The sequence below is a fragment of the Ostrinia nubilalis genome, chromosome 13 (assembly GCF_963855985.1).
Source record: "Ostrinia nubilalis chromosome 13, ilOstNubi1.1, whole genome shotgun sequence".
NCBI classification, from domain to species: Eukaryota; Metazoa; Arthropoda; class Insecta; order Lepidoptera; family Crambidae; genus Ostrinia; species Ostrinia nubilalis.
This window is the reverse complement of record NC_087100.1, coordinates 6999907-7071995: the sequence shown is the minus strand read 5'-3', so window position 1 is coordinate 7071995 and position 72089 is coordinate 6999907. Positions and strand designations below refer to the sequence as shown.

At 35.7% G+C, this 72089-nt stretch overlaps 1 protein-coding gene across 2 annotated transcripts; it reads left to right on the top strand.

Moving 5' to 3' along the window:
- The first annotated feature begins 36191 nt into the window (after positions 1–36191).
- On the top strand, positions 36192–67247 carry LOC135077483 (methanethiol oxidase). Of its 2 annotated transcripts, none has more exons than XM_063972036.1 (11): positions 36192–36252; positions 44681–44832; positions 47093–47278; positions 55455–55614; positions 55689–55800; positions 56426–56623; positions 57090–57187; positions 57933–58105; positions 61117–61266; positions 66328–66446; positions 66771–67247. In XM_063972036.1, the coding sequence occupies exons 1-11, from the start codon at positions 36207–36209 to the stop codon at positions 66814–66816; spliced, it is 1440 nt and encodes a 479-aa protein (XP_063828106.1). In that variant the 5' UTR covers positions 36192–36206; the 3' UTR covers positions 66817–67247. The 2 variants fall into 2 exon arrangements, with proteins under 2 accessions (XP_063828106.1, XP_063828107.1); XM_063972037.1 differs by lacking the exon at positions 36192–36252 and adding an exon at positions 38815–38879.
- Positions 67248–72089: the final 4842 nt, after the last annotated feature.

Sequence of the window (72089 nt, the reverse complement as noted above, 5' to 3'; positions counted from 1 at the left end):
ACACGTGTGTCCTGGTGTCACGCGAAATTGAATTATGTGACACGGTGTTACGGACACAATTGTTTTGGAGAGAGTGTGTGTTGTTTTGACAATGTTTTCGGGGGGACATTAAAAATAGGTAAAGGTTATGGTGTAGGCGAAAAAAACTTGTAGTTTGGGGAAAATATTGGCGTAAAAGCCAAAAGTAGTGTAGGTTTGGTAGTTTTACGAAACAATACAATGACCGTCAGAATATATCTAACATTTATGCTCTATTTTTATCAAAGTCTCTGTAAAAGCATACACGACTTACTTGACCTAAGCTCCTATGTCCTCTAGATAGGGCAGAGGGCGTCCACAACAGTCCTCAAGCTTATATTATTATGTATAAAACGCTTACATAAACGTTGTATAAAAATACAATTTATAAATCCAATACGCATTAATGCACAAATAAAAAAAGTTGTTTTTCAACCAACGAGGATCAAGGTAACCGTATCGCAGAGATCTTATTTTTTATTCAGAGTAAAAACAAGATTGCTTTCTTATCAAAGGTAAATATTTTCGGATTTCAATCAATAATACGTAGTAATGTAAAAAAAATCACGAGGCGTATTTTTAATGTCATCATGATCAGTATCCATAAATTCGCATACGAATTACTGAAAATACTTCAAAAGTCGTCATTACATTCTGCGAAGTGCCCATAGATTAAAATTGTAGTGTTGAAATAGAAATAGAAAAAACTTTATTGACACAGTAAGTAGTTAAAACACATATTAAACAACAACAGCACAACTAAAATAAAAAGTAAATAAACAAAAAAACAATTACTGGGCCACTGCGCCAATAGGCTCTTGACATGCTCATGATAAGGGCATGTCAAGAAGCTGGTCTTCCGCGGACGCCCTTGCTATTTGTGTAGGTTACCTACTTCTTGAAAAAGAATATCTTCAAATAAAGTAACGAATAAATAAACTAAAGAAATGATAGCGAAGCATTGACATTCACATATACATTGCAATTCACGATTAATAATCCAGGTAATCAGTATTACCTACTTACCCACTGTCATCAACCGATATCATAAACCGCTTTCGATTGTTTCAAAAATACGTCCGGTACAATAACTACATAACATTTCAACATATTTTTACATAAGTACTTAAATAAATACACTGATAAACGCTTTGGGCAACATTTCTCGTAAACAAGTTATTTGGGTTAGATTGCCCTTCATTAATATTTGTAATGATGTTTGTTAGTTCAAAGTGTGTCTAAACATCGTTAGGTATTCAAGAATATTCTTAATATACTTGCAAATCATTCACACTAAAGCATCTTAAAATTCTTTAGAGATAACAGAACTAAATGTAGCTAGGTAAGAGCATCGACACACAATACAATACAGACAATTGTGTGTACAAGAATTTAAATAGGTCCTCGACACAAACGGACCTCTAAAAACAACTCGTTATCTTAATTCTATAAATATCAAACGGAGACTTGTCTTGACTCCACAAGCCCCCCGACTTGTTGTTTTGAACTTTATGTTGTGCAGTAGTCATCACTGACACAGGTTATCATTTCTATTTATTGAGAGCCATCAACCAGTCGTACACTAGACGGAAGTCTCCAACAACGTGGCAGCGGTCTTAATTAAAATTAATTAAAATGTTTTCCAAACTCCACTGGGTACTTTGCGCCGCGTTTATCTTCTTCGAAATATTCGAAACGGAATCGCTGAGTTCGGGTTCTATGGAGTCGTGCAAGAAGATGCTTCCGAATATGCTGTTTCAAATCTGCGCAACGGATTTGCTGGGATTTGAAGATCCAGAGCCGAGGGTTTCAAGATTGAGAGGGAAGAGAGCCTCCTTGTTTTTAACAGAAGAAAGATTAGCGCCGCTACTTCAACAATGCTGTTCGAATCCGTGCTCGCTGACAGAACTCTTAGAATACTGCCCAGAAAATTGGTGAGTCGACGCGTGAACCCGTTGTGACTCGGAATCAAAGTGTTGGTGGTTCTGGTTCATCTTCTGTGCTGAACGCCTTGGTGTCAGACATTGTGTCGTCATAGGTTTTGTTGAAGACTATAGAAGGCATCCCGCGGACTGGGCGTCGGTGGTGCATATACCTGTAATGTGATCTCGTGTTTGTGACCTCATTAGTCTAAAAATTCCTTTTGTACAAAAATGTCGATGGTGAATGACAATGATACTGGTTCTTGTGTGATGGGGGATAAGGACGAATGTTAAACGAAATGTGAATTCCCAAGCTGCTCGCAGCGAGCCCGACAGGCGAACCCTGTAATTTCCGTCCATTAGGCCATCGTGGATGGTCAACCAATCATTTGAAACCATTTCGTAAACGTCAGTTTTCGTTCTATTTTATAGGATATTGCTGGCATTTGTGTAACTTATTGTGGTGTATAAAGTAAATGGTGTAAATAATGTATATTGTATATTTTATTAAACACATTTAACCTAAACTGCTTTATTATTGTTTTCGTGAAGAAAATAGGTAGGCACCTTTGCATATTAAGTAATAATAACAGTAGCATAAATTGTTTTATAGTTTTGACAAGCATTGTTTTTACAAAGTTTTTTATTTGTAACTAGCTGGCCCGGCGAACTCCGTACCTTTCAGTCAATTAGTGTGACATGAGATGACAATTGCGAAAAATAGCAGAGTTTTAATACGAATTCAAATAACATTTCCATACGGATCCCTAACTTTTAGAAAATATATTATCAAGGGTAATGTAGGATTCTAAAGGTGAAAGAATTTTTCATATCGATCCAGTCCAGTAGTTTAGGAGCCTATTCATTCATTGAGACAATCAAATAATTCCTCTTTGTAATATTAGTGTAGTAGTAGAGTCTACGTCAAATGTTAAAAAAAATGTCAGAGGAAGTGCAATGCAAATGATACAAGAATCTGTAGCTTTTATTTATTTTCTCTTACCTTACCTTGTTAACCTATAATCTGCCTATGGGATGTAGAATGACCATAATGTTTAAATTTTTATGATTTTTTTCATTTCGTAAATCTGACAATGCACATAAAAGAATTCACAGTTTTTAAGAAAGTTGAATAAAATCTATACTTATAATAAATCTGTAGAGAGGTCAATTCTGTACATGAAATATATTTTCAAAATAACTATCAGGGGGTGATTAGTGATCGATACTGATGCCAAAAATGCAATCAGTAAAATTTTTGTCTGTCTGTCTGTCTGTCTGTCTGTATGTTCCTTATAGAAACAAAAACTACTCGACGGATTTTAACGAAACTTGGTACAATTATTCTTCATACTCCTGGGCAGGTTATAGGATACTTAGGAATTCCCACAGGAACGGGCATTAGCGGGAAAATCCTTTTGTATGAAAAATCTAAACCGCTTAAGTTAGACGCTTGAAATTTGGCAAGCAGGTACCTTAGTAAACTTTAAGCTTATTTATAACAGGATATTGCAAAATTCCTACGGGAACGGGAATTAGCGAGAAAAAACATTTGTATGGAAAAATCTAAGCCACGTAAGATAGACGCTTGAAATTTGGCATGCAGGTACCTTAGTAAATTTAAAGCTTAGTTACAACAGGATATTGCAAAATTCTCACGGGAACGAGAGTTAGCGGGAAAAAACATTTGTATGAAAACATCTAAACCGCGTAAGTTAGACGCTTAAAATTTGGCATGCAGGTACCTTAGTAAACTTAAAGCTTAGTTACAACAGGATATTGCAAAATTCCCACGGGAACTGGAATTAGCGGTAAATTCCTTTTGTATGACTGACTCACTGACATACCCACGCACAGCCTAAACGGCTAAACGTAGGCACTTGAAATTTATAAGGGACGTAGCTTAGGTACCGTAGAGGTGCACTAAGAAAGGAATTCCCGAAATTCCCACAGGAACAGGAATTACCGGGAAAATCCTTTTGTATGAAAAATCTAAACCGCTTAAGTTAGACGCTTGAAATTTGGCATGCAGGTCCCTTAGTAAACTTAAAGCTTAGTTACAACAGGATATTGCGAAATTCCAACGGGAACGGGAGTTAGCGGGAAAAAACATTTGTATGAAAAAATCTAAATCGCGTAAGATAGATGAAGGGGTAAAACGGGATCCACGCGTACGAAGTCGCGGGCGGCCGCTAGTACAAAAATAATTTTCAAGTTCGTTTTAACTGCCTAATCGTACTTGCCTAAAACTGAACCATTCACAAATAATGTGATAGATGGATCGGTAAACATGTTATTCAAAAATTGTTGCGTAGAGGAATCTCATCATGCCTAAATAAATTGATATCAAATCTTAAAAACATAATCATGAGAATCATCATCATCATCATCATTTCAGCCATAGGACGTCCACTGCTGAACATAGGCCTCCTCCAATGACTTCCAGATCGCACAATAGCGGCCTGCAGCCAGCGCCTTCCTGCTACCTTTATCAGGTCGTCGGTCCACGACGTCATGAGGATGTTGGTGCATAATTTTTACGATAGGTATGGAAATATTTTAACCGCATCTCTAGTAAGACCATCTGCTTCAGATCAGACCCCTTTCGGTCTGTTCTCTGATTGATGTTTCCGGCACTTTGATTTTTTGAAATGGAATTGGCGTAGCTGTCAAATTCTAAATTGTCAGCCTGACTTACCACCTCTCTTCTCCGCTCCGCCTTGGTGGAAGAAACCAGGCCTTAAGCGGAAAAGTTCTGAGCTAAAATAATAGGCAGTCTCGCATGAAAATGGTCAATATCCTAATTCGATTCCCATTGGCAGTAAAATTGTCTTCGGTTTGGTTAATGGTGGGCTCCTAATCCTAGTTTCTGAATCTCTAATGCCCGTTTTCATCATCAATCCCAAAATTTTAAGTGACCCCCATAAAAACAGAATTCCTGTTATATGTTACCATAACCAAAGAGTATTATTTTTGCGCTCCGGCAGTTGGAGGTAAGATAGCTCCTCTGTGGTAGAGGATTTCGGGTGAAGCTCGATTCCACCTTCAGCCTGATCATCACTAAATCAGATCAGATGCAAGTCAAGAGCTTCTTTGTGTATAATAATACATAAACAAACAAGACACTTCTCAGAGACTCAGACACAATAAACACAATAAAGACAGTAATAATAATTAATAACTAAAGATTTAAAGGTATGCCATTAACAGGTAGTCGTACCTAAGGACAAAGACTTTTGCCCGGCTATTGTACCAGGAGAATAACAAACTCAGATAACTATGTAATAGCGTAAGTAATAAACCAAGTCCAGATTAAGGTAATTAATACTACATTACGATGGAGAAGGATGTTATTGAATTGCTCGCGATATGTAGGGTGTGTGTCGCACAAAAAACAAGACACTTTCTCATTGTAATTTCTACTTTGTTTCAAGTCACCCAAAAACTAAAGTAGTTTACAAAGAATCCGGACTTATCGCTATTTACAAATTAAATGGTCCACTTATCTCGTATTTAATAAAATAACGAGTTACGAAACATCAAAACAATGGCATAAACACCACTAATTTATCGAGCACTTGTTATTCGAGTGATTCATTCATCATTGAGAACTATGAGATCAAGAGTTCATACTATATCTATTTTCATATCAAATGTTCCATATTTTGAAATGGGCGCCCATATAATTCGGTATCTGGGTCACAGATCGGAGCGGGAGCTCTTAACCCTTAATTGGAAGTTAGGGTCCAATAGACGGGCGAGACTGAGAATTAATGCCTAGAGCCCAAGAGCGTGTGCGGGTGACTTTTTTGTTGCCGTGACAGTACAGATTAGGTATCTGTTTCTTTTACACCTTTATGAAGATAAAAAGAGAGAGAGACATACTGTCACGGCGACAAAAGACACGCGTTCACGCGCGCCGTAGTATGCGAGTATTTCGGATAAAAACTTATTTGCAACAACACTAAATTATTTGAATTTTTAAATAATTAATTTATCATCTGAAGTCATAATTCACAATATTTTTCAAGCATAAATCAAGGGACTTGTTTGCGCAGACTGTGAGTATTATTTTGTTCTTATCATTGGTAATAACTTCGTGTCCTTTTTAAAAAATATTCCACGATTATGACAAGCAAACCCAATAAAAACGCCAAAAATCTACATCGTTAATTTCTGAGATAACGTTACCGGTCATACTCGTAAAATCCTAGTATTTATTGCCAGTTTTATCATAGGGTCCGAGAGACCCGCATCGCTTGTGACGGTTAATCGAGCCTTAATTTGATTTGCGTGTAGAACGGCCAGCTGATAAACCGCTTAGTAAAGGCAAAAGTGGGATTTATAGTCTCATGGATAGCTCCAGCAAAAAGGGGAGGTATAAATCTTCGTGACTTAATAAAGTCCCCGCTGACAGGCTTTATCTGAAGCTGCGACCACGGATTTTTTGAATTAAGCGGTACAGTGTTCTGGGAGTTGATATCTGAGAAATATTAGCGCCATTTTTAGTAACATTGTTGGGGATGACTTGTTGTTTATGACTTTACTTCGTCGTGAACTTTAGTAGCGCGTCAAAAGAGAAGTAGCTCCAAACTTAAAACAGTTTTACTATAGTGACTAGATAACAAGTAAACATATTAGTACTTTCTTGTCTATAATGACAAAGGAATTCATACAAACGTTTGCTTCAGCTGTATTGAACGGTTCAAACCTAAATAGGTACGTTCAAAAATCATTCTTAGCTACTTGAATTGACTTTTATAAATGTTTCAACATTTATCTAACTATAAGATTTTAAACTTTCGCGTTCCATTTCAATTAAATCGCAGCCGAAACGTCAAGCCGTGAGTACATAATGTAACTCATTAATAAACGTCGCGTTAAGACCCGTGTCTTACTATTTTAATTTATCTAACTAATCTACCTAAGTGGTATTAAAAACTTCATTAATGTGCAAGTTAAATACTCTATTTTTAAACAGATGCCTTTTAGTGTGAGGATCGATTACATAAATTACAAAATCAAAATATAGTTTACCAAACCTTTAGCTTCTGACCACATTACTGACTAAGCATCATGCCCAAACATACACTAAACTGAGTGCGAGCAAACAAAACGTGATATGTGGTAAACATCGTGTTTAACTTATCCACTGCTACAGCAAAGTTCACTCAGAGCCAGCTATTTTAAGACCGGTTTCCACCAAAGCGAAGCGGATCAGAGAAGTGTTTGAATAACCAATCAGATTTCATTATTTCCACTTCTTTTCTCCGCTTCGCGTCGCCGCCGTCAAATTCTGTACAAAAAATTGTCCACCCGACACTTCTCCGCTCTTCTCCGTTCCGCTCCGCTTTGGTGAAAACCGGGCCTAATAGTTAGGCCAAACTTTGTGGAAATTAAAATAAATAAATAAAGATGTATTTATTGCATTCGAACCAATAAATATTATTATGATACTTTTTTTAAAAGCGACTGATCAGAGCACATCCGACTGTAATTTTATGTTGAAAAATAACCCCCATTACAACTACTTAAGATTTCACAGTGTTTAGCTTAAAATGCTGTCGTCCGTACATACATAAGAACATGATAGTAGTGTGATATTAAGATGCCTGAATCATGTAAAATGAGCATGCTCAGTATTTGCAAAACAAATGGCTTGGCTATCTGTATTGGCACGGGCGCAGACTTTAATACTAGGATGTATGTAAATACCTACTAACTAAGTACGCATGTATTTGAAACAAAGCTATTATAACAGGTAGAATATCGACAGAAGCGCTATAACTTATGGGGATTTATATTAAAATTGTAATATAGTAAAGACAACATTAATAGGAAAATGTATATGTTACATGAAAAATATTTTTCTAGCATCACAAAATGAGATCCGAAAGCAATCTTGGCATTTCCCAGGCCCTCCCGATGCGTTTATATGACGTCGATTTGGATACATCCAATATATTTCTGAAGTCGAAAAGGAATACAGGGTGAATGGAATATGATAGAAGAAAAAACTTTAACGAAAGTTATAAACCAATTAATTATATTTCCGGAAAATTCGTGATTTTTTTCACATTTTTTGTTTATAACTTATTAAGAAAATATGCACTAATTGGTGGACACACTTATAATCATTATCGAGTTTACAAACGCAAGTACCTACATAATAATTAATAACACTATGCGTATCTCTACATAGATAACGAAAAAATATATTCTTGCTTTCATTTCTGGTAAACAAATTTTATCACGATAGGTATTATAAATTACAAGTCCGGAGACAAGTGATTTGGTTTCAACAACTTATATCCTACAGTTAAGTCGTATAATGCTATCACCCTGTATATTTGACGTGATTTTGCTATCGGCAAGGATAGGTACACCGAGACGACCTATCTAACAGGTGAGAGATATTGCTAGAAAAATAGGACCCGTTTTCTTGATACTTTGAGAGAATTCTAGATTTCCTTTATTTATTGGCTGACGCTTGAATTACACTTTGAAACACTCTATACTAGTATTTTGAAAAAGACAAGCTACAAAATGATACAGGCATTTTGTCTTTTTGATTTTATTCTTTCCATTTCAGTTATCAGAGATTTCTCAGTTTAATTATTTGTTTTGTAACATCATAAGTTGAAGGGAAGGTTATTGATCCTTTACCGTTAATAAGTAAACTTTCCATTGTTTTGGGCTTTAGTCTGTTGAATATCGATTTCATTGAGTAAGTATATTATTCAACTGTTCAGTGTTAAACTTGTCTGTTTGTTTACTTAAATACTATAAAGAGGTAAAGTTTAAGAAACTGTTGGGGGAATCTCTGGGTCTTCGCTCCTGCAGTCATGAATGACGTCCACTGCTGAACAAAGGCCTCCCCTAAGGATTTTCACAATGGCCGATTGGTGGCGGGATGCATCCAGCGCTTGTGATAGAACGAAACTCACGCGGGCGAACCAGAGGCAAAAGATAGTGTTATGTGACTACATAGTAATAGACTTATTATAATAGTCGATAGACGGCAACATCAGAGACCATATTTTTTTTGACAGTAGTACGTAGTACTTTTTACTACTAAACGAACGTAGTATACTCTACATGATGCCACTACTTATAATAAACATTATTTGTTTGAACAATATACAGAATTGCGCTAACTTTTACAGTCCATTTCAACTCCTGTTTAAGATAACCTACATTCGAAATCTCCAACTTCAAACCCTTAAGCATTTGTGACTGCACAGTACGATATATTCTGGAATAAACCTAGATTTAAGTGGCGCTCATAACACAAGTTAGCATAGAAATATTTGCTACTAAACCGACCGGTCGCTCGTATATTTGAATGCATCGGAAATGCAAGTCTGGGTATTAGAACATTATTATTGTGCCTGGAGAATGGCGATAACACGCAAGCGGGTATTTCAAACAAATATTCGAAATAAATATGGCAATACTGGCTTACTAACTAGGGCCCACAATTTGTTTAGTAGAAATAGTATTATAGGTAGCTTAGTTAGCCAATCAATAACGGCTTAGTAATTATGTAAACCAAGCTACATTCAAGGTCTACAGTGTAAAAGCACTTTTTAAAAGCTTATTTGCAAAAAAACAAATGAATTTGTTATGAGTTTTACGAATACATACATTATACATATAGCTCTATATTTAGGGAATGTATGTATCATGAAGTGTCAATGTTTAAAATTTCACCCTGTATACATTTCATTCCTACAATACTTTGAAATAAAAAAATGCGCTCAGTGCATTTGGGTAGGAATTGTTGAAACTACACAAGTAAAATCATCTTTTTATTCCGATATGTATGAAGTTTTCAGCATTTTGTTTAGATTTTTTCTTAAATAAAGATATTTCAAATTATTTTAAGCATACGTACCTACCAGCAATTTTCTCTTTCCGCATTTCAAAAACGATCCAAAGAAGATACTAAACTAAATTGGAATCGCATTTTTGTTTGCTTGCATTCTCCAAATGGGATAAACAATGCCAATGCAGTTGAAATCGACATTCGCCCGAGCTAATTACGTTCTTAATGAGGACTTAGGCACTCGTTCTGCACGTGAAACCTACTTCTTACGATTTTCCTAGTGCTCCTTTAGTTGTTTAGAAGACAATTTTCTTTGCTCTCAACCCCCTAGTGCTGCATAGTAGCATAGTACGAGAAATACTATCGATTCGAAAAAAGAAACATACACTAACAATGACACATTATTATTTGGCGTCGTATGAAGCTTCAATTAGTGCTTTTTTACAACAAATACTTACGTTTAATTTGAAGCAGATGTGCTAATATTGGAATAAAAAGGCTTTTGTCTAAAGATTTTTATTTATAAATTATCATTTTAGAGAATGCTTAAATTAATAGTAATGTGTGATTCTGCAACGAAAATGTTAGTTTCTGAAGAGAACTGTACTGACTATTGCATAATAATTTCTTGGGAATCATACAATTTAGAAATAAATAAGTATTTTCAGTTAGCACTATGTAGTTGAAAACCATATACTTAACGACCTCACTAAAACAGAATCAAAAACAAATGTGACATTCTAAACCTATCCTTACTTACAATCAGCTACTAACTACATAAAGCTGATAATAACTCAAAATAAGCTCTCTTTCCACTGACATACAAAGAGCAAAAGGAAACTAATTATTTCCATAGAGCGTTTTCAGGAGGTCTATCTAAGCGAATAATTACAGCGGTGGAAATGACGGATTTTGCAATAGCTCATGTTTGCTTTGAAGTAGTTTGTGGGAACTTCGTGTGGTTATATCATTATTTAAGGACTGTCGTGCACAAATAGCTACTTTTATTATTATAATAATATGTAGGTGTATGTATGTTTCTATTTATGTCTGAACGCGGAATGTTTTAGGGTACAATTTGATGCAGTGTTGGGTTGAGCTATTAAGGAAAAGTATTGTGACAAAAAAAGTGGTGAGATGATTGAATGTTTTTCTATCTAGAGTAAGATAAGTAAAGACTCAAAAAAAGAACTTATAGGCCAAAGTAGGTATACAAACTTTGTCTAAGGGGAAATTCCACCGAAGTGGAGCGTTCATACTTCATGAAAATAGTCCAAAAAGAAAAGTTTAAAACAAACTTGGCAGTAAATTATTTTTATTTGTAAAACCTTACAAACAAAAATCATCATCATCGTCATTTCAGCCATAGGACGTCCACTGCTAAACAAAGGCCTCCCCAATGATTTCCACAACGGCTGGTTGGTGGCGGCCTGCTTCCATACAAAAATGACATATTAGTAAATATCATTTTATAGCAACTGGTACTAATAGTGGACGACAAGCCTATTTGTCGTTTCAGCTTGCCAATTATCTTCGGCATTCGACACGGAGGTAGCATCTCTGCAATCTATTGTAAGCGAAAACAGGCCTACCCTAATTAGAAATTGGGAATATTGTTGAATGCTCGTTGACGTAGATTGAATAACAACGATCTACTGTGTTATTTTAACAAAGCCACCATTCAAAGTATAAAGTCCTTTGAATTAGAAGTTTTTCCAGTTTTGGGCGATCACACAGATATTTATTTATTTATTATTCATTATTGAGCAATTACATATTTCCTTAGGTACCTATCTGTAAGAAAGTACGATGTTAATAAACCTCCTTCTGGCGTGGTCGGGTAAAAAGAAAAAGGGAGAAACCCTAAAAAGTTTCATTTGATAATAATTTTATTCGATAAATTATCATTATTTTTAATTTTTAGAGCGAAAAACTTTGTAAAAACGAAACTAAAGGTACTTAAGTAACTTACTCATCTTGGAAGTTAGTTTAACAGGGTAAAATTTTTCATCTGAGGCACTCGAAACGAAAACATAGAAGTAAATCGGACTCCCAAAAGCTTTACGGCGCGGCTCAGTTATTTGTTTTTCAATTTTGTGTTTAGAGATATTCTGTAGCAGCTGTCGGAAAAAGGGGAAATTTTCTTAAAAAATGGGTATACAATTATAATAGCGAAATGGGACGTCCATTGAATGTAAGTATGTCAAAACCATGCATGTTACTTTAAATCGATTCAACAATTCCACGAGAATTCGCAGTTCGAAATCCACCTTATAGACAGTTTATCTATTTATCGAGATTTTCTTTGCAGAAAAATAGGGAAATTTTACTAGTTGGTACCGTAATTTTACTGCTACTTCTTTGAGTTACTATTGTTACTGTTGTTTATGTGCTAGCAATTTTATTTTATTTTTCTTTATTCAGAAACCACAGATCTTTATAGGTAATTACTACTACAAACAATTTAATTTATTAAACTGCTATTTTCATCTAAGAAAGCGAAAAAAAGAAATCATAATTCTTGATTAATTTGGCACAAAGGACTGCTTTTATACTTTTTCCGTTTACCTTTACCTCGAAAGGCAATTTAAATTCAAGATGCTAACTTCATAAGTCGTTATCAGAAAAACGTTCTCTTAATTACTTTCTTATTTCAATTAGTAAAATAATAACTATTTATATTTTTAGCTGAGCTTTGAGCCTTGGGTGTTTATTACTTAAACAAAATAATGTTTAGGTCTAACGAAAAACTTAATTACCTTAAGGCCGGGTAGCAGAGAAAATGGCGAAAATGAGGTTTTCATTTTTCATTTTTGAGGTACTAAACAGTAAAATTAAAGGCTAAGATTTTTATTGGGCATAGTTGAGGATATTTTCTAGGGCTATTAACGGATGGAAACACGATTTGATGAAGTTGACTCGATAGAATATATTCCCAAAGTTACCTCTATGCGTTTTCTATTTATGGTTTTATTTTTAAAATAAGCGATTTGAGATTCTAAATCTTTTACTAAACTAAAGTTCAGAAATAACTTGAGGGCTTTTAACGGATGAAATTTTTATATTGCGTCTTATTTAGTTACTATGTTAAAAAATGTGGAAAAAATCGTCCATAACGGCTTGGACAATCTCAATCAGTCGCGCGGTGGCGCTTACGGAGGACGGACGCGTGTCAGTTTTTTGGCCGTGACAGTTCGCGATTTGTCAATATTTTTGACAATGATGACTTTGATGAGTCACAGTATAATAATATCAGTGTTACTGGAGAAAGCTTAAATTTTTGATAATTAAGAATTATCAATTTTGTCTACCTATTGAAATTTAAATCGTTCGTATCCTTTTAAACGAAGACTCTACTCATGATACATAGTACATTCCTCAAATATGAGACAAAACCAATGAGTTAAAATTACATTTTAATAGTACCTACATACAATCGTCTTACACTCTTTAGAAGAGCACACTGACACAAATAAATAATAAAAAATACTGTCTAAGGTCTGTAGCTAAAGGTCTAAGCTGCAAGATGGAATAATCTTCTACCCAAAAAGATGGCAGATGTAGCAGATGTCAACGGATTTAAAACTGGAGTTCATATGACTCCTTGTAGACTTGAGTGTCTAGAGCGTCCCTTCCTCCACCATGCGTAAGAATTTTCAAAAAAATACTGTCTAAGGGCTGTAGCTAAAGGTCTACGCTGCAAGATGGAAGAATCTTCTACCCAAAAAGATGGCAGATGCAGCAGATGTCAACGGATTTAAAACTGGAGTTGATGTGACTCCTTGTAGACTTGAGTGTCTAGAGCGTCCCTTCCTCCACCATGCGTAAGAATTTTCACAAAAATACTGTCTCAGGTCTGTAGCTAAAGGTCTAAGCCGTAAGATAGAAGAATCTTATAGCCAAAAACATGGCAGATGCAGCAGATATCAACGGATTTAAAACTGGAGTTCATGTGTATCCTTGTAGTTTTGAGTCTCTAGAGCAGTGGTTCTTAACCTTTAAGTCATGAGGGACCATTTTACCAAATTTCTGTCTTGTCAGGGACCACCTCATAATCGGTCAAAACCAGTTTGACTGCAAAAATCAGTTAAAAGTGGTTTTGACCAAGGTGTGCAAGTGCACATCGTGGACCACTTGGAATGCCTCCAGGGACCACCAGTGGTCCGCGGACCACCGGTTAAGAACCACTGCTCTAGAGCGTCCCTTCCTCCACCATGCGTAAGAATGTTTCAAAAATACTGTCTAAGGTCTGTAGCTAAAGATCTAAGCTGCAAGATAAAAGAATCTTCTAGCCAATAACTTTAAAACTATAATTTTAACGAATTTTGCTATTAGTGGACAAATTTCCGCTCACGATGGACTAATTATCTGCTATACTCTCGACTCTCTAAAGCACAACATTTATAAAAATTTTGCTGCGGTAATGCACTCCAGGTAACAGTGTGTGATGCTCATTGCTCATAGTGATTTTCGATACAGAGCCCCGTACATACGTTATACATAAATTATGGAAAGAAAACACCCAGACCAATACAAACAAATATGTATGCAATTTTAGTATGATATTTTTATTTATTAATAAACAAAAAGACTGAAAAAAATTGATGCGTGTACTGATTAATGTAATTAACCACATGCAAAGCTTTGTGAATTGCAACAACTATAATTGATTAACCAAGCTCTAAATAATCGCTACTACGAGTAACTGATCATAAAATGTTTTTCCAATCGCTCAAGCTCCCGAGGATCTACCGATAGGTCGGGTGACGTAATCTTGAAATTCTTTTAGCCGGCGCGGAACTTCCGGAAGGTCGGGTGACGCCACGCCTCTTTGAACCGTGTTTACTTTGGCAGTTATATTCTATATTTATTCGATTCTAAAATATATTCCCAAAAATTTTGAAAGTTGTTTTAATTTGTATCACTGGGATATGATTTGTATTAGAAAGTGCTGTGAGTGTGACGCTTCAACGGAAGGAAGTCAACCTAACCTAACCAACTGCGTATTTCTAAACTGCGTATTTCTATACTGTGTAGCCACGAGAGCTCTTTGGCGCGCTGTCTTCGGCGAAGTATTGCGCGCGCAGATTTTGACAGCGCGAAATACCTACTTTAGCAGAAATACCAAGCCTTAACCTAAAAAGCTAATGTATTTTTTTTAATGACTTGCTCTAATTTTTATGAAAGGACATTGTCAGAAACCGCCTTAGATTCCTGGGCACAGCAGTAAAGTATCAAAATTAATCTCTTACTTTTTGAATACTTAAATATTAATTAGATTGTAACGGACACTTGAGGATTAAAAAATGAAATAATAAAAGTATTTTATATGTATTCCATAATACTATGACGACATCCGGACATTTTAGGGCGTGGCCTGCTCCATATCCTATGAAGTTCCATAATTTGTGTCGATAAAATCTATGTAAAATCGGCACAAGGCAATGCCGTACTTCATTGTTAGGAATCCATGTAATAGTGATGTTGACTGCGGTCATCATAGACAATAAGATACCGATCTTGTAAATAAAATAAATCGTCCAAATTGCTACAGTATGACTAGATTTTAATTAAAAGTTAAAAATATATTGCACGATACTACAAGAAGCTATCTAATGTGTCCAACTGGTCGAAGGTCATGAATAAAATAAAAAGAATTGTGATCATAACACTGATATAGACAATGACAACAATATGGGATCATCTTTAATATATCTGTTACAGTTTCAAAATTCGATGAAAAATCCAATGCCGCTTAAAGTGAGAGAAATGTCTAAAGTTCTAATAGAATTGAAAGTTTTATTCGCTCAAAATGCTTATAACAATAATTGGTAATACATTTCAAATATTAAGTACCTTTATAACGTATCGATAGAACCAAAATGATATCCTCTCAGCTTGGAAAGGGAAAACCCAGGATTGGGGGAGCGCTCCAGGCAATTTTTAGAACATTTCATAGGTAGTAAATAATATTTATTTTATTATTAAAATTGAATATTTTGATATTGATAAAATTGAATATATCTTTCGATTCAAATACCGAATATTTTTCAATCGATAATAATTATCGAGAATTGTTAATAATATTCAATTAAAAGTTGTTCAATCCCTAGTCATGCATAGACTAAGACGGTAACCATGGAGATAGTTAGTTTGGTAAGTCACGTGTTAAATGTCAAGAGTGGAAAGTAAACATAGGATTCATGTTATTTATTTACGTGCAAAATGTAAGTAAGTAAATCATAAAAGTGGAACGCCGAGCTATTTCCAAAACCCGTCCAATATTATAATACAATTTGGCTGCGACAACTACAATACAGAACATCTCCCAAATCGATGTGCATAAAATAATATAATACAATACTAGTAAGTAAGAGGTTATGATAACAATATTGCTATCAATAAGTTTATAGAATTGGTCCGCCAGGAATAATTGTTCTTACATAAAGATTTGTGTCATTTAGAACCTAGAAAGTATTATTTCGGCACTGTTGATCTAACGGCGAACAATGTATGGAGAACGAACATTGTCCTTTGACGTAACAAGAAGATTAGAGAAGTTATTTTCATAATTTAGTAGGTACTTTGTAACCTAAAAGCTAAAATATTATTTTTTAATGACTTGCTCTAATTGATATAGAAATTTGACGTAACTTAAAAAGATTATAGAGGTTATTTTCATAATTTAATACTTTATTTTGTAGTTCAGTGTATTTATGTGTTTTTCGTACAAAAGCATTTTTATTATGTCTCGTTTTCTTTATTCTGTGTAATCTTTAATCTGATGGATGCACTTGGAAAAGTCTTTCATCTGGGGGTGCGGTGAAACCCGTACGTACTTTCTCGAAGCACTTCGGTGTTTATTTGAATAAATTTTAATCGTGCTTCCTTTAACGTGAATAAAATTAATCTAAATTCAGCTCTACTATCAAACTATAAAAGCTATCATAAACGTCTGGGATAATTGACGTGACATGCAGCTGTTTTATGATCCCCAGCGAAATATAAGAGATAATCGTAACTATTTTTCGAAGAATAACCGAGTTCATTCAAGCATATCCTTTCTTGGAACAGATGTGTATGCTATACTAGGAATCAAACCCAGAACCGAGATTCGAGAAAACCCAAATCCACAGAGATGTTCTTCAGTTATAAGTTTAACCAAGAAAGTATGTAATCACACTTAAGAAGCTTTAAAGAGAATCTGTTGTAAATATTACTTGAAACGCTGACTTCAGTTTTCAGAATTCGTTCACGTATAAAACTTTTCATTTTCTTTCCCACAGTTATTATTTATAAGAGAAGATAAACTGTAACAATATCAAAACATGAAACCACAATATCCACTATTATCCAGCGTATATTTAGATGAATTGTACATCCCAACAGAGCTATAACTTTAAATTTACCGTTGTTTACTGCGGAAAGTCAAGTTCGTTTAACGAATGGAGTTATGAAAGAAGTTTATCATCAGACGGTCTCAGTGCAGGTCTACAATGCAATACGATAGCTCCATCCTTCTCTATTATACCAATTTATAACGGTGAGGGAGAGAGAAAGATGGTTTTGCCGGGTCTAAGTTACGTCGTTATTAATAGCTAGTTCGTTTGTTGTTTTACTTTCGGGCTGTCTGCAATAACCGGCGACATAATTTATCAAATATTTTTCACGGAAAAATGTTGTAACGCCACTTAGTTCTTTGGTTAAACTTTCCTAACTACAAGGAATTTTTCATACCTCAGGTTCGTGCAAAATGTTATGTTCTGGAAAAACTTTAATGAAAGAAGACTTACAAAAGTGACAAATGCCTTGCATATAGATGTAGCAATGAAATAAATTGTATAATTGTAGAAGACGGCACATATCAAGATAAACACAGTGGTTTCTTATGTTGTTCTAAGTTTTCTCTTGACATGACAACTTACGAGTAGAATAGGTACTCAACTTTTTACTTTGTGTAAATTATTAAAGATTTAATTTAATAAACTATTTACTGTACATTTTAGTAGATGTTTTATGGTGGCTCATAAGACGTGCTGAAAAGAAAATCCTATTTGCCTAAGTTTTATCACACCATACAAAGAACCTCAACAAAACACTCCCAACTAATAAAATCTGGCTACACTACAAAAATAAAGTTTCGTAAGTTTCCTTTCCAGTAGTGTAAAAAAGTTTAAATGGATTGTCGGCTCCTCTTCTACCCACTCAAACTTTACAAAAACAATCTTCGGTAAAATTTTAATGTCCAGAGATACACGAAGTTACTTCAAACGCGACAATTTTGAGTAAATAAACTAGGAACTACAGCGGAAAATACTTAAAGCATTTCTACTTTTGATAATGATATCTCTACAGTTCAATTGAGATTAAAACTTAGGCGAATGTAGTCATTTAATATTAGATACTGAAAAAACCTTCAAAAAATGTAAATAAATAAAAAAAACTATATTGGCATTATATCTGTTCGAATCAAAGTTTTAGAAATAAACCTAAAGCTGAATGACAGATTTAAGTAGTTATAAATTATGCATGTTATCAATAGGATTTTCCAGTATGCAAACTCTAGACTCACAACGCAAGGCAATTATAATTATCTGTTGACCTAGAATCATGAAATTATGTAAAAACAAGTTCTTACAGCACAATAAGTAAGTAAACGGGATTATTCCCACCTCGTTCGTTCTCTCGTTCCCACCGCTGCAACTCCTGTGTAGGAACGATATAAAGCTTGATCGCCAAAAAAAAACACAACCAGTGAAGGTCAAGTTTGTCCCTTCGCATCGAGTCCAAGGTAAGGAAAAGTGAGAGGGAATCATCTAGGACTACAGAACGCGAATCTAACCTTGCAAATGGCCGCTTTTCTTCAAGTTTTCACGGCATGTCCACGAAATTTGTGGCTCCTAGCCATGTGTATCGCAGTAACCCACAGGAGTGAGTTATCCCGCAACTTCCCGCTGGACTTCTGAACTCCGCGAATAACGTCTGGCCAAGTTTTTGCAGCAGCCATAGAGACAAATGTAACTACTTTCCGACTGAATAAACCTTAACTTTGCGGTTTATTTGCTAGATAAACTCTTAATTAAAGGATTCATTGCAATCTTGGCCTAGAGATTAACGGTGAAGTTTATTAAAGTCAGTAGCATTTTATCACACAGCCCACAGCTGTAACAACGCTGGTTTTGGAAGTTACGAGTAGGTATAAGCCGCTTTTAAAATATATCAATCAGAACGACGTCTGAACGAACCAACTGACTAATTAAATTTGACCAAACCGAGAAAATTGGTCATTATTTTAAAACCCCATTGCAAGAAGAGTGGTGCTAGATATAAATAAAAATTAATCACTATACCTGATTCAGTCTCAGAAGCATTTGACTTAGAGAGTGCTTAAGATTGCTTTGAAATGCTCCCTCAAACATTTCAACTCAACGTTGTCTGGTAAGCTAAAACATTTTAGCAAAATCAATGAAAATAAACAACTTATTTGGATTGTAAAGTTGTTATTCGCTATTATAACAGCAGAAATTTCAAAATTAATGATATTGATACCATAAAATCACACCGATGTCACGCTATCCACGCTGGCTTTGAATATAAAATTGTATCGAGTCAAAAGCTTAGCGTAATTAAAACTGTCCACCACAAAAGGGTCGTGTCTACTCAGCTTTATATTCTTCGTATCATTCGAGCCCGCTAAGGGAGCATTATTGGCATCGATATAACGCGGGGCATCCCACATGTCATTTCGTTGCTGCAGGCGCAAGAAATTGCATGAAATACATCTATGTCACTCGTCCATTTTACCTAGATCCACCCTGCTGCTCTATCACATAACATTTCGTTCAAATAAGGGGTTGAATTAAGGACAAGAGGAGATCAGGTTAAGCTGGTTCCTGTACACATGCGAGCTTCGTTTTCCCCTACAGGGCATATTGGACGCAATCTGTGATACCTGACGTGGCTGGGAATTTCATTATAGTCTATTGACTGCTCATGACGTGCGTGCGATTGGACCGAGATTGCTTAGTGCAAATAGATAGAATACTATAATGTGGAAAAAATGAAAAGGAAAATGTATTTTGTCGAGACTATTACCTTTCACTGATACGGTATGTTAGTGCGTTTATCTTGCAAAATGAAAGAGTGGAATTTGATTTGTACTTTCTTCTTCTATAATTTTTTTTTATTACATTCCTCATTTCTAGTGTATTAATATGTCGCATCAGCTTCAATGTATATTAGAAGTAAGGATCTAGCATTACTAGAACCCGCGAACCCGCGAAAATTTTCGCTGGTTCGCGGGTAACAGTGTAGGAAAAGTCCTACACTGTTACCCGCACGCTAATCAAGAGCCCTAAAACAAAGAAAATTATTTTTCTAACTGCGAATGTTACCCATGCGCTAATCAATAGACGTCAATACTATACGCGATAAAACCTGTCACACTATTGAATATTTAATCGCCAACGGGGTTCAAAGGATACCCTTGCATAATAACAGGATAGGTGCCCTACGGAAACGAAGGCAGGCAGTTGTTAAATATTACGACTGTAGGCTATGTCCAAAGCCTAACAGTTGCAGCGGTGCCATTTCCATTTTTTTCATGATTGGTCTCATCCGCGTGGATTCCAGTGACAGTTACAGAAAGTATAGAACTTTTTGTGATCACAAACTCGATTTATTTCTTAACAAGTCTAAACTTTAGTTTTCAAATGTTCAACCTGCAAAATTATTTCTAATATTTATAAACTTCACCCCCCATAAGTTCGTTTCAGCCAAATTCCTTCCACTACTAGATAGACAAAGGCTTCCATGGATTTTCAGAACATTTTCCCCGTGAGTGCTAGTGTAGGTGGGTAATTGAATATTTTAAATACTAAAAATTGCATAATATATCTACATTGTTGAGTAGTTAGAATGATATAATGACTTGGAAAATAAACTCGCCAAATATTTGAAAATATTTTGCCAGTAACAATTATTTTTTTAGGTAAAAGGCGTGTCAAAACCGCAATAATGCCGTGAGAAGGCATAAATTCGACTACCCAACCAAGTGACCGTCCGATAAAGGCATAAACAACATCCAGCGACTCGTATTCATCACTGTCCAAAGACGAATGGGGTGATGCATCTGTACATGGTTAATCTATGGTGAATTTATGCGGGAATCAATGAAATGCATTCCGTGTCTCCCCGAGGGATAAAGGATTTTCCACACTGATAGATAGATAGATAGACATTTACTGTCAAATCTGTGCATACATTGTTGTTACATGGATGTTAATTAAGATAGGAACCAATAGTTTGCCCATTTCGGACGTACAATATATGGATGTGTTCTGCGGTCTGCGGTCAGGTTAAATGAACGCACCTCTCAGATTGCATTCTTTGCTTGCCCTTTGTCAGAATGCATCAATCTAAAATATGTGTAACTGCAGTGTTGTTCATGCATGATGCGGGCAGCGTTCGCTTTGACTTGACCGCAGAACGCATTTAGTGTGGCAAATACTTAAGCATAAAGTAGTGGGAATTATATTCCCACTATATTTTGAACCTTATTCGCTTGTCTTAAAGTCCAAAAACAATTAAAAATGTGATTATGATACAACAGTTAAAGGGATAAGCTGCACTAAGTACACGCAGTACAAGCGGCCAATGAACTGTCCGCTAATAGTGCGGACGCCTCGGGCTCTTTTGTCGGACAGTGTACTCGTATTAATTCGATGATCGATATGGACGAGTCTGTGTTTTCAGGTAATGAAATTTCGTTTATAAACGAGTATGATGTGAGCTAATGGATTGATAACTTTTTATATATTTTTTTTCAGACGAAAGACTTTTGAAAGTTTTATTATTTTACCTACAATCTTGATATAGTTCTAACTTTAAGGCACGGCTTGTGGATTCCTAAGTAATGGAATTTTACGGAACCTCCGACTGGTGTACCTCAATTAAATTTAAAACCAGAGTAAGTAAGTAATTACTTGAATTTACTAGAGTAAGACTTTTGTCGACCATAAACACTGGTTTAAAGAGGTTTTTTTTCTTAAATTAAAAGTCCGTCTAACTATAAATATAACCATTATAACAAGGTTATTTAATAGAACTATTTGACGTCACACCCCAAAACATCTTCTAGTTACACATTTAACTTGTTCACTTAATAGTAACTTCCAAACTTTACAAATTACGACAGTACTGATTGGTCAGCTTTCTTCGCAAACTGAACTAGAACTCTGAAACACTTACTTTGCACTCTACTCTTCCACCCCATCCCAATAACTCTATTACAAACTTTTTAACGCAACTTTAGTAGTGTCGAATAAAGGAAACATAGGGGTGGCTTTGCAATAGGTTTTAGTAGCGGGTTTGTAGCTGTGATAGATCTACATTTATATCAGCTGCTTGCGACTTGCAAGACATCTGATTACATGGTAAGTACAGGTCACAGTTATTGAAGTAGAGACTGATTATTTATTCTGTGGTAGAGATCTGGTTTTAAATTGACCTTGTTTACTTTTTCTCTACTTAATATTTTTTACTATCTATACTAATATTCTAAAGCCAAAGAGTTTGTTTGCTTGAACGCGATAATCTCAGGAACTATTGGTCCGATTTGAAAAATTCTTTGTGTTGCACACGTAACCGCGAGACTCAGGCCGTCAGCGGGCCTTAGAATGGCTTTATTAGTGATGTTGATCACTCTCAGCCAATAGGAGCGGAACAGTAAAGAAAAATATTGCAAAAACGGGAAATATTATTCAAACTACCTATTTTCACGAGTACGAAGTCGCGGGCACAGCTAGTTACTGAAATAAATCTAAAAATTCCTACAACAACAAACTTAAAAAGTTAAAGTACCAACACAGGTGTTAATGCAATGGGGTGTAATAAATAAAATGTAAACAAAAACACGTCAAGGGTGAGCGCAATTTACGCCAGTGCAAACTTCGCACTCCGGTCCTAATGACCCAAGTTCCGTGTTTTTCTTGTCAGCTTTAGAACGGTTTAACACTAACGCCTTGTTCGCACTAGTCGAGTAATTTAGTGGAGTAACTCGCCTTTGGTAACTAGACTACTCGCTACTGAGGGCATAGTGTGAGTTTACTTCAAACGCATTATATGTCGACTGCATAAAAAAGTGACATTAAGTGTATAACGGATTGTACCATCGGCAACAGTGTTAACTATCCATTGCCAGTCATGTCGTCTCGTTCTATCGCAAAGAATCACCATTTGATGAGAGCGAGAGCAAAAACGGAAATGGATAGTTAACAGTGTGGCCGTGTGTACGTACAGCACCCTTAGCGGAAACTTTCAATAACTAAAATCTGCTTGAACTTTTTTGACGCAGTCGATATCGAATGGGTTTGACGGAAACTCACAATAGGGGGCGTATTATATGACGCCCCCTGTTTACAAGTTATTAGTGGTTTTTATATGAACTCGACTAAAACGCCCGTTTAGGACTCTCCCTAAAGCCTAAGTAAATGCCGGTGAGCGAGTGAGCGGGTGTCAAAATAAAACAAAATAATCCACCATCCATCCATTTTGACACCCGCCCACTCAAAATTTAGTAACCTACTCGACTAATTTTTGGTGTTTAGCTTCTAAATTACTCACCAGTCACCACTCACCTAATAACTCGACCAGTCACTAGTGCGAACAAGGCCTAACTCGCCGTAGTTTAGAACGTCCAGCTGGGGTGAGGTCGACCATGCATTTTTAATGTAGCCAAGCTTAAAACATAGGTACCTAAACCTAAAGTAGACCAAAGGTTTTTGGCTTTGATTTCGTAATACCTAAAGTGCTTTTACGAAAAAAAAAACGATTTTTCTATTCAAGACCATTTTTAGCTTTTCAATTGTACAAAATATTTTAAATAATTTATGGGACTAATTAATAATTTCTATTTACTAGTACTTATCAGTGAATAATATTAACATTAGGTTTGGAAAAAAATTGATATTAATGTAGAATCCTTAATTAACATTATTAGGTAGGTACTATAATTTTATTCAGCCGACGAAACTTTCATCTCTTCAAAGTTTTTATCTGCATTAACTAACAACTAACTCAAAGATAAAATTAATGAGAGTAAAATTAATCTTCTTAGTTTCACAAATGTTCTGTCTTGAATTTGTTATTTCGTAGTTACGTATTTACGAAACACTCATTGGACGTTTAAGACAGATTCATAAAATAATTCTTGCTTTTCATTTATTGAAGTACATTTTACTATCTGTTATCTTGTCGCCAAAGAATAAACGACAGGACATCTCAGTAGAAGTAGGGTGTCTTTTTGCTACATAAATGTATGTGTGTACAAGCTTCGCAGTTCTAAAATAGAAAAAAATACTAATATTGTTGGAGAAAAGCATCTTTGAAGACAACAAAACCTTTCATAACATGTAAAGATAAGTTTTCTCCAAAAATATAAGTTCGATACCCATAATCCTCCTCGAATTTGGGACTAAAACTTCGATTCCCCAGCGAGGAGAACAGTCAAAGGAATCTTTTTGGCCAAAAAATATCTCCCAAACACCGTCAAATGAGGGGGAAATATTCACGTGCGTCTCTCAACTTAACCCTCAACGGGTCGACCACCGCTGCCAATCTGATGGGGGTTTGATTTATACCCATTCAGTGCACAAGTGGGGATTCCCAACTTTGCCGGGTACTTTTTGGCGGTTGAATTCCGAACGTTCATCGCTTTGAAGTTGACGGTTAATATCGTAGGAAAAATCAGTCTGGATTATTGAGGAGGTTTAATTTAGTGCTGTGTTTGAAGCTAGCTTACAAGCCGTCTTATAGCTACGTCAATATGTATCATTTTACATCAAATAGTTATAAACGATGAAATGAGTTTTCTAATATTACGTCATGTACGATTGAGTAAGTTATTCGTCCCAAAATAACCACAAAAGTTATCCACTGTTACACATTGTTGGCTAAGAAATTCCACGAGAAAAAATTTCGAGATAAAAATCTTCATCCCCTGAATAACTTAAGCTTAGCAACTTACTATTACGATACCTTTCCTATACGTAATTTCTATCTACCAGAAATTATTTTCCTATTTTAACTCGCATAATATTCTATTAGATCCATAATCCCAAGCAAAATCACCCACTGAAATATAGTCTAGAAGGACGGAGTATAATTGAATGTAATTAAGGGGGTTCTATGGAACTGCCTTTGAATTTAGGTCTAGATTATTCTCTAGGGAATCTGAAGTTTTCAAGGGATAGCAAAGTTGCGCTTAGGGTATGATGAAATTTGTAGTTGTGTCCAACTATGAATGTGGTGGCGACCGCTTAATTGTTAGGGGCGTGTTATATGGAGGATTAATTAAATAGTAATGAAAATTGTTGAAAGGAATGTAGTATTTAGTAGTTGTATGTTTTTATATTATAACTACTAGGTCCTAGCTAGCTAATGTATTATCCTATGGAAGTTTTAGTCAATCACAGAATGTCTTTACTGCACTTCAAACCATGTTAGACTATACTCAAGTGCACCATGGATTGTGATCCCGTTTATTATAGGCTATTTTACAGTGTAATTTAAGTATTATACTCTCATGGGTTCCGAATTATTTAAAAAGGTCCAATCGTTATGACATACTGCAATTGGATAAAAGATTTTTCGAAAAAAACAGAGAAAAATAACGTTATTTTTATGACATTTAATACTGGCCGATAAAAACTGAAAATACATTTTATTTGGCCATATAGTATACCTTTTTTTTAATGAGCTGGACCTCAATTTATGTTATTCGCCAATACCTATTTATAGACATTTTTGCAACTACCCATTTTCGGTTATTTACTCAGACAGATCACCGTAATGGAGTTAACCAGAGAACTACTATAAATTGCGCCTCCCCTTTCTAAAAGGATAATCACACAGACATCCCAAACAAATGGGAATTTAGAGTCCCTTGGAGAGGGCCTAATTGACAAAACATACTCGATCGCGGGGGGAGATTCTCAATTATGTGAAGTAAGTAAATTAACTAATATTCATATAGGTACAATAACCTTTTTCTTTTTTTTTTAAATTTTAAGTGTTAGGTTTTGATGTCCTAAAATATCAGTGTAAACACTAATGCAACTTATTTAATTATGATTGTGATCATTATTTTGCTGCTGCCTGTAAAAAATTTATTTCCTTACAAAACCCAGAACATTCTTTTAACGAATCTCTATTCTAAACAAAGAGCGAAAATAGATATCTAAAACAACTGTCCGTACACAATAAATCCATTTACCTCCCATTTTCCGGCATATAGGGGAGACTGGGTACGGTTGAAACAAAGGACGGTTGAAACAGAGCAAATATCTCGTAAACGGTTCCGCGGGGAGTGAGGGGTCCTAGGGGAAAAAGAAGCGGAAGACAGGTCCGAACACGAATTTAGTGCCTAATAACTTCCTAACGCGTTGACGTTGTGTATAAACCACCATTTTGTTTTTTACTACCCAAAGTAAGTATTTTTCTTCAGACATTAACGCTTATACTATCTGTTATTTTTATGTGTCAGATTTGCGTTTGCGATTATAATGAAGCTTGTAGAATAAGGGACAGTAACTATTTTTAATGTGTGATTATTAATGTCGAAACTATAAAGTATATTTTACCAAAAGTGGGGTTGGGGACGGTTGAAACATTTTTTTTGGGTACGGTTGAAACAGAAAATGTATTAATGTTTATTTTTTGTAGATGCCGAGAGTTTGGGTAAGGAAGATTTTCAGGGAGGAAATTGACTTGGTAAAGCATAAGAGGAGGTAAAAGCTGGAGATTCACTGCGAAAAGTGGCGGAAAAGTATGGTTTGAAAAAAAATTAAGATTTTCGTGAACTTTCTTCAGAATGTTAATATTATTTTATTATCAATGTTTATTAGATTTGGAAATATCATTTATTTTATCATATTTCTGTTATTTTTTAAAATGTTTACTACTTATCAAAGGCTAATTAATGTTTTAGAAATATTAAATACTTAGACTGATTAATGTCATCATCTGCTACCATAATTTTAATATTCGTAGTATTAATGATAAATAAAACACGTTTTATTGGTAATTATTGTATTATTTGTATGTATTTCAACAGACCCCAATCGCTGTTTCAACCGCCCCTGGCATGGGGACGGTTGAAACAAAATTTCTTTTTTTTTTAAATTTCGTATATTTCTAAAAATAGTAACCCGGGAACTATAATGATACAGCCATATCATAGCTAAAACTTCAAATTTCAATTTCACGTATCGTAATCGTCACTTGGTTATTAAACAACAAAATTATAGACAATAAAAGCAAAATTGTTTCAACCGTACCCAGTCTCCCCTACGGAATAAAAAAGGACCGCGGCTAAGCAATATTTTTCATTTAGTTCGTTCAGACGAAATAAAATAGTTAAAAACTGGTTGTCCTGCTGAAAATCCGTCGGTCCGTTGACTTTTATTTTGCTGAAAGCGAATCGCTCAATGGACGACTCCGAGCACTGATTAATTTGGTGTGTGGAAAACTGGCTTTTCCTACTGAAGTACTTTAATTTAAACCCAGTGCTTGTGTACACTGACTTTTGAATCAACATACATCTAAAGTCCCAAAAATTTTGGCAAGATTTAATGGGAATATTGCATAGTGAACTTTCTAAGTATTCAAATCGTTGTACCGCAGGGTTCCATATTAGGTCCAATTCTTTTTATTTTGTATAGTGCTGACTTGACTAGTAATATCAAACATTGTAATTATCACATCTACGCAGACGATTTGCAAATTTATTTGTCTTTCAAGCCTCATGAAACTCTCGCCGCGGTGGGGAAAATCAATGAAGACCTTCATAGGATTAGTGCTTGGGCTAATAAAAATTGTTTAGTTTTGAATCCACTAAAATCCAAATTTCTTGTTCTTGGTTCCAACATACAAATAAATAATATTAACAACTTCAACCCTAATATCTCAATTAATAATGAGGTTATCCAACAGGTAACTGAAGCTCGTAACCTTGGAGTCCTTATGGACGACAGGCTTAAGTTTCACAGCCACGTATTGTAGACGGTTAAGAACTGCTATTATAGGCTCAAAGTACTATACCATGTACGAAATTACTTAGATGTGGACTTGAGAGTTAAGCTCTGTGAATCTTTAGTTCTGTCCAAGCTTAACTACGCCGATACCGTCATAGGCGACTGTGTCTATGGTTACACTAAAAAGGTCATACAGCGGGTGCAGAATTCCTGCGCCCGATTCTGTTTAAATATCCCGCGTAGAGCCCATGTTTCGCCGTTTCTCAATCAAGGAAACCTGCTTAACATGAAATCTAGGCGTGCACTCCATTACGCGTGTTTACTGTTTGGGGTTGTGCGTACTAAAAGTCCGCCATATTTATATGAGAAACTTTTATTATCCCATCGGAGTGTGAGGCTTGCTTCACGCCTTGGATGTCCAAGCCACAGTACCGCAGCATTTCGTGGTAGTTTCCGTTACTCTGCCACGAAATGCTGGAATAATATACCACCGCCTTTTAAAAATTGTCACACGTTAAATTCTTTTAAATTAAATTACAAAAAGTATCTTTTAAACCTTCAAAAGCACACATAATAGCATTATAGAAGTACCATTCATATCATAAAAAGAAAATCGTAGGAACTAATTTCTGTGCATGAGTTGTTTGTTCATGGTTGTAGTTATTAATTTATATTAATTATTATTAGAATCTTAGCTATACATAAGTAATGTAATTAAATAATCTGTCTAGGCTATCTATGTTTAAAATTACTTGTTACGTTAACCGATTGTTCCTGGGCGAGCTGCGCCCTTTACCTCAACTGGCATCCGCAGAATACCAGTGGTCGTGATGCGCTCTCTGCCGTCACGGCGTATACTGAGCTGATGCCATTTTGGTGCTTGTAGACGTTCTGTTGTCTAGTTTTAGTTATTATCTTGCTGTGTACCTACTTGCATCGAATAAATATTTTTCTTTCTTTCTTTCTTAATTATGATATTATGTTGAGTGACAATCTAGAGATTAAGCCAGTAATAACATTCGGTTTATTTCTCGTTTTAAGCGTGGTTTGAGTGATATCAAAAACTTGCAATAACAGTGCGTTTGTACAGGGATTCAGGGATCCAACTAATCCGTTCATTTACTTGACACATGGGATCAGAAAATTATATTCATGCTCTTAATAAAAAAATGCAATTTTCTGTAGAAGACCAAAATAACCCAGACAAAGCTAGCAATTTCATAAGAACGATAAAAACATAACCACTAAAAAACTCTCAAAGCTCAAAAACAAAGACGGGGAGAGATTTAGAGTGAATTTTAATAAAACAATCTGCACCGGCTCATTGGGTCTGTTGTCTCAGGCAGCTGCCGGCGACCGATAAGGCGCCCTAAACTGCTTCTCTTAAATTGATTTTGGACACTACACCGTAAAATGCGAAAGTTTATGTTTACTCAAAGGGAAATTGAAATGAGTGACAAATATTGGGCTAAGATACTGTGACATAGTGAGGGCTGTTTTTTCAATCGCCAGATAAGTTTTATAGTTAGTTACAGAATCAGTTTGGCTTTGATAGTTTATACAAAAGTCAAAATGTCAATAAATTAGTTACTTAGTTGAAAGGTATCCGATGATTGAATTAACAGCCTTAACTGATTCGAATGCTAGAGTTAAATATGAAACTAAAACATTTTTAAAAATTATGAATACACGTAAGAACATGTCCGTTTATAACAAGTTCAGTGAATCTTAATAACGTTGTTATCTAGCAAAAGGGGACCAAAAAAAAAAAATAATTATTATTATTATCTTCTTTATTTTCGTATTAAAAAAATTGAACATTATTTACCAAAATAGTATTATAATCTTCTTAAATACAACCTCTAATAATTTTGATATCAGCCAGCAAAAATAAGTAAACCATTCTTTTAAAAACATCAAAAGGTTTTATATTCATTCAGAATTCAATTAAAATTATATGATCAAACGAACTTACCAAGTGAAGTTCGATCTGAATTATCCTGTTTTCGCCGAAGAGATTTATTTTACCGTGTAGTAGTACCCCTGTACGACAAGCCAATCCGCACACAATATTCAGCGTAGTAGTAGTAAAAAACAAAAGAGCGGGCAACCCCACCCCTACCACGCTGTGGGCTCGGTGTCCGAGCGGTCTCATTATATTTAGAGAAGAGATGACATTGACGTTTACCTCCAGGGAAGAAGATATAGAAATCTTCGGGTTGGGAGGGACCTTAAATCTCTTCGGCGAAAACAGGATAATTCAGATCGAACTTCACTTGGTAAGTTCGTTTGATCATATAATTATCCTGTTTTCGCCTCCGAGATTTATTTTACCGTGTAGATGTTTAGAGCATGGATCAATGTCCATGTTTAATGGTTAAGAGAGTAAATGTCAATGTACTAAATACATAATAAAGCAATTTTTTGTATTATAATCGTATTGCATCACTTATTCATAACAATTGTTATTGTTAGTATCACGGTCTCAACAAGATTTTGTTCATTATAGAGTATTATTATTATACATTTATTTGTACTTCTATTAACTGTTAAGTACGACTACTGATTGTAAAAAGTTGCCAAGACAGTTGACAGAGCATCCTGTCTATCCAGCACACTGGCTAATTGTGTCAACGTTGACAGCGGCGCAAACCGCAGGCAATACTGCCGCGTGTCGCGTGCTGTGTGGGCCGAACACCCTCGTGTCGACACTCCTTTCCTATATTTATCCAGTTTCATCTCAGAACTGAGCTTGACGACGGTAGTGGTTAACACCGAATCGATCACAGTGATTGCAAGGCTAACACTCTGATTGTTGTAAAACATAAGCTCACTTGCATTTTAATTAAATAAATAAATAATGTGGTTAATTAAAACTTATTAATTTATTTGGATACAGTTTGACCAGTATTCCAAAACAGTATTAATTTGGATTCCAAGTAACACTGTTGCGAGGAAAAAGTTTGGTTTCTATTTAATAGCACCTTTTAATAGCAATCTTTTGATTCTTGAAACCTGACCTATAAATTATAATATTTATTTAAATAATTATATATTTCAATAAATTATATGATTTCACTAACGATATTGCTAAGCGGTGGTTATTTAATGTTATTATAGGATGCACCTGACTTTAGAATATGCTAAGAAAATAGAGTAAGGTAGGTACAATGATGTAATTGAGCATTGTAAAAATATTTATTTGTCAGTCATTTGGTGTAGTGGTTTCGAAACGGACTACTATGCCGAGAGGTCCCGGGTTCGATCCCCGGCCGGGCAGAAATTGAATTGATACATTTTAATTTCTGTGATGGGTCTAGGTGTTACTATGTATAATATGTACTTATGTATATAAAAACGGTATTTAAGTATGTTTATATCCGTTGTCTAGGACCCATAGCTTTGCTCAGTTTGGGACTAGGAGCGTAGTGTAAAATGTCGAAGGAAGGATATTTATTTATTATTTGCGGAGTGTATAGCGGAGTCTGGTACGTTTTGTTTGATCCGCGACTGCCAAATACAAAACTCACTGCCAAAGAAAGGTAAGCTTAAATGGGCATAAATGGGCAATATGGTACTACTGATGTACCTGTTGCCCCAGCATTCTATTTTTTTTATTTTTTTATTTTTTATTTATTTATTTTTTAGTGAAAAAACGTATTAACGTCTAAAAAAAATGGTCGCCATTCTAAGGCGAATTAATTGGAATTAATTCATGTTAATCGTGTAGAAATCTCTACGTCAGACGATAAAATATGAATTATGACTAAATATCAAACAAAGTTCAAGAAACAAAAAATAGGTTTATGTCATGTACTGAAACCAAAGCGTCTAACATTTTCTGAGACAATATTGAACCAAGCTCCTACTCCGTGTCTTTATTCAGACACCTTGATTCAGTCAGTTTCAGTATTATGACTGTGATGATTGAATTTTTATAATCATGCTAAGAAAAAATAACAAATACTAATTCTCAATTTATACTTCATAGAAAGGGAAGAAAGACTCATTCATTATTATGAGTTCGTGGCAGCGTTATCGATTCGTAAAATAATATCGCATTATTTTTTGGTATTATTAAAAAATGTCCTTAATCTAAACTAAAGGTTACAAGTAGTGGTAGTACTGGTAGGTACCTACATAATACATAGTTTATTTTATGTGGTTGATTCGTTCTTTGACTGACCAAAGTCCACTAGTCCGGTTGTTATTACAAGCGGCCCGATTTCTTTTTTGATGCGTCAATAATTTTCTATTACATTGATTACAATGTAATTATTATTGTGTTATATTTATAAAGGCATAGTTATTATCGCTTTAACGCATAATAAGATACTTTGCTTGTCTAAAAGATTTAGCAAGAGAAATGATTCAATGTATTTCATGATGTCGGATCTCTTCTTATGAGAATTATAACGTTATAACATAAATAATTTATACGAACCAATTGTAAAACTGACCTCTTTTTTTTTTTTTTTTTTTTTTTTAGTAAATAAATAATAATAATGATGATGAAGGCTTACTTTGTAAGACTATCAATAGTATTATTAGCATTAATCATACATTGATTAGTAGGTACAAACCTACATAACAATGTTTTTCCAATACAAGAAAAAAATGACGTCATCTTATGTACCGATACCGATACAGTTTAAGGAAGCTCTTAGATTTTATCTATTATTTATAGATACAAGCTGGTGAGACGTCATGAATAAAAAAATATACTTTGTAAAAATATCAGGGCTAAAGAAAGGCCGCAAAGAGACAAACAAAAATGTTGCCTGTTTGTTCAGATACAAAACAAACATCCGATAAAATAAGACCATAATTCTATTTGCTTTTCAGTGGCTATCGTGTTTATGTAATAAACATAAAATATTTTATGAATCTTTTGTTAAAAGTTTAATTGCGGTTAAAATATCATCCCTTTTGAAGTGCTTAAACCACATAAACTTTCTTTAGCATCTTATATAAACGCTATCTAAGTCCACCATCTAGGAACATTTTTTTTTTTTTTAACAAGTGGGTAATCTCAGAATGTACTCGTGTCGACGGATGCGATTAAGAATATTCTTAATATCAACGTCTCTGCGCCGACGTGTATAATTATTTGTTATGTATAATTAATTATGTTTACTCGCATGGTTATGATGATTATGAAAAAAAACATCTGGGTTCGAATCGGGAATCGAATAGGTATCTCGGTACAATAAATTCTGTAACCGGATATTAGGTACATTGCATTTAAAATAACAATATTTTAAGCGGCCAGCACATACCTGTACATAGATGGCGCGTCGTCTAGGGACGCGGGTTACCTTGGTGTTCTGGTCGGTCTTTAATGGCGCTTCCCGCGGTGCTCTGGCAGCGCTGGGCATGCGGCGGCGGCGGCGCGGCGCTGCGGCGTAAATAACGGCGCCTGCGCTTGTGGAAGGCGGCGTGGTTGCGCCGCGGGCGGGTGATAGGTCTTAGCCCATCATACCATACAGCAGGGCGTAGCTTGTCGGTACGGCCTCTGTATAAAGCCTCGATTCACACAGTTATGCGAACGGCTAAAGCTTAAATTATATATTCAGTGCAGCAGCCTGGATTAGTTGTCATATCAAATAAATACCTCTTTTCCCGTTTTAGAGGATTATAATGAGTTATAGTTGTCGACCGTCGATGTAATTGGTCGACCGACCGGAAATGTAGAAAGATCTTTGTAAGTTTCCAACAAAAAAATGTGAGACTGATAAGTACTCACAATCACAATGTCAGTTAATATGAGTCGTTGCATAGAAAAAACGACATATTGTCATACTTCATATATAAAGTAGGCATTTATTTCCACTTCGACTCGGTTCGGTCAACAAACCGGCCTAAGGTTTATTTAGGATCTTTTATTCTGACCTTATAATAGCAAGTAACGAATCTACATAAATGCACTTTGAATTTTGATCTGATACTTATTTCTTTCTTACTAGCCTTTGTATTTAGACCAATATCGATTGGTGTAATGTATAAAAATACGAAACAACAAAATTATTCAGTTACCCTTTGTAGCATTGAACAATGTGTATGGCCACAGGGTCATCGGTCGTTATAAAAGCAGGCGGAGGCTCGACTGGGGCGAGTGCGTCCGCGGCGCCGGGTCATCATGCTCCAAGACGGTTGATGGTTCATAAGGTGTAAGGCCAAGAAGGCAAGCTCTTAATGTGGGTAGTTTCGTACAAACGCAACATTTTTCTGTATGAGCTCATTATGTTCTGTTTTTACGGCTTTTAAAAATGGCCGAAAAGAAGATACTTAAAAACTCGTAAAAGTGAATAATATTACAATACCTGGCTATCTCGGTAGTTAATATCTCGTTTTTACTCGCTAGAGCAAAAAACGGCTACTGGTTAAAAAATCACCGAACATAAAGTGGCTGCTGGTTAATATCTCGTATTAACTCGCTAGAGCAGAAAATGGCTACTGGGTAACATCTCGCATTACCTCGGAGAAAAAAATGGCTACTGGGTAACATCTCGCATTACCTCGGAGCAAAAGAATGGCTACTGGGTAACATCTCGCATTACCTCGGAGCAAAAAATGGCTACTAGTTAACATCGCGCGTTAACTTGGAGCTAAAAATGGGTCAAAGTTACGCGTCGTGTCACAACGCTTATAATAAAAATGTACGAGCACTTGCACAAAATAGTTGTTACAACCAACCTTGTGTTGGGTCTAATTCTCGTCACTACACTGCACAACTTAAAATAATTACGTTTTTTGTCGGTAAAAACGTCCTTGGTGACGTCACTTAAGCATTTTTCTTATACTGCGTGCGGTCGTTGCGCGTGCGCACAAAGGAATGAGACCGCTCGGACACCGAGCCCACAGCGTGGTAGGGGTGGGGTTGCCCGCTCTTTTGTTTTTTACTACTACTACGCTGAATATTGTGTGCGGATTGGCTTGTCGTACAGGGGTACTACTACACGGTAAAATAAATCTCGGAGGCGAAAACAGGATAATTACGAAATATTTTGTTATTCTTAAAAATACAAGCTTATAGTATTTTTCAGCCAGTATCTAAATTGAGCCACCAAACTATTTTCTTTAATTGGCGTTTTTTTATTTCATAAATGGAACGGCGTTTTTTTTTCAAACACGCCGGAGGTTTTCTTTTCAGCCAGTACAAACAGGCCATTGTAATAAGGCAAGTCTAAGGACGACACTCGTCGGCAGACACGAGGTGAGAAGCGGCCGGTCCCCCCTTACCACTTACGCATCCCAGAACATTGAGCCACTAACGCTTTTAGTTTTAGCTTAAGATCGGTAATATTGTTTTTAGTACGAATACGACTCTACAATATGGATGGAACTTAATACCAATGGATTTATTTCTTGCCTTTTGTAATAGCTTTTCACATTATGTAATTTTTGCCGTCTAAAAGTATTTCATAATATTATCTTATGATTGTTAAACAATTTTAAACAATTTTTTAGTCTATCAGCGAGTAATTAAGGGTAATGGTTAGACAGACACGCGAGTAATTTCATCGTGTTTTCAAATTGACGGAGCCCTAAAATGACAATACAATACATCAACATTTAAACACCCATTCCCAATAACAACTAAGTGGGAGAATGATTAATGTGAAAACTTGTCAATGTCACCGGCGTATCCAAAACACGGTCGCTTCACACATCCAAGAGGAAAAGTCATCGGGGAAATTCGTGGGGTGCGTCGCACGGCGTGTTTTCACTCCGTTCAGTACCGCTTTCGCTAACGCCGCGAGAGGGCGCTGCCGGCGCGCCACCGCGACCACGTGACTTGTTGATTTCACCCCCCCGAAAAACAAAACATGCGCGATCCGACCTAACCCATGACATAAACTTTCTGTCATGAATATCACGAAACCTCTCTACAACCACGCGCGACTGTTCATGCTACTGAGTTTCGCGCTCGCCGTTTTTCTCGCTGGAATCCTTTTGCGAACGAAGGCCAAACAACTGACGGACAAAATCCGCAACGAGCCGATGACAAATGCCACCTCGGAGCCGGCGAAAACGCAACGCAAAGAGTACTTGTACCGCCTCTTGACTAATACCACACGTTCGCTCATACAGATGGAAATAAAGGCGAGGCGGCTCGAGGAAAATATGCGAAGGATTAAAGAGAAGACCGCAGATTTGTTGTGGAAGAACAAGGACAAAGCTCTGTGGCATATACTGTTTAAGAACATCAGTCATATTTCTTTACGACACGAATTTCACCAGCACGCGAGTCTGCGAAGAATTATGTTGGACACACACAAACACGGCCACAAACTGGGGCGAAGAAAAGTTTTCTTACGATAGACATGTTTACCGTTCGCTAGGTTAAGAAACTTTAATAAGACATTTGTGTATAGTTTCGTTTTCTGGACTGACAATAAACGTATGTTAAGAACAATCATCGAGTTGCCGTACATTTCATTTGGGACAAGTAAGTATTAGTTGAACAGTAACAGTAGTATTGTTTTTATAGAATCAAGCGAAACTTCAACTGTACACGAATTACGATAATGTTCGATTCCAATTCCAACATAATAACTACACCGAGAGTCAAGTCAATTCAGTCGTCGTCTAACTGATTTGACTGACTTCCACTAAAAAATGGAACGCTTATGTTGTTCTAAATAACATTTAATTATCCAAAAGTTTAATTATAAACATGCGAGCTACTAAGCTGTTTTTTCTTTCATAACTAATTGATTTATTTATTTTTTATTCATGAATAGATTGTTAGATGAAATATAATAATAACAGTCATTCGGTGAAAAATCTCACCACAATAAATATCCCGCAAGATATAAGCGCCTGAGCAGATGGCATCTGCACAATATTGCTTACTTCTCGGAACTAAACTATTAGTTTTTGCTCCGTGTTTTGTGCAGGCTCCATCGATCAACAAGCGAGCGTTTGCGAGATATGACCGAACGTTTTGTGTCCAATTAGAGCCATAATACGCTGCCGGGTTGATATTTTTCCTTATTTCAGTAATAAGATTTGCTTTTACGCTTTATTTTCTTACTAGCTCGTCTTGAGTGAATTACGTACTGTCACAAAACGTCTATATCGTGCGTCCGGGTATTAAAAATACTTAGTGAAGTTCTAGGTACAGTTTTTTTTGTCCCTCACTTAAGAAATTATTGGTGAACCGTATCTTATACACCCGGTTTTTGAATTGAAATTTTTAGCTGCCTAGTTGACACTATCTTACCCTAGTCTGTCACCATATCAATAATGTTAACAGCATTGTTCTGGCAGTTGGAGGTAAGATAGACAGTTCCTCTGTGATTGAAGATTCAGGGTAAAACTCGTTTCCACCTTCAGCTTGATCATACCTTTCCATCATGTGGGATGCAGACTCAGGTAGGTAGAAGCTCTTGTTCTTCATTGTGGATAAACAATCTATTTTGGTAATCTATTTTGGCAATTATTTCACCAGTAGAAAACTACATTAGTGACGTAGACCTAGACTATCCTCGCAGGCAAAGCCGCAGGCAAGACCTAGTAACAAATAAAACTAATCCTACACTGCCCTCGTTGCAGCGAGTCGCGCTCGACGCAATATCATTTTTATGGAGAATTTTTATTACAATCCCTGAGCTTAGAGCGCGCGGGAGTAGAGGACAAAACAACACACATGACAATGCACCAGACCGTCATACGCAATGTTTTTCGTATTGTTTGTTTTCAGGACACTTAGGTACGGTTTCCACCAAAGCGAAGAGGAGAGGAAAGGTCTGAATAACCAATCAGATTTTGTTATTTCCACCTTATCTGGAACCAACCACTTCGGAAAGGTTGGTTATTCAAACACATCTCGTCTCCTCTCCGCTTGGTGGAAACCGGGCCTTAGACTAGGGTTATGAAAAAAAATCACTGAAACTGTACTTACTACTTTATAATCAATTCAAGCCTTTAATTGGTCACTTTTGAATTTAAATCTATAATTGGTTGAGTTTCAATGCTCGGCTGATTTGGATAATTTAAAAAAAAATCAAAAGCGCTGTTACGACTATTGTAGAAATGTAGAACAAAATACACGCTAGCAATGTCGCGGGCAGACGCTAGTTAACAAATTTGATTTTATAAGAGACTCCCTCACTGCAGACACAACATAGCCTAATCAGAAGGGGTCACATTGCGTACCTGGGTATTACACTTGAATATTAATGTCACTCATAAATATTTATGCAGTTCTCATAAATAAGTAATTATAAAACGAATTCGCACTCACACATACCTAAGTACTAGAGTACTAAAGTATGGAGCCTACAAGTTTGCTCGCATACATTGGCGAGAAGCTACCAGCACTCTCTAAATATGTACATTCATTTGTCTGCATATTCAAAATACCATTACCTTGCAAAAACCAAACTCCAGTAATTTCGGCTGGAGATTAAAAATAAAAAGTACTAGAGTACGTTTTGATAGTTAATAAAAGTAAATAATTGAAATAACTTGTTCAAAATATTATACAAGTGTCAATAAAATCGAACAAACTTTGCAAACTTGCGAATCTTGCGATTGAACATGATTCGAAGTAGTATCAGCAAAAAAATATTTAGTTTTCCGAAATTGGAAAATATTAACTCTAAAACCGGTTTTTATAATTCAATACAATTTCCCATCACAATGCGCAATGGTCTTTTAATATTACTTCAATGAAAAAAAAAGCTAAAATGATAAATCTGGTCACATAACAATCATTGAAGGAAATCAAAACCTAAACGAAGGCTACTTTAAATAGATAAACTTCACTTTAATTGAAGTGTAATTTCAACACTACGCAAACAATCTATTTTAAAAGAAATTATATTTTTCAATAGCCACGATTTATTATAGTCTTTATCATGCTGACCTTACTAACTAGTCAAGTCGGTTGCAAACTCGCAATTGCTCCACGAAACGGACATACAGTTTCTGCCTAAGTTAGAGCAGGACAGAATGCCGTTTATTTATATTTCTTGTGTGTGTTTGTTATGGTTATCTATCAGTACCGGTTGCCGGCATTTTGGTACTTAGCGTCAGTTGTTGGTGATCTGTCCGCAATAATGTCGTGCTGTGAGTAGTGTTTTGTTTTGTTATTCATTTTGAAAATGGAACGTCGTCTGACAGCTCTCGGACAGTATACAGTTTTGTTGCAAAACAAGAACTATTAACACAACATAAGATTCATAATGTAATACCAAGATACTGAGCTTTATATTCTTTTTTCTGCATGATTACCTAAGGAGTTAGCGCTGATTGTGGCGCTGATTAGTGTTTTGTTTTTATTTTGTTGTCAACCGATTTAACTTTACTGTTTTATGTTGACAGTTATGAATGCTTTTTTCTGATAGTACCTACCTACTATGAGAGTTATCACAAGGTCATTGTACAATTTATTGTCATCCCATCTATATGTTTCTGTTGCAAAATTACTTCTATCGCAATTAACCCTTAAGTAACACCGTGGGGTAATTATTTACCCCAGGCGTATAAAAATTGACATATCTTTTTTTCTACCGAACTAGCTTCGGATTTGCAATTCGGATGATGCAATGTCGTTTTGTGTATTCTCAATGCAGAGTGTGCGCTTTAAGCTCGTAGACGCGGGATGTGAAGAAAATCATCTGTTTGGCTTGTACAGGTAGGTGGGGTGGAAAATTACCCCAGGGTGTTAGTTACGCATGCTTTAATTTATCATCACATAACATCTTATTAATAGGTTTTTACAATATTTAAACAAAATCAGTAAAAATTTATATGACGATTAAGTAGCATGTTGTCTCGAGAATGCAGAGAAATAAATAAAGCTTGATTTACATGATACTTTTCGAACTTTGAAGACATCCCCTCAGAACACAGCGTTCATAAATTCGACACAGAAATAGAGCCCAAAAGTGATAATTATGTAATAATTCGGCGTGTCTGATGTGTTTTGAAAAAAATAATTAGGAATAAAATAAATAAAAAAATATATTTTCATAATTTTATAAAAAAATAGTTTTTTTATTTTTCTTTATTATAAAGCCAGAAATTTTCGTTTTATTTCATTTTGTGTTTAAAATATGTATAAAACATCTATTCAATGTCCGATTAGTGTATGTTTTTGGTTCCCACAATAACTTTCCAAGATTTTTCTAGAAGACCATTGTGGAGACTATTAGTTGCCAATGAAAAAATCTTTGTTTTTTGTTATGATTGATTTAAGATGTTTCTTTACGCTAGATAGACGTTCTTTTAAAACAATAGTATAATTTAGTGAGTCCATTAATACACTGTGAATCACAAATTAAATTGATTTTAAATATTTACTTAAAATTTTTCAATTTCCGTTTGGGGTATTTTTTTACCCCAGGGTGTTCTAAGTGTAACCAAAAATAAGGATGTTACTTAAGGGTTAAATAAGATTGTTATTATTTTAGCTTCAGTGATTGTAACATTTTTTAATTTTGATTATATTGTGACATTGAAATTGTATTGTTCAAAAAATTTGTCACGTCCGTGAAGTTTTGCTTGTTATGTATTCCAATCAAGTACTGGTTAGGGGGCGTCCATAAATTACGTGAGGCTTTTAGGGGGGGGAGGGGGTCAACAAAAACCTCACCAAATCTCACGTGGGGGAGAGGGGGGGTCTCGGGAAATATCACGTATTTTTTTCCATAAGAAATAGAGAAATAGAGTTTGCCAGAAAACTGGGTTAAATCTTAAGTAAAAAAATTGGCCAAGTGCGTGTCGTGCCACGCGCAGTGTAGGTTTCCGTAGTTGTCCGTCGTTATCACAATATATTTCAGAAGTAAGCAATTACTTCATCTAAAGTCACTTTTAATATTTTCTTCTAAGGAATTTTTATTAGGTATGAAATTTTATAATACATGAGTAAAACGACTATTAGTCTTGAACTAACTGATCTATCTTAACCGCTATAGTTTTCCTTGAAATTTCATAAAAAGCACTATAATCTTGAATTTTTCCAGATTTATCAAGCCAACAGTTTAGTTTTTAGCGGGGGGGACGCCCTACTCGGACAAAAATTTGCACTTTAAACTTTAATATTTTGCAAACGGATCCCTAAATCGAAAAATGCTCTTAGAAAACCCTAAGCCATTTTAAAAGACCTATCCAACGATACCCCACACGATGGGGTAGAAGACGAAAAAAAAATCATCCCCACTTTACATCTAGGGGAGCTAGCTACCCTAAAAAAAAAATTTTTTTTTTCAAAATTTTATTCTACCGTTTTGTCGGCGTGATTAATATACATACCTCTACAAAATTACAGCTCCCTAGTGCCAATAGTTTCCAAGCAAAAACTCGGACAGACAGACAGCCAGACATATCGAAACTATATTAAGGGTTCCTTGTCAGGAGTAAAAAATGATATTTGTATGATGATAATGTCATTTTATTCTATGCAGTCTAAACAAATAAAACTAAAAATGCTTCCGTCTGCATGTGTGAATACTAAAATGCAGAATAAATGACGAAATTAAGAAAATTATAAAACAAGTTCTTTTTTATCAAAATCTATTTTGCTACATTATTAGTGATTTTGTAGAAAAGAACAATTAGACTAGGTACTTCTGTAAAAAAACAATGTGACCCTAGTACTAACACTACACGTGTTTTTCTGGATCTATTCGTAATCAGTGGGCTTAGTGCGACTTTACACAATCGTCATCCGCTAGCGACTGCGTAAAAAATTACATACATTAAATGTATGATGATTACAGCGTCCCTAGCAAATACTTTCAAGAACTAAAATCTTTAACTTTATAGATCTTTTTGATGCACTCGTTAGCGACAACGTTAAAGCACACAAAAAAAATGTTTCTCAGTTATATTACTTCAAAATTATTAAATTTCGGATTTTTTTTAATATCACGTGAGATTTGGGGGTGGGGGAGGGGGTCAGGCAAAATCTCACCAAATCTCACCAAGGGGGGCGGGGGGGTTGAAAAATAGCCAAAATTGTCTCACGTAATTTATGGACGCCCCCAGTCCGCCTGGGAAATACAGGGTGTTAGGTAAATGGGTATATGAGCCGACACTAGCCCATGTTAACATGGGCATATAAATGGTGTGGTGAAGTCAGAAAATTGATATCTTAATTTTAATTACCTAACAAATTTTAATTTTCATACAAATCGGATTTCATACAATTTATTTTGTATGACAATTTAAAAGAATAAAATGATGATAATATCTAATTTCTGACTTCACCATACCATTTATATGCCCACGTTAACATGAGCTAGTGTCGGCTTTTATACCCATTTACCTAACACCCTGTATACATAGGTCATAGGAACATACTTAACACTGGATTTTAAGTAATACCCAACATAAGACTTTTAGGTAGGTAATGGTGACCTGACTATGACTATTATTTTCATGTTTTTATGTTTATAGTAAAATAACTAAGAACATTTTCATTTCACGAGTAAAACATGACTTTATCACTCAATAAACTCGGATTTTTTACACGCAAAAACGAAACACGGGGAAAATTTTTGCGGGCACATTTTTCTCGCCGTTTCTTTACAATATTCACCCACGCTGCATTACGGTTTTTATCTTGCAAACCCGTCCCAATATGACACCCCTTTACACTTATTTGTCAGCTGTAAGAAAGTTATTCATCCGTGTCATATGATAAGCGAAATAAAGGAGCCAGCAAAAGGTCACAGTAAAAAAGTTGGCTTAGCGCGACCCGGATTTGTGTGATGGGTTCCGCACTAATAACATTTTCTTTTTCCTTTTCTGATATTATTTGTCAAAGCACATGCTTTCCGTTTTCTTTTCTGCGTTGCTTGTTTTTTATTGATGAAATATCGTATCAGTAGAAGTCATATTGTTCAGATTTTTGCTCTTGACAGAAATCTTATCTGTAGGAGATAATTTAGGTATCTAAGAGAAGACATACAGATATCGCGTATTATTTAAGGAGTCTTTATCTTTTGTGCAACTAGCCTCTACTTGCGGCTTAGCTCTCGGAATATTTTTAAACTAAGTTTCTAAGACTTTCTAAGACTAATCACTAATTCAATTCCCATAGAATCTTTCTACCCCCATTTTACCCCCCTAAAGTTTACGATGCTTTGTAGCTTTTAAGCCTGCGATTTCCGACATGGTCAATCGTCATCAAAATGTTTTGTATGTTTTTAAAACATACCATAGTAAAAGACAGAGCTCCTCCTCCTACCTCATTTATAATATTATCAAAATAGATTGCGCATTTGCCCTTCACCTCAACAATGACAAATGACAATCGCCTTTTTTCCCCACCTGAAGTTGCAGACCTCTAAAAAGTGTCAGACACATCAAGCCAACTGCAATTTATCATTCGAGCCCGGGGCGTGACTTCAAAGGCTCAAACGAGTCCCTCAAACGAACCCCCGGCTTTAATCTTAGTGTTTAGATAAAAGTTCTCAAAGAAAATTCTCTTGGAGCAGTTGTCAGAATATTAATCGCGATGGAGTTAACAAGTTTTTTTGAGGGAACATCCTCGTGCCTTTTGAAACTGATTTTATCTGTGTACACATAATTTATCTGAAAGCCAGTACCTTTTTGCCTAACAAAGTTTACTTATTTATATTCATGATTCACACTTTTTACTAAAACGCGTCCTTATTTGTCAAACGAAATGGAATTATAACTCAAATTCAGTCAACGATCTGGTGATTTGGAAGCTTTTATTTACTTCATGATCACTAAAGGGTTTTAACGAATTACACATTATGTCGATACGAACACAAATACGATATAAATAAAAGTTTGCTTTTATTTTTCATTTTTACCATTCTGCTTAAATTGAAAGTTAAGTAGGTACCAATGATCCCTTGCGCAAAAACTACACTGGATTTGGCGACTTCATAATGATCATGTTCAAATCATGATTTCTTTCTACCACGATGAAAAGCAAAATACAATTACTATCACGTATTTAAAAGTATAATTTTTATGGAACGTATGTATGCAATACATACCTATAAAACAGTCATGGTCACTGGTCAGTAATCCGATGGTGGAAATGTAAAAATGTAGCGCCAAATAAGTCCAAAAATCAATTTCCCAGCTTTATGAATGACACGCAATTATCCACAAAGCCCTAGCGAAGGAACTCCCACAAACAATGCCCATTGATGGGATTATCCGGCACAAAGGAGTAATTTATATGCAGGCATTACCTGACGTGATTACTAAATTGTGAGGGTTGTCGTGTTTGCTACCCCACCCTTGTGCAACGGATAATAATGTTTTGATGCCTATCGACGATTTATTGGAACTGACAGACCTTTCCCTGGGCAAATTTATTTTCGCGCAAAAATTTGTTCCCGGACGAAAATAGGAAAATGAAATTACGGATTATTGTTTCTGAACGTTTCGACGCGATTTGATTCGGATGAAAATGTTTGGGTTGTATAAATTTATATTGAGAGTTGTGGGACACCATTGGCGTGTGTTAGTTTTGTTTTAAGGTTGGCAATACATTTTTTTAGTCAATTTTCTATGATGTCGGTATAAAAACTCTGTGTTAAAACATTTTAGTTATACAATTTTCTAACGAATACGTCATGAGACTCATGGGTGTTGTCCATTCGTTTGAATTTTGTGCGTAAGTCATCGTATTTATTATCCAATCATCAATATAAAAATTTAATCATCCTTCGAATCTATTCTATAAACAAACAATAGTTACAAGTTTTAATGGATTTATCTCTCTATTAACAGCAAAAACGCAATTAACTAGCGAAACCCTATTTCCAACTTCACAGAAAACGCAATACTGAAACTATCAGACTAGAATAGTGATGCGCCGTCTCTAATTGAAAAACTAAGAAAATTAAAACTATTTCACATTAATTCGTTATTGGCAGGCGAGGGCCCTGGTTACGCGTCGCCGCTGGACGCCTTCAAGAACGGGCCGAGGGAACAACTTCTGTACGTGATCTGCGTGCAGCCAGACCAGAGCAAGCAAGACTATCTGGCCACCGTCGACGTGGACCCTAAGTCGCCGACTTACAGCCAGGTTAGTGTCGATATCGATATTGGATAGGTCGTAGCTTGACAGCAATATATTAGGACACGGCAATACTTTATCCGAACAAACTTGGCAAGTAAGGCTGCGTTGCACCACCTAACTTTGACCGTAGTCCGTAACAATATCGATAACTGGTGTTTTTTGTATGGAGTTTGACAGATTTTTGACGTTTTTAAAGTTAAAGTAAGATGGTGCAACCGAGCCTAAGAGAAGAAAACATGTTATAACTGCGTCTTTTAAGGTATAAAGGACAGCACATCAAATGGTCAAACTATACTAGGATATTTTTGTTGCAAAATACGAGTAACACCTATTACTACAGAAAATGCCGCAATATTTCTTTGAAAAGGAGATGAGGTAAAAATAGGAAAATAAACCCATTTACGTCCCACTGCAGGGCACAAACCTCACCCCACTGTGGGGTGAATCAGGCCAAGGTGTAAAGTAACCTTGCTGTCAGATGTTATGAAACCGCCCTGAGGCTACGCTTGGTGACTGATACTTTCTTGCGATGAATGCTTTTTTATGTTCGAAATGGTCACCCATGGATCGAGCGCGTCGTTACATACCTTTTGGTCCGTTTTATACCAATGCAGAGAAGAGAAGAGATGTGTTTGAATAAAAAGTCAGATTTCCGAACCGAAGCTAATAGGAGAGGTGATGCGGAAATAACGAATTATGATTCATTTAAACATTTCTCTACTTCGCTTTGGTGGAAACCGGGCATTTTACTGATCGACATCAAAGCGCTGCAGTTACAGTGGCTCTGTTATAGTACAAAACTTATTTAAAGTATACTAACCACATAATTCCTTTATCAGACAATATCCAGCCATTTATACACCATCGCCAGTCTCCCAAATCCCTAGACAGTCGCAAAATCCCCGAGACGAATTGCATACGCCTGTTAATTTAGTTGAACGGCGCTGCAATGGCAAAGTACGCAATAATACGCGTCCCAGATCCTGCAGGATTACCGCGACGTTATTGCCTCCCGGCGACGCTAAATGCCGGACCCTGGTTTTTATTTGCTAATACGGATATAGCGCAAATTGCGTTCAGACAAATTGTACGGCATATCACGTTAAATATCGTGGCCTTATTTAGTTGTATTATGGGAGAGTTGGCATAAAAATGTACAGTTTGATCTGACGACAACTATAACTTTAAAATGTTAGGTTTGATTCAAAACTCAGGATGATAATGCTCCTGAATAATGGAACATTTTCTTATGGTATGTAGTTACTAAGATATTATGAATGAGTAGGTACCTAATGAATATAGGAATTTTTGAAATGAGACCAGTACTTAATCGAAATCAAAATACGAGAAATTTTAGACACAGCTTAAAAAAATTATTATTGACAAAATGTAATGTGATAGCTTTTCGTGTAAACTATTCATAATTTTTATGTAGGCATAATGTGTTTTTCAAGGAAATTCTTGAATCACAAGTCACATTTGATCGACTTGATGAATAATATAACATTTATTGTTGGGAGTACTACTTACTTCTTTCTTATTCGTTACTCGTGGTACAGACGACAGCACACTAAGCTAAACACTGTAGCATCTTATGTCGTCGGAATAGGTCCCATTTTGCAACAAAAATAAATAGTCTGCGCTGTTCACTGTACCAAATAAGTTACGGCATCGCTTTTATCTCCCACTACTGACATTACGAAAATTCAATATTTGTGAGATACCAGTTTTTCTAGATTTCAATGTTGATCTCGAAAAGACTAAATATCGTTTATCTACAGAACATACTAAATAGGGAAGTGTATTTTTTCAAAAGGAAACATTCTGATTCCCAGAAACGAAGAAGCGAGAGTTTTCAGAATAGGATCAGTGTTTTTAGGGATTTCCTTATACAAACACATTTAACTGCTTAGCTACTTACAAACAACTTTATCTTTTTACGGTGTTTTAGTACAGGTAGGTATGTGTTTACATAACAAATTTGATAGGTACCTATACTTATTTAACTTCGAAATGTTATCTTTAATTATAATTCAGTTTTTTTAATAACAATATAATATTGAGCTAATCTAATTCTGTCAATTCAATTTTCTTACTATCGGGTCTATTTATTTCAAAACAGCGATACTAATTTTTGATATAATTTTTATTTTAATAATCTTTTTCTTCGTATAAATTATAACAACGGAGGTCACAGCTGATGAACTATGATGAGATATATTTAGTTAGATACATCGTCTATGTACAATATGGTCTATCTGAACAGGTCATCCACCGCACCTACACTGGGAGAGCTGGAGACGAGCTCCACCACAGCGGGTGGAACGTCTGCTCTAGTTGCCATGACAACAAGGACTTGAAGAGGAACCTCCTCATCATGCCAGGACTGTCTTCTGGCAACGTGTACGCTGTTGATGTCGGCACTGAGCCTAGGAAACCTCAGATTTTTAAGGTAAGGCTTAGAATAATGTTAAAGTTAACTTTATAGTTATACACAATGAACGCACCGCAATATTATGCTTAGGCTGGGTTGTAACATCTTATACTTACGTCCAAAAATCTGTCAAACTCCATACAAAAATAAACCGGTTGTGGAGTTTGACAGATGTTTGACGTTTGTTTTAGTCAAAGTAAGATGGTGCAACCCAGCCTTCGAGTCCTCGCTTCTAACATTATGCGGAATCGGTCGATACCAAATCGGTGTAGTGTGTATTAATTTCATACTTGTTCAAACGGATTAACAGCCCGATTAAACTATAATAATAATATAATATAATAAATCTTTGGACAATTTCACACAGCGCCAGCTAGCCCCAAAGTAAGCAACTTAATGCTTGTGTTATGGGTGCTAGCTTAACGGATATACTACTTATATACTTTTTTTTTTTAAATACATAAATATTATACATAGTCACACCCAGACCCGTCACAGAAATTAAAATTCATCATTTCAATTTCTGCCCGGCCGGGAATCGAACCCGGGACCTCTCGGCATAGTAGGCGACTATCAGCCAACAAAAAGTCTATAAGTAATCTGCAGGGACATAAACCATCAAGTAGTTTTATTTAAGCTGAAAGAAGTACTAGGTACTTGTTAAATTAAGTTTGCACCTAGTGGCCGACCACTAGGCCGTATGCCTACGGTACACAGATCCTTGTGTGCTTTAGCGTACTTGTTTGCCAGGTGTCAAATTAAATCGGGTAGTAGGCTTAGGTTATGTAATAAATCAGCACAAAATAGAAAATAATGTGGTAATGCGTTAAGTTCATTTTGTTACTAATGACGATTAAATAACCCCAAAAAGTAATCAGACACGGCGCTGAATCTTTTTGGTTTATAGAATACCATTTTCACTTCATGATTTTCATTTTAATGTAGCGTTGATACTGAAAATGTATATTCATCTGTGATTTATCGAGTAAAATTGATCGATAAACAGCGTCTAAACCAAGAGATTTCCGACCTTATGTTGCAAATGAGATCCCACCAAAGTACGTCAAACTAGCACAGCTAAGTATATCGTTCGTATTTTGTTTATGCGCCTCTCGTAAACCTGAATTTTATGTCAACGGATCGGCGAAACTTTTTTAATTCCTCGCCTTATGCGTCAGCCTCCCCACGACACCCGACTTTATTACACTAGCCCTGTAATTTGTTTGTTGCGAAGAATAACAAGTACTGGAGAAGAAGTTTTATAAAATACTAGCGGCCGCCCGCGACTTCGTTCGCGTGGATCCCGTTGAATTAGGGGTTGAATTTTGCAAAATCGCGTAAAAAATTTTGTAGTTTCTGAGATTTAGTGATGAGTTAGCCAGTGACATTTCGCTTTCATAGATATAGATAGATAGATATCGAATAAACTTTAAGCCTTTATGAAGAGTCAGCCAATGATATGGCGTAATTTTGGTTGTTACCTCTAAAGAACGTTTTCTATAGTGTATTAGTATGAATGAATGAGTAACGAACTAAGTCATAAAATTAGCATAAACTTTACAATGAAATGAGTACATTAGTATACTTTGTCATAATTGAAACAAAGTTACAAAGAAACTGTAATTGCTCGTTGAGGTTTTGCCTTCAAATGTCCAGGTGTATATAAACGGACCCTATTTAGTTTAAGAAGAATGTGCAGTCTTCTGTACATATAACATAGAGAAAATGTTGTACTTTTTATAAAAAAATTATAGCCAGTATCATGTTGCAAATACTTTTAATGAGAATAAAGTTTACATAATCCGAAGTTAATCTTCAATGTAAACATTAATAAACAAATGTATCAAGGAGCCCTTTTGAAGCGGAGTCTTTGAAGCGAATTCAATTTGCGGGCTTATGAAAAATTGGTATTTACTCGTTTTCTGCTCATAAGCTGGAAAATATGTTAACTCGTGATGTAGTCAAATATTTAGGGCGAGTAATTTTGGAATTCTTGCGATCGTTTGATCTTAGCTGAAAGTATGTAGACCAATCGAAATTCTAACACTCGGTTTATTGGAAAAATAATACGTACGTATAAAGAAAGCACTTGTAATAAAATAGAAGTGAAGAGAAAAATTTTGCGTCGCTTTATGAAATGCTTGAGTCGATCTTATTTGAAATATAAAATATTACGATTATAGTGGATTTCATATTATTTTTGCACTTCGTTCACGACTCGACTTTTCTTTATTACATTTTATTTATTACTACTAGAGCAGTAGTAACAAATAAAACGAACGTTCTACTTAATTTGTCTAAAGCGTACCAGAACCAAATAGTCAGAAACAGAATAGTCTGTTTAGTTAGGGCTAGTAAAGTTACAAGCACAGAGCATAGGTGGTAGCTTGGTTGGTTTTTCGTGAGATATGAATAACTTTTTCAGAATGTGAGCCTTTGTATGGTCTCTTCCTGGAAACATTTTACACGAAAAAGTTTTTAGTTGGATTAATATAAGTAATATTATCACGATAGTTCAGTATTTGGCTGTGATATCATAATTAACCTTAATAAACAGCAAAAATAACGGCTGTTGGTATTTTCAAACGCCATAGATCACAAATCCATCACAGTAATCATAGAGCACAGTTCGCAAGTGATATTTCGTTCAGCGAACTCATCGCAAGTGCGCCAAACTTGCCGGGCCGTCTAGCAGAAGTTCGCAACTCGTTATTGGCTGTTAGCCTTTTCACACTTTTAGGTTCAGTTTAGAGATGGATTTGGGGAGAATATTTTAGTCTGTAGAAGAGAGTGGGTATACTCAATCCCTACAATATTATAAATCCGAAAGTAACTCAAACTGTCTGTTACGATTGAATGCCTAAATCACTGATCTGATATGATGATCTGTGGATAGTTTGAGTCCCGGGGAAGGACATAGGATAGTTTTATCCCGGTTCTTGAAATAGTTTTTCTGTTTCACACGGGCGAAGCCACAGGAAAAAGCTATAATGTGTAAATAAACGATTTATCTATCAGTATCTAAAATGTCATGCCAGAATTATTATTCACAAATGTGTAAATCCCGGGCTTTCGTCAAAAGGGACAGAAAATTAGATTATACAATCAGTAAATACCACGGTATTTGAAAGACCGTCTCTGTGATGGCTCACATAATTGATAAATAATTCAGAGAAGACTTAATACCGAGAAAAATCCTTCCTTAATCGAATAATCAAGTTTCATTATTTATTATCATCATCATCATTTCAGCCACAGGACGTCCACTGCTGAACATAGGCCTCCCCCAATGACTTCCACATCACACGGTTGGTAGCGGCCTGCATCCAGCGCCTTCCCGCTACCTTTATCAGGTCGTCGGTCCACCTTGTGTGTGGACGTCCCACGCTGCGTTTTCCGGTACGTGGCCTCCATTCCAGAACCTTGTTGCCCCATCGGCCGTCAGTTCTGCGTACTATGTGCCCAGCCCACTGCCACTTCAGCTTGCTGATCCGTCGGGCTATGTCAGCGACTTTAGTTCGTTTACGGATCTCCTCATTTCTGATTCGATCTCGTAAAGAAACACCGAGCATAGCCCTCTCCATAGCACGCTGTGCAACTTTGAGCTTCTGTATAAGGCCTATAGTGAGGGGCCACGTTTCCGAGCCATAAGTCATCACAGGTAACACACATTGGTTGTAGACTTTCGTCTTCAGGCACTGGGGTATTTTGGACGAAAAGATGTTCAGTTTAATTATTGCAAGCCTAAGGGTTCGGCCAAACTAACGCGATCACACCGCGATCAGCCGGCGTGCAGCGATGGCGACCAGACCTAAATGCATTGATCGCCATCGCTGCACGCCGGTTGATCGCGTGTGATCGCGTTGGTTTGTCCGAACCTTTAATGTTTCAGGAAAAACTTATTTATTCCGGAAATGCCTGGAGATAGAACAAAATAATTAAGAATTTTCTCGGGGAAATATGTTTTCCTTGTATGAGAAAATCCATTTCCATTTTATAACAATTAACGCGTAAGAAGTTAAGACGAAATAAACAGACCTCGTTAACAAAACATAAAGGATCTCTCTGAAAAGCTTTTAACCGGAATGTATTATTTCCGTAACATTCTTAGGCTAGGTTGCAACATCTTACTTTAATTTTAACAAACGTCAAAAATCTGTCAATCTCCATACAAAAATCACCGAGTATCTTATAGTTACGATCATAGTTAGGTGGTGTAGCTTAGTTAGTTCCTCCGAATTGGAGTTTTGACTTAACAATATTTGTTTTTGGGGTTATTCTTAAAGACTTTACACACCAAGCCCGCCGACAACCCGGCGTCTTGGTGTCGGCAGCTTTAAAAGAATCATGTAGACGATTTGTAAGTACTTTCTATGACTATGGCTTATGACAATAATGTCCAAAGTCGATGACTCATGTCGGCGGCTTTGGTGTGTAGACAGCACTAGATACTTTTAGAACAGCATGTTATGTTAACCACACTATAAAGATTGTGAATTCGTCTTAGTCTATCGCCCGCTTTCACAAACGATACTTACTTAATCCTTCAAGGCCCGCGAATCTAGACACAATAGATAATCAATTGTTATGACATTAATGAATGCCGTCTGGGACTCAAGCGGTTAAGTGAAACAGCAAATCGAACGTACAGCGTTAAGAGCCATTTTACATTTTCGTGCAAATTTCTAAGATTTTGGAAGCATGAATTACTATCTTAAGCAACACCCAGAGATTATTTAATTACTGCGAAAGATAGTTCAATCCTTGTTGTTGACCAATAATGTAACGGATTTACTAAAACTCTTTTGATTAATTCTCAGTGCCCCATCTCCCACAACCATTTTACGGAAAAATTGCCGCAGACTCAATTTCAAAGTCCTGTATCTATTATTTATGCTCGTATAATAAGCTTAAAAATATATAGAAATCATCGGACATATATTCTTGTAGTCCAATAATCAAACGGATTCTTGAATTTCATTACCATTATTGAGTAAAATCTAAAAATATTTTGGCAAATTTTTAAGATTTACGTCACATTTTGATCGTGATTTTTGGTTTTAATACACAGCAATAACAGCAATAAAAGTATCCCAAAATAAAGAATATTCATTGGAGAATTGATTTCCACAGTTATTGTTTAAATATTAGTAACTACTTTGTCAAAATATTGATGTGAATATCAGTATAAATTACAATGCGGAAGCCGACATTGATTAGTACGGCGCGAGCGCCCGTCAAGGCAGGACCTGTGTCATTTTTCCCGCCATGACGTTTACGTGTGTTCGTGTCATGAAGCGGAGATTTATACGGCGACCAAATACTTTTGATACTATGCCGGGAGGTCCGTTTTGAGTCGGCCGTTTGGTGGTTCGAAACGGACTAATATGCCGAGAGGTCCCGGGTTCGATTCCCGGCCGAGCAGAAATTGAAATGATGAAATTTAATTTCTTTGACGGGACTGGGAGTAACTATGTATTTATGTATGAATTTAATTTAATAAATAAATTATAAAAAAGGTTGTAAGTACATAGTATATCCATTAAGCTAGCACCCTTAACACAAGCATATTAGTTGCTTATTTTGGGACTAGATGGCATTGTGAAATTGTCCAAAGATTTGTTTATTTATTTATCCGCTTTGAGTTTTGTTTCGTGAAGAAGAAAAAGAACCGTTTTGTTTCGAGAGGGAAGTTTTGTTGTTAAATCAATAGTAATAAAAGAGGAAAGATTTGATTATTTGTTTGTTTGAAGGCAATAGGCTCCGAAAAGGAATTCTTTCACTAAATGTTTCCTATGTTGGCTATAAAATATTTTCAAAAACTTTACTCCAAAATCTTCGATAATTGGTCGTTTAATAAATAAATTAGATAACATATTAATATTTTTTTATTGTTTCCAGTACGATTTCAGTACTAGTTTTTAGAAATTCTATGATTTAACTAAAGTGTTATTTTATGCATAATTTATTAACTTCTAAAATATATTCCCTATTGATAGATGACGTGCTTCGTATTTGGTTAAAAAGGTGTAGAATGTTATTTTGAAGATAACTTGCTTCCATAGAGATATAGAAAGATGCTAAGTAATGCGCTGAGTTCGAAACTCAGTGTCAAAGAAATCAAAATATGTGCTCATTATCCACTGCGGTATCAGTATTCAACGTTCGAATAATCTTTAGTAGTATGCAAGCAATGTAAACTGTTTACATTATAACGTCGCTGCTGTCATCATTGCTATCACAAGCAATATGTTCTGTTTTTGGGCATATTGTTGCGACACCGGCTCCGCCCCCTTATCACATTTCCCTTTAGTTTCTGTGATCTGTGCTTGCTTCGAAGTTGATATCAATTAAATATTCCTTAGTGCTTTTGATTTAAATTATTTTTTTTATTTTGACACGTGTTTGAAAAATCAAGAAATAGTCAATAATGCAACAAATGAAAACGAAACATTGCATTGCAAGTTGCAATGTTTCAATATTGATGAGGAGATTCCATTGGAAAGTCTGTATTCATTCCTAGAATTCCCCTAACACCATCAAATTCAAGAGAATTCTAGAGAGTGCAGTTTCCCATCTCATGCTTAGGGCCACGGTTTAAAATAGCGTGGTTGCATAGAGCCTGCAACGGGCAACCGCGTGCGCTGCTCATACTAATTTTCGATACAAAAACAAGTGTTGGCTCACGAGTTTTAGCGGAGTTCCATGTGGTAGCGGGAGTAGACTTAAGGGAAATCTATGCTTCTCCGATGGCCAGTTGTAAGTTGTATGCTCCAGAGTGTGCACACAATAGCCTGGTGATTTTAGCACCCGAAGGAAATGTTTCAATTTTGTTGTAGAAAGATATCATAATTTTGTAAGTATTCAGATATTTAAACATACCTAATAATTTGTAGGTTTTATATTAAAAAATATTATCATATAACAAAATTAATAATTTCTTAGAATAATTTAGTTTTATTAGAACCAGTTTCCACTTCTTCGCGGAAAAAGTCGCGGGCAAAAAGCTAGTATGGAATATGTAGTATTGCCCGCGGCTTTACTCGCGTGAAATTTAGTTTGCTACAGATCGTCATAAATATATTGTTATTCTGGTCGACGCCAGGGATGGATGAGCATAGCTGTCGCTGGCGACAGGGTCTTCTGGTTAAGGGTTCATGACGTAGTTCTCAGGCAAAATGAAATCCACTCATAGAAATTAATAAACTTAGTGTATTCACGAGAATAATTACACACAGCACTAGAGTCGTATCGGAACTGAGTGAACCAACGGTCTTGCGATAGGAACGTCCGACCCGAGTGATAGTTGAACACAAACTGCCTAGTACTGCTGTACTGTACTGTAAAGCTTCATCAAAATTTGTTCAGTAGTTTTTGCGTGAAAGAGTAACAAACATCGAAACATCCATACAAACTTTCGTATTTATAATATTAGTAAGACTTGTAAGAAGAAAGATAGTAAGATGAATTTATTTTAGTTATTTGTTAAATAATAATAATATTTATTTATTTCTTAGCTCTGTCTGATAATGGATCTGGAGGAGTTGCAATGGCCACCTCCATTGCAACTCCATAACAAAACAATAGAACCCTATGGAGTTTGGGCTTGTGTAATTCGCCTTGACGAATACTTCGTCTAGGTAAATGATATCCAGGGTCCGATGATGGAGCTGCAAGGGGGCAGATTTTTTTTCACTGTGTGACTGTCTTTATTTTGTACTTATTATAATATATTTTACATATTATACCTATTCGTGTTTCATTATTAATCGAAATAAGTATAAAAATCTTTAAAAGACTAAATAAACTCTATTAAAATTTTAAATTAATTTATCATGTTTTAATACCTTATTCTACCTTAAAATTAATAACTTATATCAAGTCTTAATACGGTCACGGCTCAAGATTTTTTTGTCCATTTCGGCGTTCTTTTTACTCTTTTGTCGTTGCGTTGACAGTTTGTAGCTAAATTCGCGCGGAATATTTTTGTGAAATGGCTCTTAAATAGAGCTATGTGATTGGTTCGTGCGTCTCCCCGTGCGTCCACGCGTACTGTGAGACCTCATAGTAATGTTTGTGAATACGGGCGTATCTCACTTTATAATTCTACGAGTACACAATCACGCAGTAAAAGTTACGCCTATCTACTATCCCCCTTATCAACTGTTCATGGCATCGAAAATCTCATTACTAGGTTATAGATGGAGCGGAGATGAGGTCATTCAACTGTACCTTCCCCCATACGACCCACTGCCTGGCTACAGGAGAGATCATGATATCAACGATGGGAGATAAGGAAGAAAACGGGCAGGGTGATTTTGTGCTCATCGACTCCAAGACATTGGAAGTGACAGGTAAATGGAATGTCATTTTGACAGAAGATCAAAGGAACAGTAGGTAGAGTCTCTTAAATTGTTTATTTTTACAGGGACGTGGACGAAGGGGCCGAAAAAAGCGAAGTTTGGTTACGATTTTTGGTATCAGCCGTACCACGATGTCATGGTGTCATCCGAGTGGGGCACTCCGAAATATTTTAAGTCGTAAGTCAACTAATGGTTTTTGTCATTCCATTTTAAACGAAATACAATTTTTAAGCCAGAACTTATCATAAAGTGTCAAAAGTAGCTTTGTATTCGTTTCATTACCATTTCCATCTTGTTTCATTAAAATACAGTAAAATTCCAGTTTCATTTTTCAAGGGCATTATTAAGACAAATAGGGCGTTACTAATGTTAAATGTATTTTGACTTTTATACGAGTCTATTATCTGTCCACTTTCAGCAAATGTTTTAAATGTCATTTATTCTGCCGCCTCTTTGGCCACGCGACCCTGGCCACTAAGAAAATCTAATTTATTTTTTCATCGGCGAATAACGATATTCTTTTGTTTCCCTCTCGCTCACGACCCTAGTGTCGTCGAAATAATTAGAGGAATTATTTTCCATAGCTCCGACTCCGTAATTAGTAAAATAATACTAATTGTGAATTATTATATTCTTGTTTTTACCCATTTATCTTGAGTATTAGTTATAATAACATAAACAGTAGCACATCGAGCCACTGTTGAAAATGATTTGATAATCGACCCTTGACTGACTCTTACCATGAAACTTTACAATCTCAAATTCCACTTTCATAATGTAACCTTATCTTACTTCCATCCAGTGGCTTCCACCCTGACGACGTAAGCAACTCCGACCGCTACGGAACAAGCCTCAACGTTTACAAATGGTCAACGCGCGAGCTGCAACAAGTTATAGATTTGGGCAAAGAGGGAACAGCGCCCTTAGAGATCAGATTCCTGCACAACCCTAAAGCCGACGAAGGATTTGTAGGGTGCGCGGTCGAAGCCAATGTATACAGGTAAGATTTGTAAGGATTTAACTAACAGACTCTGTAGAGCTGTAGTCTGGTACAGTGTTTACTGAGGAACTGTTGTACAGGTTCTAAGCCACTCGAGTGTAAGTGTTTAAATCAGATATTTGTGTATTTAACATCATACCTTGAATTGTAATTGCATGCTGTGATCCACTAACAATTAAATTTGGCCTTCACTGGCTGAGTATTTATAGGCGACAAGATCGCAGAGATTTGTCCTGGTGACAATTAAAACTAATCACATAAATTAAAAAAATAAATCACTACCACTATAATCGGGACTGAGCGACAATTGTGAATTTTTGTTGCCTTTAAAATCGGTGAAGGCTATCTAAAAACGAAATATTAGTATACTATAGGCACATTCTTAATTTCAAAGGGACCAAATAACGTGACATTACTCAGAACGAAGCTGTAATAGATCAGCCTGAAAACTTCGACTTTCTTTTAGGTTCTACAAATCCTCAGACGGAAAATGGAAAACAGATAAGGTTATCGATGTGCCAGCAAAAAAAGTGGTTACTAAAGACGGCGTAGAAGACCTTAACGGTAACTTTTTTCTTGTATTTACTTTAGTTTATCCAACATTAACTTTTGGCCGGCACAATTTTGATACATAGTTTCAGCCATTTGCTATCACGGAGAAAACTCGCTTTTTCTCTGTAGTTTTTGTAGCGTTATTTTCTTACTATGTGAGCTTTTTAAAAAGAAAATCTTATTGTATTTTTTTTCATAATTAGTTAAATGATTTACACTTACCTACATGACTTTTTTACGTTCCTCTTTTAGTTCAGTTTAGTTTGATTATTTCAATTATTCTGAATAAACAAACAATTTGTTAGTAGCGTGGATGAAACTTTTAATTAAACACATTCCCATTGTTGGTCCGTATTGATGAAAAAATACTGAACAAGGTGAAAAATAGACAAATTCACTCACTTAAGCTTAAAAGCGTGGTCTCAGATTCAAATCGTTACGACATTAACACCTTAGATGAATGAAGATAAGATGTTGTGATCATTACTTATATGAACTTAAAATTCATTATTAATGAAGTCTAAAACACTGTTGTAGTAACATTGTGCAACAACGGTTTGTCCAAACAAACAAACTGCTAACAACTTCCCCAAGAAAATTACTATTCAACGCTGCAATACTATCCGAAAGCGTGTGTTCTACGTGATATGCATTCCCTGGTGCCAACTACAGTGAGAAGTCTCCTCACTTCTTGCTCCATTTCATTCCTACCCTTTGTTCGTGGTAACATGACAGTTCCATTAACTTTTTCCTCTAGGTTTAATGTCAGACATAATACTGTCCTTGGACGACAAGTATTTGTACACTTCGACCTGGCTGCATGGAGAGGTGAGACAGTATGATATATCGGATACGAAAAACCCGAAGTTGACCGCACAGTTAACACTTGGTGGCCAAGTGGTGGATGGGAACTGCAAGCTGTTGGATGGAGTGAGTATTGAATTTGTACTTTAGAAATATGCTTTAAAATTCAATTGGAAATGTACATAATAGGAAATATATTCTTCATCGCTACACAAAAGAGATGTGGTAAGGTATTGTACGATGATTATGAGAAGCAAATGAATTTCCAAGAAAATTGCTAAGCAGCCTTATAAATTCTTTTGATATCTTAAAAATGGGTGTAGGGATAAGCTGAATTAATCTTGAGATTTTAGTCATTTTTGCAAATATTTAAAATGTTTTAAGTCTTGAGTACATTCGGATACCTACCTACTTATCATTTACTCAACTGCACTGAGCAAAAAGCAGACTTACTTAGATCTGTTTCCTCCATTTTATTTCTTCGACAGAATAACTTGCAATCATTTCTCGTAATGGATGCCTTTTCCTAGATTACTCTAGAAGAATTCCCGTAGTGCTGGGAGTGGAATTCCAATTTTCGGATCCAGTAATCCCTCAAATTAATGTTTCATGACTTTACACAATTACACTTTCGCCGTGTCATTCTTTTCATTTAAGTCCATGCCCTCTCGCCAAATTACTTTCTAATGCCTTCCTGGTTGTTCATTCCATTTGCAGTTATTGTGTTTGTTTTCAGAAAGAATTGTTTGAAAAAGTTCAAGCATTTGTTTCTAGCAGTGTTAGGCTAACACAAACGATCGCGTTCGATGGGGCTGTCGTGTCCTAATAGACAAAAGCCCCCAAATAAATAAAGATTTAAAAAAATGTTTACGTTACGCTACGTTACGATACCTAAGTTATAATTTGCAATGGCTCATTATGCCAGTTAATAATATTGGTTGTCCCAATATCATTGATGTATTTTGTATCAGAACGCACCTACACATAATGAGTGAGCTGAGCAAGACACTAAGGCTGGATTGCACCATCTACTTTAACTTTGACAAACGTTAAAAATCTGTCAAACTCCATACAAAAAGCACCGGTTATCGTTATAGTTAAGGTCAAAGTTAGGTGATGCAACTCAGCCTTATAAGGCTTATAATTAATTAAGAAAATATCATAATTAATAAAATAGCAACGTAAAGATTGCACAGAGATCGTCAGTGTTACATTGTCCAACTATATTAGCCCTCGTAAAGGTTACAATATTGTACCTAACACCAATTAATTTCTGTCAGAATGATTTCAACTCATTATTTTACTTTATCAAGATCGTGCTAGCAACAATGCAAGGACTTATCACTTGTATTTTAAAATTTAAATGACATTGATGCACTCAAATAATATGTTTATCGCGTTGAACTCATGATGAATGTTATCTTATTTTTTGCATCCGAAACGTGACTCTTTATACTTAGTTAATGTTTACAATTTCTTGAAATACATTTTATTAAATCCGCAGATGAATTTCAACGATTGTGACGTACATGATACACAATCAACTTACATAATAATCACATCTATTACACAAGAAAAAGACCATCATACATTATAGCAAAAACATTGTTGATAAAAACAAAAACAATGTCGAATGTTTACACCTAATTTCATCAAATATTATTGTATGGGTAGTATTTAAACGAGTGACTGTAAATTTATGTTGTAAGTGTCAAAAATAATTAATGTGGGCTAAAGAATTACTAAGTGAGCGACTGAGTGCGAGTGACGAAAAATCAAAAGAACAGCAACTTGCAAAAAAAAATTGAGTTCCTTAAAATACAAAATGAGAAGCTTCATAATATTTGAGCGACCTAATATTTGATTGAGTGTCAACGTTAGGTCCTGCATTTTTTTCAATATTTGGCAAATGCTTTTTTATACTGAGCGGTATTTTTAACTTTAATGAAGTGTTTCGAATGCAAAAACTACTTTGAAAAATACTATTATGAGCAGCGTATTATGAGCCTACATTTAAATAAAAAATGATCTTATGAAATAAATATTTGACGGAACACTATTCTAGTAGCGAAAAAAATAAATCATTAAAATTTAAGGGTAGGTAATCAAATGAAACAATATATTACGAAAAATGAAATAAATTTGAATTTTCTTAAATCGAATCAACAAAAAAAAAAAACAAAATAAAATAAGTCGCTTCTGTCAACCCAAAAAAAAGTAATCTTATTAATAAGGTTCATTGGTACCTATGAGGATTGAGGAGCTCTACCTACTCATTGTCACTGTATGATAGATAAGTGCTGGCTTGGACTTAGCGGGCCGGCCTCGTTTTCTTTTTTGTCCAATAGGTATCAGTTTTGCTTCCAGTGGCGGTGTTGTTAGTTTGAGCCGAATTGCTAGACCCAAAACGTGTTTGCATACATATTTTGTTAAAATTTCGGGACAGTCGCCCCGCCCCCATTCGAATTCGCGCGCTGTAACAATCTGTAGTTTTCATTAATAAAGCGTATCAAAATAAAAAACATGAGACCTCAAATATAATATCAGTAACCAATAATCATTAATAAAGCAGCTCACAAAATTTTGCTTAGAATTTTTTTTTGTAATTCGTTCAGTAAAACCTCAATTAGAAAAATCTAATGTATCTTCATATTAAAGTTGCCCTCTCTGTATTTCTAGTCGCTCACTTAGTAATTTAGTCGCCCGGATAGTATTTTTATGTCTGAAATGTAATAATTAAAACCCACATTTTGTAAGCTCGTTCTGGATTTTATTATTGATCAATATTCGTCGTTAGTTTGGTAAATTTTTCGCTTACTCAAATTCATACCGCTCAAGGTATTAAAACAGTATGCCATCATCAGTCGCAAATTTTTTTTTTAGTCGCTCGTTTTATAATTCCCCTTATTGTATTATTAAATTAATTGAGCTGTAATTGTCATGGCGACGGATTGTTTGCTGTCACAAGATAATTAAATAATTTTGTTATTATTTTCTTTTGTGATAGGATTCAATCCGTTACATTGACAATTACAGCGATAAACCTGTTTGTTAAACTCATGTGTTGCTGTTTTAATTATGTGTCCAAACCAAATCGAAATTATCAAACGTCTTATTAACCCCTTTCATAAATACAGGAGCCGCCAAAACCAGTGATTGTAAAAGGCAAGCGACTATACGGGGCTCCGCAAATGCTTCAACTGTCACTTGATGGAAAACGACTCTACGTGTCATCGTCTCTCTTCTCGCCGTGGGACAAGCAGTTCTACTCGAAGATGGTGGAGGATGTAAGTTGAACTCTTATAAAGAAACAATAGTTTCCAAAATCTGGGGGCACGGCAGTGCCCCCACCAAGTCGAGCAAAAAAGCGGCACGGCCGTACCATCCTTTTCTCGAAGCAATTCAGGCCATTTTCGACCCCCTGTATCATACATTATTACAGGGTGTATGTGATGTTCTACCCTACCATTTAAACCACAACTGTCAAACCACACATGTAATGCAAATAAATGATTTTATTTGATTTGAAATATAACTTCATTTTCATCGGACAATCTTTCGGTCGTCAGTCCCGATATCAATTCGAAAGTCACTAAATAAAGTTTCCGAATATACGAGAAATAAAAAAAAAACTTTAAGTCGGTTAAAATCAGACTTGTCCCGTTCAAGATTAAAAAAAAAGTGGCTTATCTACTATGAATCAGTCATCATCATCATCATTTCAGCCATAGGACGTCCACTGCTGAACACAGGCCTCCTCCCTTAGATTAATAAAACCTAGATAGGTAGATAGTCAGTGCACGAAAGGTGAGGCAGATTTTAGTAAGCCAGAATGGCTCACTCGTAAACGTCACATGAAATGTCAAAGTGAAAAATTGGTAAACACGTCCGACGACTTTTAATTAATTAAGACGGTTTGTGCTGTGAAAGGGTGTCTAAATACATCAGAAAAACGAAAGAAAGTGACCAGTGTTACATTTCATAAGTAAGTACTACGATTCGACGCGTATTTTGCTTGAATTTGGCTTTCAAAAATTAAATACGGGAATGATACCAGTAACAAGAAAATTTATTTCCCAATTGTTCGCCGTACAAATACACTTCCTTTTTTATGAAATCGAGACTTTTAAGTCGATTTATCTTATTGTAATTAGGTAGGTACTTTGAATTCAATAAATAAGTAAGTATATGATGCGTTTTGTTTTTGTTAATTATAAAATAATTAAAAACGTATTAATAATTTCCCTACTTTCGGGAAAATCGCCTTCACTGTCTACACTCCCCAACAAAATTGACACTAATGACATAAGATTTTTGCCTCACTCTTGACGAAGCGTTTGTATGAAGACTATCCATCTAGGTTTTATTAATCTAAGCCTCCTCCAATGATTTCCAGATTGATCGGTTGATAGTAGCCTCCATCCAGCGCCTTTCTTTATGTTTTTTATCATCTGTCTTGTCTGGCCACTTTGTGTTTAAAATAAATGAATATTTTCATTTACCTACTATCTATCGGTTGTTAACCCTTACACGCTTATAACTAATCCAAGCCATAAAATAATTTTTTTTTAGTTATATCTATTTATTTTAGTCTAATTTAACATAAAAGTAGTACAGAAAATATAAGTGCTTTGTATTTCAGTGTTTTTCAGTAGGGGACACATATGTCCCTATATGCGTTAAGGTAAACATTGCCTCATATATTTGAAATAAAATACTTCGACGCTTTTGTTGCAAAATAAATACAAACCAAACTAAAAATACAAATGAAATTTAATCAATAAGCATAATATTAATATTTATAATAAGAAATTTAAAATAGATAGCGTCTTATCTTACGGATTTGTATGTTTGATCCTCCTCTCATCATAGACATCTTTCTTGAAGTTAGTAGACCTACCTAATTTGACTGTTTGTTCCAAGAACAACTTTGAGTGTAGAGTCTCTAACCTTCAAAGGACTGCTGTAACACGGATATTGGACATAATTTTTTCGTCTTGTCCTTATTTATTTTGAATCACATTTATTGAGAGCCTCTACTGAGGCCATAGAGCATTGATTCTAGGTCTTCCAAGGTCTCAGCCGTGCCGTGACTACAATCGTTGAATCTTACTCGGGGGGACAACATCCGTGAAGCTTCGCGACATCTTCTTATCAAAAATACCGCAGTGTCTCAAGACCATCGATAGAAAGTCTTTGACCAATGTGTGTTGGCAGTGATGGCGTACGGAACGGAGACGTATTCCTTCACTATGGGCCTCATGAGAAGGCTCAAAGTCACCCAAATTTTGATGAGGAGATCCGCAGGAGAGCCAAAGTAACAGACATAGCCCGCAGAATTGTCAAACTTTCGCGGCAGTGGGTAGGGCACATAGCTCGCAGAAGTGAGGGCAGAAAATTTCTCAAGTGGCGCCCACGGATAGGAAGACGCAGTGTGGCAGGCCTCATGTTCCTGTGCTTCTCGTATACATTCATGTATACGAGCAGCACAGAAACGATCGTTGTGGAAGTCCTCAGGGGAGCAGAGTAGCAGTAGACGCCCTTTTATCCAGGAGGAAACCATCCTCATTGTCGCTATCGTCAGTTATCATGACTTCATGACTTCCAAAATTTCGTCTTTCCTGAGCGAAATTTTTTATGTCGATTTGAAGACAAATAGTTTACAAATAAATGTATGAATATTATAATAAAACATCGATATAAACATACAAATTATAACGACGCAAACAATATCCTTAGTAAGAACCAAGTTACCCTTGACGCATATAGGGACACCCGTGTCCCAATTAGATTTTTACATAATATTCCTAACTCGTACGAAGATAAACGAAAATATGCAATGAAACTATAATTATACTTACCATTGAATGTAAAATTGGAAGAAACACAGTGGCAGAAAGCCTATAAGTAATAAAAAAATAATTTTCAATTTTGACGTCTAACAAATTTTTTTTTCACATGTTGTGCCAGTATTTTTTTATACATGTAATCAAGTTTTTTATTATTTCTAGCGCATAATCATAAAAGGTAATAATAAAATTTAAGAATATTAAACTACAAATAGTTTAACTTAACCAGTATTACTGTAAATCGTGAAAACTATGTGGGGACAAATGTGTCCCATATGCGTGAAAGGGTTAAAAAGGACAGGCCTTTAGTTACAAAGAACTCAAACATTTTATCTATAAAACTGTTCAGAATATTCCTTTTGTAATGTAGCTATGTTGAATATTTGTTGTCATATAGTAACAATATTTTATCAAGAGGACGTCGTAAGTCACCAACGAAATCGGTACCTTGTGTCTTCTTAAATATTTTACGTAGCATTATTTTATTGCGCTCTTATAAAGAAAATATGAAGATTTGTAAGAATTTAATATTCATAACGAGAAATATTCATTTGTATAAACGTAGGCAGAGTTCAGTAGGTACGGGACTATTCCCACCTCTCGTTCCCACCTCTGCAACTTCTGTGTAACCTGGAATAACAACCCAGCCCAACAAAATGGAGAATGGCAAACGAGCAGACGATAGCAGCATTAGATAAGAGAAAATTAATTGAAGAAAACTGTAAGGACAGACGAATTTTTCGCGCAGTTTTAGACTCAGTTTTTCGCTTTTCAATATAGTGCCAACACCCTGTGTTAGCAAACTATATTCTTAAACGAAGTAAAACGCCCTCAATCTAGATAAAACTTTATACGGCCGAAGAATACGGGGCCCATAGACAAAGTATTTCATTCGAGCCAACTTTGGTCCCTCGTAGACCGCAATAAACACTCATTACCTCGTATATCAAACCTTCGGCCCTTATTTATACATTTTCCCTTGCAAAGTTATTTCTCTTATAGTATTGTGCAAGACCCGCGTCACCTGCTTCTGAATAATTCATGGAAACCGTGTATTTGTGAAACAAAACAACGGCAATTTTAGAGACAAGTTGTACGCGATTTGAGAACAGGAATCAATGAATTTGACGCTCAAAGAGTTACATAAATGTAAAGCGATACCGATAAAAATAAATATTATAACTAACACTTACTTGAACGTCATTGAAGGCGCCTTCATCCGAGTAGTTGTAGATCTGTAACAATGTTCATAAAACTATTACCATTCTGTAATCCTACTATCTTTGTATCAGAATCACAAAATTAACTTTCATAAAATGAAATACTAAGTCTGATATCGTGAAAAAAATTTTTTTACCAAAAACTAGAGTTATGAAAAGCAAAGTTTTCTGATAGTTGTTTTCGGAAGGTAAGGTTTTCCTTTGATATTTACATGGATCTCATTAATCAAAAAATTCATGTGACGTAATATTTAATTTTATGAATGGCACAATGGCAACTTTCGTGTTTAATGTTGATCTTACTTGTAAGAAGCATCATCTCTTATTTGTTATACAGTGTGAGTCACGTTAAAGTGTACATAAAATATGAAAATATGTGAAACTAGACTATTATTTGTTGGCATTTTCTGGGTATTTTATCTATTTTTTAGTATCGCCTGTTATTTAGCATTATTACTGTTGTTATTTTATCAGGATATACCTCTTAGTTTAAAAGTTATTACGTTTTCTTTACGAGAAGTAATTGGAAGAAAAAAAATTCTATAAAAATTAAAAAAAAATCTCAAAAAATTTTTGACCTCTTTTTTCTCGATAAAAATAGGTCTAGTTTCACATATTTTCATATGTACACTTTAACGTGACTCACACTGTATTATCAATTAATAATGACACGTGATTGACTAAATGCGACACGACAGTGCAATCGACAAAGCCAGCTAAGCTTGATAATCTAATAATGTAATACATCGCATTTTGATGTATTGGTAATTTTATTGACGGCGCTACTAGGATGGGATTATCGTCAAAATGAAATTAGAATCTATCATAGATAGGATAAATACGCATTACAAGATGTTACCTATTGAAACGTATAATTGAAATGTTTCTTTTTTTTTTAAATAGAATAGCAGCAACAACCACAACTTTTCGACTAACATTGCTTTCCATCAGAAAAGATACAGGCAAAAGTGTCTCTGTTCTGATTCAAAAACTTAATAAGTTTCATATTTATTATAGAAAAAAAGAAATAAAGAAATGCATATGTTAAAACATTCACGCTTAACATTCACGTAATAAAAGACTATTCTAGCTTTTTTGTACTTACTTATCAATGACATTTTCATAAGTCCATTCATAAATAATTAAACATTGAAATAAAAGCCCTTACTTTTTTCTCTAGGAATCTAGGAATCGTAACCAGAATTTAACTTTCGTCGTTATTGCATTAAATAAATTGCGACTGCATCATCGAAGCTATGAAACTTATTTGTTTATACAGGGTGGCTGGATAGTCAAGTTGGATGTGGACACAGTGAACGGCGGTATGAAGTTGGACCCTGACTTTTTGGTTCACTTCGGAGGCGAGCCGGATGGTCCGGTGCTACCGCACGAAATGAGGTGAAGTATTGACTTGAAATGATTTAATTTATACAGAGTGGTCATTTTAAACTTCATGTTAAATTGAATGTGGGCACTTGAATGGATTATTTACTTACAGTGATGTTTGATCCAGAATAAGCACTCGAAGTGATGTGAAGCAAGCTTAAAGTATATTTTACGAGAAAATTTCGCAGAGGAATTTTATTAATAGTGGACGTTTATATTTTAGAACATAATATTTTAATAGAAAAAAATCGACTTATAATCGTAGTTGCGAATCGAACTTCAGTTTTTTTTTGCCTATAAGATATAGGTCTTTAATACCAGTTCTCGTTGTTTCAGATACCCTGGAGGAGACTGCACGTCAGACATATGGCTAGCTAACTAAGTTCAAAATCCGTGGGACTCCTCCATGAGACGATATCTGTATTGTCAATCTATCCTTCTCTTTTATTCAGAGGTGAAAAGAGTGAGAAAGAAAAAGTGAAAATACAGAATTCGCGCTCTGGAGTAGGCCCACTGAGACAAATTCAATGCGTGTGCCAATATTTTTTTACTTATCAGCAGTCGTTTTAAAATTTATAACGTATCCTCTAAAATAAGCTATAATTAAACGTAAAAGTAATTTCATTTTTGTACAAGCTGTATTTAGTAGGTATATAAAAATTAAATATCAATTCAATAAACGCCTAGTAAATTATCGAAAGAGCCGCAACTGTTCGCGTATACAAATAAATTACTTTCGCATTACCGTGTAAATAAATCAGCACAATAAACTACTGAGCCATTAAACTAACGAATTTCGGACATTTTACAAAAGTGGTTTTATTATTTATCATTTCCCTGAATGCAACGATAATTGTAAGGGCCACAGCAGACATGCAACTTTTAGCATCGGCGATTTTGCGACTATATCGATGTCTTGACTTAATGTCCTATGTCCCCTAGATGGGGCAGAGGACGTCCACAACAGTCCTCCATCGCGTTCGGTCTTGAGCTTCGCGTTGGATCTCGCTCCAAGTCCTGCCGATCTTCTTCGCCTCGTTTGCCACAGTGCACCGCCAAGTTTGCTTGTGTTACCAGTGATGTAGTATGTTCGTTATGTTCCAATAAATATCGATGTAGCATCGCGGTTTCACGACTACATGCATCCGGACACGGTATCGGAATCGCGCATTTTAGCGGCTGTATTGATTTAGCATAGCAATTTAGCGACTTCATGCATTGGGACACGGTATCATTCCACCAGCTTGCACTAAGCGTTTCGACGACTCTTTTATAATGCGAACAGCTAGGGACTAGAATACGCTGCCAGAGTGAATAGGCACTTACAGGGCAGATATGTACCATCCTAGACTGCATCTCACTTAACACCAGGTGCGATTGCGGTCAAATACCTGCCTTGTCCTGCATAAAAAAAATCTGAATCGAGTGTTTTAGCGACTGCTGTCGCTGCGTCGAGCTTCCGAAAAGCAACTTAAACGACGCGTTTGGCGTTTTAAGTAGATATGTGTGGTCGCTGCATTCAGCTTCTAAAAAGCCGCTAAAGCTAAATCAAGCTTGTAAATTGCCGATCGCCGATGCTAGCATGTGTGCTGTGGCCCTTAATGAACACATTTCGCTTAAAATAACGTGTGAAATTCAGGAGTACAGGGACAGGCAAATTGTAGGAAAGCGTGGGCCAAATTAAACAACTTTCAATCTAATTATTTTGACTCTCGTTAGTTGGACTCGCCCAAAATATTCTGTTTCGTTTACTTTAGTACATTCACTAGAAACTTTGTATGAATTAATTTTACTAAAACTACGGGCTACCTTTTAATTGAGTTTAAAACTTGAAACTATTTCTCTAAATAAATTACCTAGTTGGTATAGAAGAGTGATAAATGATACATTTCATCACCATTGTCAATATGAGTATTTAGATATCATAAAAAATAAGTGCTCTTGGTTAGGTGGTAATCGTGGTGACAATAACACACTGCAACACAGTATCTTAAACAAGTTAGTTTGCCACCCTATATACGTCTTAAATCGATGCGATTACCCATAAATTCAGCATCAACTCACTGGGGCGATAGTATGTAAACTGGCACAATAGGTACCATTCATGGCCATAAAATAAATAACCTGTTCTATTTGCCAGTCCCAGGAGCGCAGTCGGACTTTACGTAAACCTCTTTAGGCGCAGCTTCTTGGTCGCAAATCTTTCACGTCGATACAGGGTGGTTGTTAAAGAATAGCTTCGTTTGCTGTTTTATTGTGCTTAAGTTTTTTATGTGCGGCAGTTAAAAGGTTTCAGGAAGTTATTAAGATTAAAAGAAGATAGGAGTTTTGTGTTCTAAGTAAATTATTTTATTTTAAGAATCCTCGCTAGTCTCTGAATGTATAAAGATGTGGTGTGTCTTAAGACGGACGAGTCCTAAGGCGACGAGACAAAATAATATTCTACGGACAGTAATTCAAGTAAGTGTTCTGTGGCAGCCGCGCGCCAACAACGCGTACGGCGCACGCACAGTCGAATACCTACTGCCCCGGATTATAAATAGCATGCCACCCGAATTTGTGAAAGAAATCACTGTTAAAAATATTAAATATAAGCTGAAGGACTATTTCCTAAAGCTAATGTAACAATATTAAAATATTTTTATGCTGTATTATGTAATTGTATGTGAAATTGTGAATGTACCCACTGCAAACTCGTTAGCTTTACATCAAACCCTAGTGGTTTTTAAAGCTATCTAAATGTAATTGTCTCAATGTAACTGTCTTTAAGTTGTTAAATAAATTTTAAAAAAAAAGTATTTATCTCTATACGGGCTATGTATGGACGATAGCAGATCAAGGTAAAGACGGTACTATCTCATAAAGTTCTAACAATAAGGTGCTATTTAAAAAAAACGAAATTCAAAAGAATCGCATCCTGGCACACCGCACGACATTTTTTTTTCAAAAGTAAGTCAATTAGTCTCGTATAAGAAAAACAGAAGAAGTAAAAGAATAACATAAATATCCATCCATCCATCATCTAATAAGTATACGACGAAAATCCCTTTTGAAATATATTCAGTTGGCACCAGCTTTACCTAGTTCATGCTATTAGTGAAGCAGATAACCAATTTACGAAATGCCTGCTCTTAAAAATGGAGGGTTTGTTACAGCAATTTCAGGTTCAGATTCTGGCACAAGCTCACTTGGCTTAGCGAATTTACATAGCGATTCATTGAGATAACGCCCCCAGCCTGTAACGTAGATTATCTAGACTCTCTTCTTAATAGGCATCTGATGGTAAGCTCGCATTTTTATAATCTTTTGGATTGAATTTGCAAGAAAAAATCCTTGTTTGCCTTTAAGAGGTTTTAGAGGCCCTAATCCGTTATCGTATGTGATTTCAAAAGAACAGTTCGCTTAATTGTTGATCGATATTCTTGATCGATACTCCATTTTAATAGCATCTTGATATTCATCATCATCATCATCAGTCTCAAGAGCAGACGATAGCTGGACATAGGCCGTAATAATTACTCATAATGTTTGATATTACGGTTGGTTATGCCAAAGACAATTGGAAAGTATATTTATTCTTGTTCACATTATTAGGAGGAAAACAAAGCAATTGTGTAGTAGAATCTTGATTAGAAAAGCAAGTATCTCCGAGCAATATCACATCACGTTCGGCCATCTTACCTTCGCCAACTTTTGTAACAGAGGCTAATACTCTTCAATTACCTCCCTAATTATACTCCCAGAAGCTTGAAAAGGCCAATTCAGAAGGTTTATAGCGTTTTGTAGACCCAAAATCTAATCTTTAACACAGATCGATGCGAATGGCGGAAAATAGAGATTGCTTTCACGATAATGAAAGAATCTTAAAAGGGTCCAGAAAATGTCCAAGAGGCATTAAGGGTACTCGTACCCAATACAGGTCTTTGCAGTAAGAAAATTTAAATATTCATTTCGCTTGCCCCTTTGATAGGCACTTAAGCGATTGGTTGGGTTTTTTATACAGACTCGTATGCGGGAGACGTCGTTCCCCGGAGATTTTCATTACCTAAGTTGCGACTTAGAGTGGTCAAAAGGTATTGGGAAACTATTAGCGCTGGTCAGATTGCTAGCTGTAATGGTACAAGCAACGATTTATATTTTATCGGAAAACTGGCCATAATAGTAACACTGTTGCCATTTTTACAATTTCAGCCTCGTATTAGGGTTGTTCTAGTAATATTGCGTGTTGCGAAGCTTTTTGTATTTGATCGTGTGACATTAAAATTCTTAGAATAGAGGCTGCGGCTAGACGGAGATATTCGTTTCTATGGAATACCGCAACGAATGATGCCACGTAGGTACACCATTTCACATAGTTTGGTAGTTCTACTCGTAATATGCCTAGTAAGTATAATCTTCATAATTTATTATAGACAAAGTTTGTAATTTTGTACGCAGAATGTTTATGTAGATCAATAATACAAGCTCAACTTTTTAAACTATTCATTTCGTTGGTAACAAGCACATAAGTGCTTAAAATGCAAGGTTATATGAAAGGCAATTTCAGCGCCCTATTCAGGTCCAAACAAAGTTCATATTCCGAACGTGAATGGGGTGAAAATTTAAAACCGCAAAGTGCGTGAGCGCGTATAAAATAGAGGAACTAGGTAGTCGGATGAGGTACGCCAGGATGAATAATTTGGTTCTAAAGCCTATAACAAACTGGGCATGAGAAATGCGTCCCTGTGGCATGCTGTTTGTAGACGTTTTGACAGTGAATCTGACATAGCTTGGTTCGGAGTAAGACGTGGCTCACGTCATGTCATGTCATTCTCTTGTCCGCTGCTTATCAGAGGAGTAACCGTACATACGTCTAAAGTGTACCTAGAATGATGGCTAAAATATCTTTTTCTTCTACTAGGGTTATAAATATCAAGCATTAACAAACTAAGTACGAATGAGTGAACTAATAGCATTAGTGAAACACAAAATTCTCAGGATCGCTTTTGGGTTGATTATTATAAGACTAGCTGTGCCCGCGACTTCGTACGCGTGAAATCCGTTTTCGCAAAATTTTTCATTTTTTGCTCTACACCGTAACTCGTAGCGTGATGGTATATAGCCTATAGCCTTCCTCGATAAATGGGTTATCTAACACTATTAGAATTTTTCAAATAAGACCGGTAGTTCCTGAGATTAGCGCGTTCAAGTAAACAAACAAACAAACTTTTCAGCTTTATAATATTAGTATAGATTATAACAAGATTTAACTAAGATAACAAGCAAGAGTTATTCAATTTACAAATGGGTTTTAATTCAATTCAGCTACAAAACTTTTAAAATGATTAAGATAATTAGACAAGACATGACAAAAAGAAATTAAACTTTGAAGCATCGAAAAAGCTGTGACCACGACAGGCAAATATTATTTTCTTATTTTATACTAGCGGCCGCCCGCGACTTCGTACGCGTGGATCTCGTTTTACCCCCCCTTCATCTATCTTACGCGGTTCAGATTTTTTCATACAATTTTTTTTCCCGCTAACTCCCGTTCCCGTGGGAATATTGCAATATCCTGTTGTAACTAAGCTTTAAGTTTACTAAGGTACCTGCATGCCAAATTTCAAGCGTCTATCTTACGCGGTTTAGATTTTTTCATACAAAGGTTTTTTCCCG

Excerpts from the sequence above, each read along its gene's own strand:
- LOC135077483 (XM_063972036.1), top strand. The coding sequence starts at position 36,207 with ATGTTAAGAACAATCATCGAGTTGCCGTACATTTCATTTGGGACAA. Across the intron at positions 55,615-55,688 it reads CAAGACATTGGAAGTGACAG|GGACGTGGACGAAGGGGCCG; the intron begins GTAAATGGAATG and ends TTATTTTTACAG. Across the intron at positions 56,624-57,089 it reads GTCGAAGCCAATGTATACAG|GTTCTACAAATCCTCAGACG; the intron begins GTAAGATTTGTA and ends ACTTTCTTTTAG.